This window comes from Schistocerca gregaria, chromosome X (genome assembly GCF_023897955.1).
Source record: "Schistocerca gregaria isolate iqSchGreg1 chromosome X, iqSchGreg1.2, whole genome shotgun sequence".
NCBI classification, from domain to species: domain Eukaryota; kingdom Metazoa; phylum Arthropoda; class Insecta; order Orthoptera; family Acrididae; genus Schistocerca; species Schistocerca gregaria.
The window spans coordinates 804,064,993-804,137,081 of record NC_064931.1 but is presented as its reverse complement, the minus strand read 5'-3'; positions in this window follow the sequence as shown (position 1 = coordinate 804,137,081).

Sequence of the window (72,089 nt, the reverse complement as noted above, 5' to 3'; positions counted from 1 at the left end):
TACCACTGGGGTTTTCACATCGCAGCACACACAAAATAGTGTAACTAGGCTAGAAATTCGCAGTTGTACTGTAGCCCAGTCAAATTTAGAAGGTATGATTAGAGGGTTAGGTGACCAGAAGTATTGCCATCTTGGTCCGTACCCAGACATTTCTGCTACTGGTACAAATAATTGTCATCAACAAAAGGTGTTTGCTGTTGGTAGACTTTTGATCATATTTCTATGCTAAAACGCATTCTATTGTTTGTCCTACACATATACAAATATTAATACACACCGATTTGGGATCAAAACCAGCAACTTCCAGAGAATTAAAGTAAATACGTACCGGTTGATTTGTGAAAGTTCACTGTTCTCACATATGTGGGAAAGTGTCTGATGAAGTACAGGAAAACAACCACTGCACCCATATAATCAAAGAAATTTATTTCAAACGAATAGTTTCAGTGCAACACTTACACTACATTCAGGTTCTGTTTAGCAAAGAACAATTTATATTCCTTCAACAACTAAGTCTGATAGCTGATTTAATATAAAAACAACATACCACAAAAGCACTAACACCATAAATGGACTAACAACAATAACACTGTGAGAGTATATGTCACATACATAATTTTTTAGCTCTACTTAGAATCATAAAATGGGTGAAAGTATAAGAACATAAAAGTACACAATAGAAACTGTGCCATAGTCACCAAATATGTAGTTATTGCCGTATGTGAAAAAAGGTGGAACATTCAAAAGGTAACATTTAGCTCACTTTAAAATTGTATCAGTACAAAAATCCAGTCTACAGGAAATTTAAATTTAAATTTAAAATGAAGAGCATCGTATGTAAAAACAATGTCTGCAACAGACAGCCTTCAAGGAACAAAAGTAACGACCTGATCAAAAAACCCTGGTGAATATAAAATCCATAGATAACTGTGAAAGCTGGAATCAGGAGTATCATATGCACTTTTTATCAGTATGTAATAAACACAAGCTCATAATGGTAAGAAAACTAAGAATCAGTGTCCAAAGACCAACTTCACGTACCTCATCCTCAATAATAAAAATATCCTAGGTAAAATTAGCTAAACAGTGTCATTGTCAACATACATGGTACAGTACATAGACACTGTGTTACCAATATACCTAGCTGTCCATAACTATGTTGTATCAGTATTGGGAACCAAGGTATGGAACACTATCGGAGCCCCTTCAACTCTTACCAATCACTGCACATATAAATTATCTGTCGTATGTACAACAGCACAGTTTTCAAGAAAGGTGTAATTAACAATAAATGTTAAATGATTTCGGAAGTTACAATCAAAATGAGACATTGTGTACACGTGTGAAGTATCATACAATAACAAAAGAGTCTACTAAGACAGTAAAGCAACAACAGAAACATGTAGCATAAGAGCAATCAGAGGTACATTGACGAGAATTCCAATCCCTCATCCTAGGAAATTGAAAAACTTGTCACAAAAAGAAAAAAAAGGACTAATGTTGACGATTTACTGATGCAAACATTAGAACACGTAATGTGATAAAATGTGACAATCCGTGACAAACATTGTACCATGAATGGTAGACAAAAAATCGAAATTTGGTTACACAACCAACTGAATGCGAGTTGCTGATAAATTACCCCACAACGAACTAAAAACACTGGTGAACCTGACTTAACGTGCACCAGATAAGAACGAATAGAATGTTAAATAAAAGACCGATAAAAGACCATTGAACATGAATCAGTGTTTGCAAGGTAAGTACAAATGGAATGTCAAATAAAAGACCGATTAAGGCTGCCGCTAAATAAAATCAAAAACGCGTTGACACAACGGACTATAATCCCAAAGAATGAATATCAGCTAATGCTCGAAGCTATTACTAATGTGTCAGGTCATATATAAATTTACCCAGAGTTACAAGTGAAACTGCAATGAGATGAAACAGGTAGCAGAATACTATAGACAAGGAAGGGAATGATGGTCGGCAACACATCAAACAATGATGGGTACTGAAATGTAATTGGAGCTATATATCACTTTACCATTCCTGCTAATACAGTGGTATAATGAAATGTAATTAGAACTATATGTTAATTTAACTGGTCATGCAAATACAGTGGTACATTTCTCTTGTATTAGTATGATTGCTTAAACTGATATGGATAGCAAGGTATATTGGTACCACAATGCCTATGTATTGTTACACATATGTTGACCATAACACTGTTTAACTAATTTTACCTAGGATCTACATCTACATCTACTCTGCAACACTTAAGTGCCTGGTAGAGGGTTCATCGAACCACTTTCACCATAATTCTCTATTATTCCACTTGTAACACCTATATCGATTAGAAGTAGGTTTATGCTATGTAACTGTGTATCTGTGATTATGAAGTATTTGTTCTTTGTTACTGAATGTCATTGATTTGTGGCAGTAAATGTAAAGTTTGTAATGTATGCATGGAAAAAAACTAAATAATGTTTAAAATAATGAAGTTTTATAATATATGTATGTTTGTGAAGGAAACATTGCGTATTGGAAGCTAGTTCACGCTTAGAACACTTGTATTGTACAACATAAAAGATGTAGGGAAGTCCCTTCGTAACGGAAGTGGCTTGGCGCGATGTAGAAGGTGGTTTTGGAGGTCGAACTGGGCGGCTCCTTGGTGGAAATGGTACGCATTCAGTGGCTAGACGTTGCACGGTATACATCGTGGGTGCCAAGGCAGGCAACTGGAAGTCGTTTTGCAAGGAATATTGCCTCAGATGTGGATTTGGCTGTTGCATGGTACTCTTGGCAATAAGAAATGGCTCTATCACGTTGAAAATCCGTCGCCATGAAGAAATTGTAAAAAGCACTCAAACATCAAGATCCTTACATACAGTTAGCCGCCACATCGTTTGCCACCACTATGTCGTCACTGCTCTACCAACTTCATACATACAAATATGTATCATGGACCAGTTAATTTATGTGACTGATTTAATAACAATCCAAGTGCTACAAACCTGTGTTTAGAACCGTATCTTTTCTCCAATCATGAACCCATGCAGGATCCCCTCCTAAGTGTTCAGAAAACTGAGTATCCTGTTTCAAACAAACTAGTAATTTATTTCTGTGTATTAAATGTGCAAAGATTCAGTGCCAGACTATGTAAATGTTGCTGTCTAAAATACCTACTTCACAGGTGATGAAAAAGGCACGTAAGTTAAACTTATTGGCCTTGATTGCTATCATGAACGATTTTTTGAGGTAAATCGGGTGTATTGTTGAGTAATTTGCTTTGAAAGATGAAAAAATAAGCTATTCCAAGTGAGGCTAACAATTAAATTTAGTTGAACTGAATCTTACGTACTGAAATGGTGATAGAGTTTGACTAGTGATATAGTATCAGTTTATGGATCCCCACCACATTCTTCTCATATTAAGAAGATAATTGGAATATTATTGCTGCTAAAGAACTCTGATACATTGCTATAAATAGGAGTATAAACATGATAATTGTAGTATTATTTAATTTTATATGTGGTATTTATATATCAGTTAAGTCAGAAGCTCCTCTATGTCCAATTTTAATTCAGTGCTTCCTGCAGTAACGCCTCAATACTGAGTCACATAATGATCGTGATTGTAACTGTTATTACTATGAGTTCAGTATAATTTTGCTTCTATGACTACTGGTTTGTGCATTAATGGTAACTACTGCTACCCACAACTTAGATTACCCTGTATTCGTGTGTATCCAGTATGCTATTCAAAGGGAATCTTAATGAAATTCACTTCAACAAATAATATTCAATTTTCTGAAACACAATATTTCCAATTAATGTGCCTAATAGGGCTGGCGACCGTTCGATGTTCCATTCGTATATGAACTTTACTACTTCCATTATCCCCAAAGTAATAGCCTGTTTAGTTTTTCTATTAATTACAATATATTCAAAATTACTGTCTGATGCCTTCAACCATTAGAAACATGCAGAGTCAAAATTAAAAATCCTCCTTGAGGGTAACGTTTGTTTGTGTCACAGCAAGCGAGTGTTATACACACTGAAACAGAACGCGGAAAACACAAACACCTATACCTTTCTACACGAGCTCTGATTTCCCTTATTTTATTATGATGGTCGTTTCTACCTATGTAGGTTGGCGCCAGCAAAATATTTCGCTTTTGGAGGAGAAAGCTGGTAATCGAAATTTCGTGAGAAGAGTGTGCCGCAACGAAAAATGCGTTTGTTTTAGTGGTGTTCACCCCAAATCCTGTATCATCTCAGTGACACGCTCTCCCTTATTTCGCGATAATAGAGATCGTGCTGCTCTTCTTTGAACTTTCTCGATGTACTCCATTAATCCTATCTGGTAAGGATACCAGACCGCGCAACAGTACTCCAGAAAAGGACGCACAAGTGTAGTCTAGGAAGTCTCTTTAGTAGGTCTGTTACATTTTCTAAATGTTCTGCCAATGAAACACAGTCTTTGGCTTGCCTTTCCTACAAAATTTTCTATGTGTTCTTTTCAGTTTATTCGTAACTGTAATTCCCAGGTATTTAGTTGAATTTACGGGCTGTAGGTTTGACTGATTTATCGCGTAATCGAAGTTTAACGAATTCCTCTTTAGCACTCATCTGGATGAACTCACACTTTTCAGTATTTAGGATAAATTGCAAATTTACTCACCATTCAGTAATATTTCTTTCTAAATGGTTTTGCAGTTTGCTTTGATTTTCTGATGCGTTTACTAGACGATAAGTGCAGACACCCTAAGACGGCTGCTCAGATTGTCTCCCAAATCATTTATATAGATAAGGAACAGCAAAGGGCCTATAACACTATCACTTCTGTTTTATTCAATGAATTTCCATCAATCACTACGAACTGTGACCTCTCTGACAGGAAATCACGAATCCAGTCATATAACTGAGACGATATTCCATAAGCACGCAGTTTCACTATAAGCCGCTTCTGCAGTACAGCGGTAAAATCCTTCTGGAAATCTAGAAATACCGAATGAATTCGAAATACCTTGTCAATACCATTCAACAATTCCTGTGTCTAAAGAGATAGCTGTGTTTCACAAGAACGATGTTTTCTAAATCCATGGTGTCTGTTTGTCAATAGACTGTTCTCTTCGAGGTAATTCATATTGTTCCACACAATATATGTTACAAAATTCTGCTGCATGTCGACGTTAAAGATATGGGACTGTAATTTAGTGGACACTCCTACTATCTTTCCTGAATACTCTTGTGACCTGTGCAACTTTCAAATCTTTGGATATGGATCTGTCGTCGAGCGAGCGGTTGTACATGACTGTTAAGTATGGAGCTATTGCCTGAGCATACTCTGAAATGAACAAAACTGGTATACAGTCTGGACCAGAAAACTTGCTTTTGTTAAGTGATCTAAGTTGCTTCACTACTCCGAGGATATCTATTTCTAAGTTACTCACGTTGGCAGCTGTCCTAGATTCACATTCTGGAATATTTACTTCTCTGGTGAAGGAATTTCGAAAGGCTCTGTTTAGTAACACTGATTTCGCAGCGATGTCGTCGATAGTATTTCCATTGCTATCACGCAGAGAAGGCATTGACTGCATCTTGTCACTACCGTGGTTAACATACGACCAATACGTCTTTGAAATTTCTGCCAGGTTTCGAGACAAAGTGTCGTCAGGGAAACTATTATAAACATCTCGCATCGATGTCTGCGCTAAATTGCGAGCTTCTGTAAAAGATTGCGAAAATCTTGGAGAATTGTGTTCGTTTAAATTTGGCATGATTTTTTCTTGTTTCTGCAACAGTGTTTTGACCCGATTTGTTTGCTAATGGTGATTAGCTCCGTCAGTTGTTAATTTGTTTGATATAAATGTCTCAATTGTTGTCGATATTATTCCTTTGAATTCAAGCCACATCTGGTTTACAATTACGTTGTTAATTTGGAAGGAATGGAGACTGTCTCTCAGAAAGGCGTCAAGTGAGATTTTGTCTGAATATATACAGGGTGTTTCAAAAAGAATATACGTATTACTAAGTATTATTTTATTATTTTGGCTCTGCTATTGGAGAAACGAATACATAGTCTAGTTTATATTAACAGCCGCTAGATGTCAGTTGTCTTCTGTTTTGCTTGGTAACCGTCATATGTTTAAAATGGTTGCTCCGCAGCAGAAATCATTTTGTGTTCTGTGGTTTGAGAAGTGCAGTTCCGTGATTACAGTGCACAGACGTTTCAGGTTGAGGTACCAAATTGATCCTCATAATGGGTGGAACATTCGCAGATGGTATCGACAGTTTCTAGATACAGTATGTATATGTAAAGGAAAGAGTCGAGGCCGTCCTCGTGTTCCTGAAGAAAATGATGCACGAATTCAAACTGCTTTCCAACACAGTCCTTCAAAATCAATTCGTCGTGCCATTCGGGAGTTACAACTGCCTACAACAACAGTTTGGCTTGTTTTGAGACATCGTTTGGTAATGAAGCCATACAAGTTACAGATACAGTTACAAATGAGTGGTATTTTGTAACGAAATTCTTCATGCTATTGACAATGGCAAAACTCTCGCACAATGTATCATGTTCAGTGACGAAACGACTTTCCATGTTAGTGGTCAGATAAACAAACACGATGTTCGAATTTTGGACCTACAGAGCCCACACGCAGCCATTGAATATGTACGAGATTCGCCTAAAGTCAATGTGTTTTGTGTGATATCCCTATCATCTGTTTATGGCCCATCCTTCTTTGATGGAAACACGGTTAACGTTCAGCAGTATCTCGCTATTTTACAAAACTGGTTGTATCCGAGGCTGCACGAAGACAACTTCATTTTTCAACAAGACGGGACACCCTTTCACTGGAGTCGCCAAGTGCGTGAATATCTGAATGAAACTCTACCGAACCACTGGACTGGTCGTCAAGGAGCTGGCGACTTAGCACATCTCAGCTGGTCTTCACGGTCACTGGATTTGACACCCTCTGTCTTCTTCCTGTGGGATTTCATTAAAGACAACGTTTATGTACCACCACTTCCACAGAACTTGGAACTGTTGAAGAACCAGATCTGTGCTTCCATAGCATGAGTGACGAAGGACATGCTTGCCCGAGTATGGGAGGAATTTGACTATCGATGTGATATTGTTCATGTTGCTGATGGATGACATGTTGAACATCTGTAATCTGAACTTGAGAGGTTCGTAAACATATGTGTAAAATTTCATATTCGTATGTATTAAAGAAACACCCTATATATTTCGTTTATTTTTGGAGGATTTGGAGATTACAATATTCAATATCGCTACGACAATACTTTTTCACTAATCCCTGGATGCGTTTGATGCTCCTTATTTGGTCAGGATTATTTGTTGCTAAGATGTCAAGTGTGTATTCACAGTTGTTTACTATTCCCATGGGTTCGTGGACTAACTGATCGAAATAATTTTCGGAGTATGTGTCTAGTACAATTTCGGATGATATTTATGCGCACCTCCGGTTTTGAACATGTATTTTCGCCAACGTATGGAGAGTAAATTGAAGTCACCACCAACTACAATTGTATGAGTCGGGTATGTGTTTGAAATTAAGCACAAGTTTACTTTGAACCTTTCAGAAATTGTATCATCTTAGTTTGGAGGTCGGTAAAAGGTTACAATTACTTTTTATTCCGGTTGCCAAGAATGACCTCTGCCCATACTGACTCACAGGAACTACATGCTTCATTATCGCTACGAGATAAACTACTTCTAACAGCAACAAACACACCACCACCAACGGTGTTTAGACTATCCTTTCGGAACACCATTAGGTTCTTCACAAAAATTCCAGCTGAACTTACCTCTGGCTTTAGCCAGCTTTCAGTGCCTGTAACGATTTGAGCATCAGTGCTTTCCGTTAGTGCTTGGAGCTCTGGTACTTTCCCACCACAGCTACAATTTACAACTGTTCTTCCTATGTTCGACCTCCACCCTTTGAGACTGAAGCCCTTTTTGTATTTCCCTGAGACCTTCTAATGTAAAAAACCGCCCAGTCCGCGCCACACAGCCCCTGCTACCTGTGTAGCTGCCTCCTGCTTCTATTGGACTCCAGACCTATTCAGCAGGACCTGAAACCCAACCACGCTATGGCGTAAATATGACACTCCTGTCTCCAGAATTCACAGTTATATGTACCAAGGGTTTTTGATAAGGTTCTTAATTTTGTTCCTTTGAGGCCATTTGTCCCTAACATTGTTTTTACATATGATGTTCTGCATTTATACTTGGCTTGCGATTAGCCTGCACCATTTGGGTTTCTTGCTGTTATCTTTCATGTCTTAGAGCACTTTCATAACCTTCTATATATGCAGTTAGCCCGTGTGCTAATTGCTCAAGTTAGTATATATGTGTGTGCCGTTGAAATGTTGAGGGTGAATCGATAAAATTGTTGTTATTAATGGAAGGATGAGATCTTTATCACTGTGTGCTTACAGAAGGTACAATGAGGAATATGTTTCTTGATAAAGCATTTCGAAAATTGACGTATTTCGTTATAATAATGAGATGTGATAATTGTTTATAGCAATGTGATGTAAGTGTACATACTCGGATTCTCCCATAGTTATTTACGAGTCTTATAGTGGCATCAAACACTAATAATGCAAAGTTGTAGCAACAGTTCGTTTGTTTAAACATTGTGTTGTTGTAGGCTAGTTGTAATTACGTGTGTGTTTAAACTGTATGGGAGCGCTGGCTGACCGAAAATTATGTCGCCCACACATAATCTCTAGTATTAAAAGCGGGATGGTTGGGGGAGCGAGGAGGACTTGTTTCTTACTGGTCCACAGAGAAACATGGGAGGGGAGGGGAATGCTTGGCGCTTATCTCAAAGTCGTCCACAGATTTCAGCTGGTTGAACGTGTAGGCGCTGGCAGGTTTCTATAGGTTTGGTGTTATTAACTTGGGCAGGATGCCACTCCCTGAAAGCTTGATCTAGCAGTAGCGTCTTTTCTGGCAGTTACCAGGTTGGTCACATCAGCAATAATTACAGATACATTGTTTAAATAATGCAGATTTCCCTATCACTTCAGGGGGAATAGGCTAGCGTAGTGTTAGCTGCTCAATTTCGTTCAGTTGCTGCTGCCATCATGAACACACACTAGGCTAGGAATGCCTAAACAGCACTCCACGAGAGCCCTGGCCATGCTCTTTCCTAGTGCTCTGAGCGCAGCAGCGAGTGGGACCGATGGGTGAGGAGGAAAAGAAAAGGAAGGCTACAGCCAGATGCCAGGGGCTCTATTCTGTATCTTTCATACCGATCGGTGCAGTAGGTTAACCTCAATAGTGACGTCATTGTCAGTTAAGCTTCTGAGACTTGTTACCGATCTGTCATCCTGCCGAGTTTTCGACAATTGTACCGAGAGGTTTTGGATTTGCGTATGGTCCTCTCGTTCGGTTCGGTGTGGTTTATTTACACCTAGAATTTGTTGTTTTAAACACATTGAGCGGTTTTAGATTCGGTTTTAGTGATTGTGTTACTGAAGAATCACCAGGACGCATCTAGGCGGAAACTGAGTTCATAATAGACTATTTTCCTTTGTTAGAAGTATGGTTTGTATTGTTGTTACTGTGAATGATTGTAACATAAGAAAACAGTTTCGGTCAATATTCTCACAAAATACTTGTTATTTTTACATAATTAAGAGTTTAAAAAGTCATTAAATTTCATAAGAGTGGCTCTGCTTAAATATATCACACTGGTGTTAGCTGAAATTACTAGTGACTTCACGTACTTTTTTCCGGAAATAGTTTACTGATTAATTATCGAAATGGGTTTAAAACTTTTAAGTAACATTGCAAAGAAATTTTGTGAGGCCTGATAGAGGAAACGCTCCAAAATTTTATGTATTTACGGACCACGCCCGCATCATTCCGCAACGAAGTCAGCTTGCGTCCTACTGGAGTGTTTATGTGGAATAAAGCGCCTCAGGCATGCGAGTTGTAATAGCGAAGTTGGTAACGCAAGGAAGTGCCATCTCGAAAGTCGTATGTTCGCAAACTGTGTGACAGCAATTTTTTCTTTTTTTCCTCTTCATGTTTGTAACAAATTCGGAGACTTCGTTAATCGTCAAAGTTAAGCATTTTTCTGAAATGTTCGTTATTATTTACACGTTAGAACGCGCTTTCGCACGAGTAGCTTCGATTTCGTGACTTCCACATGTTTAAGAAATGAAAGATAAATTCCTGTGCGTGAAACAACCGTCAGTGACATTTATACTTTTTCTTCTCACAAATAATTCACCATTTTTTCTGAATATATAGCGATTTCCGAGAGTGTGATCAGACAGGAATCTAAGAGCACAGCTTAAATTACTGCGAATAAAAGTAGCAGCGCCCTTCGGTGGTGGCATCAGTTCCTCTCCATGATCCAAGGTGACCTTTTTCCCCTTCCCCAGCACACCCGACCCGAAAGTGACACCACCCCAGATGTTGTCATTGCCTCCGCCAACCTCCTTGGGCGTATCGCCGTCGCCATCCTTGACCCCACAGGTAGCAATCACCTCTCTGTCCTTCTCATCATAACGTCTGCTCACCACCCCCCTCCGGCTCCCCACCCTGCACCCCCTCCCAAGGTCGTCCATGACTACCACCGTGCCAACTGTGATGCCTACTGGGACTCCATCACCACCCAGGTCGAAAGCCACCCTCTTACCTATCCCTACCCTGACGACATCGTCCTTCCTTCAGAAGTTAATTACAGACGCCGTGGAGGCCCATATTCCTACTAAAACCATCCACCCCCCACCATCCCACTCTCCCTCTGTGGGCTGTCCTCCTTCTCCGTGAATCCCGCCGCCTCTATCGCTCCTTCCTGCGTACTCGTGACACGGATACACTCCAACAACACTGACAATTACAGCGACCCATTTGGAAACTTGTTACAGCAACGAAACTCCGAGACTGGCGCCAGACCTGCACACGACTCAATACCACCCTCCCTATCAACTCCTCCAAGTACAGGTCCGTCTTCCATCGCCTTACTGGTTCCCATTCTGCTCCCTACTACCCTCTTCTCCATAACGATCGCCCCCTTTCTGACAACCTCAGTAAAGCTAACCACTTCGCTCCCACCTTTCCGAGGTGTTCTCCATCCCAGATGATCCACACTTTGATTATTTTCTTTTCCCCACCATCATGGAACGTGCCGATACCTCGGTCGCTCCACTTGCTCCTACTTCCAATACTTGGGGCAGTTGCCCCCTCTGACATCAGCACTCCCATCACAGCACAAAAATGCTTCAAATGGCTCTGAGCACTATGGGACTTAACTTCTGAGGTCATCAGTCCTCTAGAACTTAGAACTACTTAAACCTAACTAACCTAAGGACATCACACACATCCATGCCCGAGGCAGGATTCGAACCTGCGACCGTAGCAGTCGCGCGGTTCCCGACTGAGCGCCTAGAACCGCTAGACCACCACGGCCGGCCACAGCACAAGACATTAAACTTATCTGCTGGTCCAAACGCAACACGGCCCCTGATCACGACTGTGTCACCTACAGCCACCTTAGAAAAAGCCCCTATTCCTTCCTGACTGTCCTCGCCCATCTCTCTAAAGTCATCCACTGTACCGGCTTCTACCCTGACCTGTGGAAGGCTTCCTGCCTGCTCTTATTCCTCAAACCCAACAAACCCCCTTCTGCCGCCTCTTCCTATCATCCCATCTGCCGTGCCTCTATCGCTGTATCCCTCCCTGTCTCCACCTCCACACCCTCCATCTCCTTCATCAGGCAATTTGCTGTGCCTCCCCCTCCCGGATGATGGCATATACCCTTCCTTCCAACTATAACCTGGCCTTGTCCCCCTCCCCAGGACCCCCTTTTTCCTCTCCTCTCCTTCTCCCAGAGCGGATTTTCCTCCTTCCCTCCCCCTGAGACCCTGCACCCCATCCTTGCCTCTTTCCTACCCACATCCCTCCCTACCTGGCCCTCTTCAGCGCGCCCTCCACCCATCTCCCCCCCCCCCCCCCCAACTCTCTTCCCCTCCCTCCCTTCTTCCGGTCTCCCTCATCTCCTTGCACCTGGCAGATCCTCCGTTTTGATCATCATCGATGTGTCATGTCAGTGTTGCTCTTACTTCCTCAATATGTTATGATAATTAGTCTTGTGCACTATGTATTCGCATGGAAAAGAGAATGCTACTACTTACAACGCGTTTGAGCGGGTAAAATCAAGAAATGTGCGTAATGTTCTCTCGGATATTTGTATGAACTTGTACCATTACTATGTGAAGTATATTACACAGATTTTGCTTACTATCTGACGTGTTTAAAAGGGATAAACTCATTCAAAGTATGAGCCCCTCTTTAAGCACTATGACTCGAAGGTGTGTTGTCAGATTGATGGACCACCATCAATTAAGATGTATAGCTGAAAGATGAATAATAATCATAATAATGCCTGTTCCCTAACCAAGTAAGATGCTGCTAGTTTTTTAACAACCTATTGCTGTACTGAAACGCCAAAGAAACTGGTATAGACATGCGTATTCAAATACTGAGATATGTCAACAGGCAGAATACGACGCTGCGGTCGGCAACGCCTATGTAAGACAACACGTGTCTGTTGCAGTTGTTAGATCAGTTAATGCTGCTACAATGTAAGGTTATCAAGATTTAATAGACTTTGAACGTGGTGTTATTGTCGGCGCACGAGCGATGGAACACATCATCTCTAAGGTAGCGATGAAGTGGAGAATTTCCCGAACAACCATTTCATGAATTTGCCGTGAATATCAGGAATATGGTAAAACATCAAATCTCCGACATCCCTGAGGCCGGAAAAAGATTCTGCAAGAACGGGACCAACGATGGCTCGTTCATCGTGACAGATGTGCAACCCTTCCACAAATTGCTGTAGATTTTAATGCTGCGCCATCAACAAGTATCAGCGTGCGATCCTTTCAACGAAACATCATTGATATGGGCTTTCGGAGCCGAAAGCCTACTCGTGTACCCTTGATGACTGAATGACACAAAGCTTTATGCCTCGCCTGGGCCTGTCAACTAAGACATTTTGCTGTTGATGACTGGAAACATATTGCCTGATCGGACGAGTCTTGGTTTCAAGTTGTATTGAGCGGTTCCACATGTACGGCTATGGAGACAGCCTCATGAATCCAAGGACACTGCGTGTCAGTAGGGGACTGTTCAAGATGGTGGAGGCTCTGTAATGGTTTCGGTCATGTGCTGTTGGAGTGATATGGGATTCCTGATACATCTAGATACGACTCTGACAGGTGACACGTACATAAGCGTCCTGTCTGATCACCTGCATCCGTTAATGTCTGTAGTGTCCTGCCCATTCGTCTAATATAGGGTGCCTAGGAAACTGCTTTCTCGGATTGCTAGACAACCATTCAAACCAATCATATTAACAGATTTTTATTACAGTAAGATAAAGGACACTATTTAACTATGAAAAATTTCTAATGGGACGTCGCAACCAAAGGGTGACATGAAATATAAGCAATCTCTTCAGCATATACAATTTGTAACACAAGAGAAGACATACATTTCCTTAGTCGCGGAAGTTCACGATGAAGAACGGAGTGGAAGACCCCCGGTTTCGGATGCGATTGTCCAGAAGATCAACAGTAAGCTGCTCAAAGATCGGAGGGTCACTGTCATTGAACTTTTTAAACGCTTCCCACGGCACAATTGAAAGAACTTTAACAGAAAAGTTGGGATATCGCAAGGTCTGTGCTTACTGGGTCCCCTGGATGCTGACTGACAGACACAAGGAGCAACGTCTTGACTGTTCTCGCAAGTTTCTTCAACAATGTGCGGGGGGAGGCAACAAGCAGAAGTTGTTGGACTCTATCCTCACGTGAGATGAAACGTGGGTATTTCATTACACCCCCGAAACAAAACAACAATCTCGTCAGTGGCGTCACTCAGGTTCACCGGCACCAAAGAAATTCAAACAAAAGCAGTCGGCAGAAAAGCGAAAGGTTATGGGGACTGTGTTTTGGTATCAGAAGGTGGTACCCCTCATCGATTTCATGCAACCTGGGACGACAATAAACTGAGACAGACATTGCAAAACGTTGACCAAACTCCGGCGAGCAATCCAGAATCGATGGAAAGGACGATTGAAGGAGGGAGTAGTGCTTCTTCACGACAACGCCGGACCCTACGTCGCTCGTCGAACACAGGAGCTTTTGAAGAAATTTGGGTGAACTCTTATGCCCCATCCCACGTACAGCCCGGACTTAGCTATGTATGACCAGAATCTCTTTGGGTTTTCTGCCACATTTCGAGACAGAATTTCGTTGTGGAAATTACTAAAAGCATCTCGCATTGAAGTACGCGCCATATTTCGAACTTTTTCGTTGCTTCTGCAACAACGATCTGACCCGTTTTGTGTACCATGGGGGATCAGTACCATCACTTATTAATTTATGTGGTATATATCTCTCAATTGCTGTCGATACTATCTCTCTGAAAACATTCCACAACTTTTCTACACTTACACAATCAGATCAGAAGGAGTGAAGACTGTCTTGGGCTTGGAGCTTTGGTTCTTTTCCAACACAGCTATGATAATTTACAACTACAATACCAACCGTTTCTACAACTACCTTACTGTGTTTTACTTGCGCACTTTTAGATGGACGTCCCTTCTGTGGTTCCCTGAGACCCTCTAACCTGCTTCTACTTTTGTGACATCGTCAATTTGTGTGTGTGTAATAGCTACCACGTCCGCCTTATATACTCTAATGATAATCATGTGGCCAGAAATTAATTATTTATTGACTTCGGAAGTATTTCTGGTTCGATTCTCAGTCAGGCATTTCCTTTGGAAGGAAGGAGCTTTGCGTGCAGTGGCATCCAAGAAGTTGGTTCAAGCATGCAGAAACAGGATCTGACCAGTTGAGATGGCAGAGGACACCAACAGGATGTGGACTTTTGTTACATAGATTAGTGTGGTACTTCAAAGGAGGTGTGGGGCAGCTGACAACTGATAGCAATGTGGCAAACCCACTGACACTTTCAGGTCCTCGGACACACCTAAATTCTGGGGAGCCTGTACGGGTGGCGAGACACGAGAAAGTTTTCAGATATGTTTAAGCAATGACTGAAAGTTTCATTACATGCTTCCTTATGCGATTGGAATGAGAAAGTGCTGGAATTGTTTAAATATTCCACACATTGCAGCTGATGTCCTGACAAATTCTTTAAATAAACTATATTCCATACACCACCTTGTATCCCATAAATTGTTAAATAAAAAATATTCCTCACATTGTTTAAACAATGTTCCATACCCTTCAATCGATTTCCACTAATCAGTCAATATTTCCAGAAGATAGGGGCAAGGGAAAGAGAAGGATATCGATTTAATTATTAAGTCAGTCGAACTGATACAGTTGTAGGGGTGAGGCTATTGAAATAACCTGAAGCGGCTGGTGAATACCGGAAGTGGCACAATTGAGCTATTTCCAACAATTTTTTCAATCAGTTTACTTAATTAGTCAATTAATTTGATACTAAAGGTGGCGCCACATTTCTGAGAGGGTATGGGGAGAAAGACTGGAAGGAGGAGTTGGAAAGAGAAGAGTAGGGATTGATTGGAAGCACGTATTATCCCCAGGGGTCATAATCCACTTACCAGAACAATAGGATTGCAGATGAATGTATACTTGCCTTTGATGTAAACAGGTTGCACTAACACAATGCGCTGATGGCCTTGTTGCCCTGCTACTGTCAGTTACCAGGATCCTGACACTTTCCTCAAAGCCTGCAAAGTCGTTTTGAAATCGTCAGTGATCCACAGTATCATGTCATTAAGTGTAGTGGAGTTCTGTGCTCCAAACCCATGCACTCCACAAAGGGTAGTGATGTCGTTGAAGAAAACAGCATTTTCTACAAATGGGGAGGTAATAGCGTCATATGATGGAGCAACGATATTGCAGAATGGTTCTGAGCTTTTACCAAGAGTGTTATACTGGGCCATTTTTACGAAATGCAGGAAAGAAGGCCAGTCATGTACTCTTCCTGGATGTGTTCTTGCATTTTTATCCACTTTTTAGGTGCCCAATATAATCCCTCTCCTGAAAGATATTGCCATTAAACTCACATGTTTTAAAGCTCACAAATCTCCTGAGTGGGATGAAGTGCACTTCTGACTTGCGATAGAAGTTACCCAAAATATGTACAATTTGCAAGAACATACTATGCATCTGATGTCCATGGGAATTGTAACATCACAGGCACCTCATTTCCAATTAAACTCCAGGGGCAACGAAAATGCGAGACGCAGAATCTGGATTACGTTCACACTGGGCAGAATGAAGTAAAGCATAAAGTAGTTGGACCTGTCTACTTTTAAAAAATAGCCAGTTAGTATCTCAAACACATAGATTTGTTGCTATTCTCTGAGGGTGAGAAACAACACCATGTCTGGATCAAAAACATTTCCCACCTAATTTCTGCCCAATTGTAAAAAAAAAAGAAAAGAAAGAAATGGTGCAAGTTATTTTTAAAAAGTTATTGAAGTTTAAGAATGTCCACCACAATGAGTGATGTCTCTTTGTCATGTATGCTGACTTTGAGTGTCTCCTAGCTCCTGTGGCACAATTGTGAAGGTGGCCCCTCTCCCTCTCATTATACGTTCAGTGAATGACATGTATTATATGTAGCAGTTCAAATGGCTCTGAGCACTATGGGACTCAACATCTTAGGTCATAAGTCCCCTAGAACTTACAACTACTTAAACCTAACTAACCTAAGGACATCACACACACCCATGCCCGAGGCAGGATTCGAACCTGCGACCGTAGCAGTCCCGCGGTTCCGGACTGCAGCGCCAGAACCGCACGGCCACCGCGGCCGGCTATGTAGCAGTGTATCAAGTTGTATGTTTTATATGACTTCAACCTGAATCATTTAAAATCAAACTTTGGAGATAATCCTGCAAGATGACTTCTCTCTGGCTTCGAAAAAAATTGCATGGCACATTGACAAGATTTATCGCAACAATGTTGCAATGACCAGTTCGCAGGATAATGATACCTTATATAAGTAGGCAGTTTACTGCCACATTTTTCAGCTGCCATCGGATGGAGAAGTAGACTAGCTAGGTTGTCTGAGAGTGCTAATGCGCTGCTTCCTGGACTCGGGTAGGTGTGCCGGCCCCAGATCGAATCCGCCCGGTCGATTAACGACTTTGGTCAGTGTGCCAGCTGGCCTGGGTATGGTTTTTAGGCGGTTTTCCACATCCTGCTAGGTGAATACCGGGCTAGTCCCCACGTTCCGCCTGAGTTACACGACTCGCAGACATCTGAACATATTCGCACTATTCCATGGATTACACTAGGTACAAACAGCGGGGGTACACTCATTATGTCCCAGGTGGTATGGGATGGCGGCAGGAAGGGCCTCTAGCCACCCCTTAAAATTAACCGTGCCAAATCCGTTCTAACCATGCCAACCCTGCGAAACTACAGGATAAGGCACTAGTGAAAGAAGAAGATTGGATAGAAAAGTAGAAACTCCATGTAGAGATTACTGTCATATAATGGGGAAATTCTGTGGTGCTGCCCACAGTGTATGCAATTTGGAATACTAACTGCCATGACACATACTTATCTGCTGCCATAATCTGAATGGGTTTGCTGCTCACTTTCTTCTTCAGTGCTTGAGTGATTTCGGCTTCAAAGATGATAAGGTGCGTGCCATAACCTGACACTGTTTAAAAATACATATACAAGCAAATCTCGCCATAAATAACACACCACGTTATGCATTCGCTACGTTTCATGCACATACCTCTTCAGAAACTTGCTGAGACTATGTGTCAAGAGGATATGCATATCACAAGTGCTGCATATCCAGATGATTCAAAATTTCAAAATGTCACGAGGAAGGGGGTCTTTCCCTATGAATACCTGTATTCATTGTTCAGACTCCATTGTCCGACATAACAGCATTATCCAGTAAACTCACAGGCACTGCCATAACATATGTGGGGTATGGGTATGTGACGAATGTTTGACAGGATTTCAGCATCCTTGATTTGGGTGAATATGTTGTACTGTACATGTACACCGTTGTATGTCTACTTTAAGATATTTTTGATAAATTTTAGAGTGTATGCCTTGGTACATGCTGGTTGGATCCTGCCCTCAATTACATGGGAACCATTCCAACGCTTTTGTGGGATACAATGTTAAGAACAATACATTTAAACATCGAACTGTTGACAGATGTTGACATGTTGCTCTTCTTTGTGTGGGAGTCACACAGGACTTTGACAGTATGTATACAGGTATGCCAAGGATAGTAACTCGCAAATAAGTGCGGAGGTTTACAGGCCATCTGACGATTTAAGTTACATCTTTTACTTGGCTGTAAAAAACCTCTACAGGCACGCCACACAACAATCTCTGCCATTTGGAGGGCTCTGACGGCTGTCATGAGAAGAAATCGTCAGACTGGAGAAAGAAATCTCAAGATGTGGCTGCAGATTCTGGTGAAGAATACGTCTTGGAGGCATACCTGGCACATCCTACCCATTTTCATGATGTACAATGCGACTTGCTGCAGTATTCGGAACCCTAGTCCCATGCTATGGTTCCATTCCCAAGCTGACGAAAATGCTGGGGGATAGGCAGATATATATTCCGCACTACTTAAGCCTCCAGCCATGTCCCAGTCTACAGATGGGCCATATTAGAATCACTCGCGACATCTCCTTCAGTCAGTGTCCCTGGTTGAAGGAGTACACTGATGAAACACTATACAGAGGACTTCGGTGATGTATGAATTTGAGAAAAAAATTAAATAAATGAAGAATTCGGCTTTTGGGAAAACCATGTAAAATGCTAGTAAATCAATTCACTTACTTTACTGTTGGGATGGGTATTATAGCGCAAGAGATCACATCACCAGTCCAAATTTTAAGTGGACCACCATCATCAATAAAGGACTCGTTGCTTTGGAAATGGCTAAGGTTTCAGTGCAATTCATGAAGCCTTTCTACATGAGTATGTGTATTCTGGGTGTCTCTAAACCTAGCATGTAAACGATTCCGCTATGAGTTTGCAAAGCCCAACTTCACCGATCCCAGATAGTCTACGTGAATACAGTCAATTCCATCTACTGGGTGAAAGTCTGCTGGCCATATGAAGTAATTACGTACAATCAAATGCATTTGACATGTCTGGATATACAGCTGATTATCCTTATGGAATATCACCTCAAAACTAGAAGATGATTGGGCTGATGAAAGGCGATACGAATGTGTCGCAGTTTTTGGAGTTTGTGGGGTTTAGATCGAAAATGTGTCCATACCAAACTGATGCAGGTGCCACCCAAATGCGAGCTAAGGGCATACATTGTGTGGTCTCAAAGGCTCTCTTGATTGAAGATCACAAGCGATGTCTGCTCAGGGACGTTCGCGTCGCTACGCATATGTTGTGCAAAATGGTCTTTAAGTCATGAGGCCGTGTGGTACATATTGCACTGCACCTGAAAGTTGGACTCTCATGTTATGATGACAAACGGTTCATCTATGGGGACCAGGATCCTCCCATACTTACACTATTCACTAGAGAATGATTGAAGGTGTGGATGGTTATTAATTTGTAAATAGTAGTTGTGTGTGTGAGTGTATGTGGAATAGCTGGGTGAACCCTTCATCATAGGTGAGTGTATGAGTATGTGTGTGACTCCACACTATGTAAATTGCATATATTGTGTGTACTATGTAGATGACTGCACACTGTGTGTGCATATAATACGGGGTGCATGAGTTCCATGCATCACAGTGCCACCATCTGCTTCCAACTACGGTCACCAGGTTCCGTGATCAGTCATCGTGATTCATAGTCTCACACACCTGACCAGTCACAATGCACTTGTTGACATGACAATATGAGCTTGGACAAAAGGAACAGGGCATTACTGGTAAAGCTCTATTATCAAAACAACAGTAACGTTGCAGCTGCACTTCGAGAATGGTATGGCTTCATGCCTACATTCATCATTGGCCTGTTCTTCTTTCAACAGGACCAAAGACTTGCAGTGTGACTGGCCAGCGTGATATGCTTTGCCAGCATGTCATACCCACCCTACAGGAGGCAATATGTGGCCTCACTGCACATAGCTCGTGAAGTTCACCTGCATCTTGGGAACACATTTGGAAACGATCGAATTATCGGAGGATCGTTTTCAAATGCTTGGCCAGCACGATCACCTGATCTCACTCCCTATGATTTCTGGTTGTGGGGCTACCTAAAGGTCAGGGTTCACCAGGGGAACACTCACACATGTGCTGATCTTAAGGGCAGAATATCAAGAGAGGTAGCCAGCATACCTTCAGACATGCTTCGTTCTGCTCTGCAGAATGCAATCCTGCACTTTCAGACTCTTCTGGACATTGATGGACGTCATATTGAACCCCTTTTGTAGCAGTAATGGTACCTGTTCTAACGCACTCACTCAGTTGTTACGACCTGTCCTTACCACTTGCCACGCACAGAGATATCTGACAGCACTAAAGTGCCTGCGAACCCAGGCCCTGCAAGGTAAGGAGATCCTGCATGCAATAATGATTAGATATCAGAATAACAGCCGTCATACATGCCCTAAATATTTCAGTGAGGAAGAGGTAGCCTCTACTCTAGAACACACAAACAACTGTTACCTGTACTAAATCTTTTTATTGCAGAATCACCATACACATTGGGTTTAAGTGTGCAGTTGGTGATATTGGAAAATCCTCCATAATTAGGAAGATCCTGATAATGAATTCACAAACTAAAGGAAATTAAGCGTGATAAACATGAACACATAACAACCTTTCAAAAGTGTTCCAACATGAGAAAAGAACCTCTAGCGTAACTTACAATACAATCACAAAACAATTTACTCGCCACACTTCAATATTCCCTATTGTCTGTATTATTTTAGTTGCACAATTATGTATATTTACCGATACCTTTCTCGACTTTTAAGCCATATGAATGCACACGCGATACGTGGCTCACCTGATACGAGGGAATGGGAAGAAACCACGTAACACAACTCCAATCTCCAATAGAACTGAAGAGCACACACAAGCAAGTGACTCCCTTACTGAGCGTCTTAAGCAAACACAATATTTACCGTGCTTTTTCGGTATCGACAATCGCGTATGACGACGGCGGTGCGTCGACGGAGTGCGGACCTGTAAACCGGAGGATATTCTGACCCTGACTGTATCAGCAATCACAAACTATCCCGAGTGTTCGTGAGGCGAAAAACTTTTATTTTCTCAAGTTAACCTATTGACAATGTCCACTCGCTTTAGCTTAGCGTCGTGTACGCCTCTGTCGTCTTTAATTCTTCCGCAGAACGTAACTAACTTGTGTCGAAATCCGAAATCTTCACTCCGGAGATGTTACGAGATTTTCGAACCCTATGAACGCAAATGCTCACTAAAAAGCTCTCCTACGCCGACGCCTACGCCTACACACTGCCCTAGCCTGAAGAGACCTCCCCTTCTACCCACGGCTCCGGTCTGTATATCTTTTTTGTTCCCCCCACTGTACCTTGTGTTCATCCCCTACCTCATTTCGTAGCTGCCAACGCTGATTGTGGTACGACTTGCGTCGTTTCTTGGCCCAATGAAGCTTGAGAAGCGTGTTGGGGTGGAAACTATTTTCCTTCTGGCCTATGGCATTCATGATTCGCTCCTATACTCTCAGACTCTGCCCATACATGAGTTGTCCACGTGCACCCTTGTGTTCTCCACGCCTTCATCACGTGATATTTGTGGATTTGTTAAAAATAGCGGTGCTTTCCACTGTGGCCTGTTTTCTGTTTTGAAAAAAATAAAAAAAGAGAAAGGGACAGTGACAATGTTTTTCGTGCTTGTCAAGGACCTCCCGTCGTTATTCTGAAAGAATGCCTTTCCGGAAGCTTTCCCAGGCATCAGGTGTGGTCTTTCTACACGTGTTCCGTCCCATCGTCTCTGCTCCGCTGTTAACTTTATTTTGTGCGATTCAACACTTTTCGTAAATGTTAATTGCATGTATTGGTCCTCTAAGACTGGCTGCTAAGATGTTTCTTTCCATTCCACGTAGGTGTGTGTCAGAGAAGCTCGTTTAATAGCTTATTGTTAGCTAATGGCACGCTCGTTTAATGGCTTATTGTTAGCTAATGGCACCTGCCTCCCCACTGCGAATGGTCGGCTTTTATTGCCCCTCTTGAAATGCGTTCCATGTTCTACTTCTCTCAATGGCTGGGAACTCGCTACGCACACTTCACTTCAAAGTGACTGCGATACTATGTGACTATTGACATGCAAAGTAGGGAATGCTTGTTAGTATTGAGTTCAGCCACGTACGAACGATCACTCTCGGTACTAAGCAAATTAGTATCACATTACTTGAAGTAGGGCATGCATGGTATCAAACTCCTCGGCTTGATGAGTAGATTGCGATTCTATATTGAAAACAGTATGTTAAGGGGCAGAATTATACCGCCACCTTACGTACCCTTCGTCTTCCGAGTTAAATTTGTGCAGGGGTGAATCAATGGTTGAGGCACTGATTAACACTGCACAAAATTATGCACAGTTTTTTGTGTAAACATTCAATCCCTGCAAGGGATCATTTAAAATAAGTACCCCGCTAATACAATTATAGTCGGTGGTGACTTCAATCTACCCACGATATGCTGGGAAAATTATACGTTTAAAGCCGGCGGCAGGCATAAAACATCATCCGAAATTGTACTGAATGTTTTCTCAGAAATTTACTTTGAACAATTACTTCATGAGCCCATTCGAAGCGTAAATGAGTGATAAAGCATACTTGACCTTTTAGCGACAAATAATCCTGGACAAATAGCGAGTATTGAGACGAATACAGGGATTAGCGACCGCAAGTCAGTTGCTACTAGGCTGAATACCGTAACACCTACAACCATCAAAAAGAAACTCAAAGTATAACTATTTAAAAAAGTTGATAAAAATGCTCTTAACGCCTTTTTAAGAGACAGTCTTCACTCCTTCCGATCTGATCATGTAAGGGTAGAAAAGTTGTGGGATGTTTTCCAAGAGATAGAATCGACAGCAATTGAGAGATATGTACCACATAAATTAATAATTGATGGTACTGATTCCCCATGGTACACAAAACCAGTCAGATCGTTGTTGCAGAAGCAACGAAAATAGCATGCCAAATTGAAAAGAACGCAAAATCCCAAGATTGGCAAAATTTTACAGAAGTTCGAAATACAGCGCATACTTCAATGCGAGATGCTTTTAATAATTTCCACAATGAAATTCTGTCTCGAAATGTGGCAGAAAACCCAAAGAGGTTCTGGTCATACATAAACACACCAGTAGCAAAACGCAATCAGAGCCTTCATTGCGCGATAACAACCGTGAAGTCACTGATGACAGTGCCACTAAAGCAGAGTTATTAAACACGGTTTTCCAAAACACCTTCACCAAAGAAGACGAAGTAAATATTCCTGGATTCCAATCAAGAACAACTGCCAAGATGAGAAACATAGAAGTAGATACCCTCGGTGTAACAAAGCAGCTTAAATCACTTAATAAAGACAAAGCCTCCGGTCCATATTGTATACCAGTCAGGTTCCTCTCAGAGTATCCTGATAAAATAGCTCAATATTTAGCAGTTATATAGAACCACTCGCTCACAGAAAGATCCGTACCTAAAGGCTGGAAAATTGCTCAAGTCACACCAATACCCAGAAGGGAAGTAGGAGTAATTCGCTGAATTACAGGCCTATATCACTAACGTCGATTTGCAGTAGGGTTTTAGAACATATTCTGTATTCGAGCATTAGGAAGTACCTCGAAGAAAACGATTTATTGACACAAAGTCAGCACGGATTCAGAGAATATCGTTCTTGAGAAACACAAGTAGCTCTTTATACTCATGAAGTAATAAGTGCTATCGACAGGGCATGACAAATTGATTCCATATTTTTAGATTTCCAGAAGGCTTTCGACACCGTTCCTCACAAGCGTCTTCTAACCAAACTGCGTGCCTACGGAGTATCACCTCGGTTGTGCGACTGGATTCGTGATTTACTGTCAGAAAGGTCACAGTTCGTAGTAATAGACGGAAAGTCATCGAGTAAAACAAATGTAATATCCGGCGTTCAACAAGGAAGTGTTATAAGCCTTCTATTGTTCCTGATCTGTATTAACGACATAGGAGAAAATCTGAGTAGCCGTCTTAGATTATTTGCAGATGACGCTGTCATTTACCGTCTTGTAAAATCATCAGATGATCAAAACGACTTGCAAAATGATTTAGATATGGTGCGAAAAGTGGCAATTGACTCTGAATAAAGAAAAGTGAGAAGTTATTCACATGAGTACTAAAAGAAATCAGCTAAATTTCGATTACGCGGTAAGTCACACAAATCTGAAGGCTGTAAATTCAGCTGAATAAATTGTAAGACATTTCCGGGGGCAGATGTGGACTCTGACCACAATCTATTGGATATGACCTGTAGATTAAAACTGAAGAAACTGCAAAAAGGTGGGAATTTAAGGAGATGGGACATAGAAAGAACCACAGGTTGTACAGAGTTTTAGGGAGAGCATAAGGGAGCAATTGACAGGAATGGGGGAAAGAAATACAGTAGAAGAAGAATTGTTAGCTTTGAGGGATGAAGTAGTGAAGGCAGCAGAGGATCAAGTAGATAAAAAGACGAGGGCTAGTAGAAATCCTGGGGTAACAGAAGAAATATTGAATTTAATTGATGAAAAGAGAAAATATAAAAATGCAGTAAATGAAGCAGGCAAAAAGGAATACAGACGTCTCAAAAATGAGATCGACAGGAAGTGCAAAATGGTTAAGCAGGGATGGCTAGAGGACAAATGTAAGGATGTAGAGGCTTATCTCACTAGGGGTAAGATAGATACTGCCTACAGGAAAATTAAAGAGACCTTTGGAGATAAGAGAATCACTTGTATGAACATCAAGAGCTCAGATGGAAACCCGGTTCTAAGAAAAGAAGGGAAAGCAGAAAGGTGGAAGGAGTATATAGAGGGTCTATACAAGGGCGATGTACTTGAGGAGAATATTATGGAAATGGAAGAGGATGTAGATGAAGATGAAATGAGAGATACGATACTGCGTGAAGAGTTTGACAGAGCACTGAAAGACATGAGTCGAAACAAGGCCCCCGGAGTAGACAACATTCCATTGGAACTACTGACGGCCATGGGAGAGCCAGTCCTGACAAAACTCTACCATCTGGTGAGCAAGATGTATGAGACAGGCGAAATACCTTCAGACTTCAAGAAGAATATACTAATTCCAATCCCAAAGAAAGCAAATGTTGACAGATGTGAAAATTACCGAACTATCAGCTTAATAAGTCACAGCTGTAAAATACTAAAGTGAATTCTTTACAGACGAATGGAAAAACTAGTAGAATCCGACCTCGGGGAAGATCAGTTTCGGTTCCGTAGAAATGTAGGAACACGTGAGGCAATACTGACCCTATGACTTATCTTAGAAGCTAGATTAAGGAAGGGTAAACCTACGTTTCTAGCATTTGTAGACTTAGAGAAAGCTTTTGACAATGTTGACTGGAATACTCTCTTTCAAATTCTGAAGGTGACAGGGGTAAAATACAGGGAGCGAAAGGCTATTTACAATTTGTACAAAAACCAGATGGCAGTTATAAGAGTCGAGGGACATGAAAGGGAAGCAGTGGTTGGGAAGGGAGTGAGACAGGGTTGTAGCCTCTCCCCGATGTTATTCAATCTGTATATTGAGCAAGCAGTGAAGGAAACAAAAAGAAATTCGGAGTAGGTATTAAAATCCATGGAGAAGAAATAAAAACTTTGAGGTTCGCCGATGACATTGTAATTCTGTCAGAGACAGCAAAGGACTTGGAAGAGCAGTTGAACGGAATGGATAGTGTCTTGAAAGGAGGATATAAGATGAACATCAACAAAAGCAAAACTAGGATAATGGAATGTAGTCGAATTAAGTCGGGTGATGTTGAGGGTATTAGACTAGGAAATGAGACACTTAAAGTAGTAAAGGAGTTTTGCTATTTGGGGAGCAAAATAACTGATGATGGTCGAAGTAGAGAGGATATAAAATGTAGACTGGCAATGGCAAGGAAAGCGTTTCTGAAGAAGAGAAATTTGTTAACATCGAGTATAGATTTAAGTGTCAGGAAGACATTTCTGAAAGTATTTGTATGGAGTGCAGCCATGTATGGAAGTGAAACATGGACGATAAATAGTTTGGACAAGAAGAGAATAGAAGCTTTCAAAATGTGGTGCTACAGAAGAATGCTGATGATTAGATGGGTAGATCACATAACTAATGAGGAAGTATTGAATAGGATTGGGGAGAAGAGAAGTTTGTGGCACAACTTGACCAGAAGAAGGGATCGGTTGGTAGGACATGTTCTGAGGCATCAAGGGATCACCAATTTAGTATTGGAGGGCAGCGTGGAGGGTAAAAATCGTAGAGGGAGACCAAGTGATGACTACACTACGCAGATTCAGAAGGATGTAGGTTGCAGTGGGTACTGGGAGATGAAGAGGCTTGCACACGATAGAGTAGCATGGAGAGCTGCATCAAACCAGTCTCAAGACTGAAGACCACAACAACAACAACAACAACAACAACAACAACATTCCTGTCCTGCAGTGTCTACCCCCCCCCTCCCCCCCCCCCAAAAAAGACGACGAATGGCCATGTATCTCTCATTTCATCTTCATCTACATCCTCTTCCATTTCCATAATATTGTCCTCTAGTACATCGCCCTTGCATAGACCCTCTATATACTCCTTCCACCAGGCATAACAGTTTATATTTGGCATCGATGCATTGATTTTGAGTTCATGTTTCTGTATGTGACGCACTTGTAATGCCACAGGCACATTGTGTATTCTGGTTTGATCTCTTCCTCCAGTTTACAGTGTTAAGTGGGACAGTACGAGGGAAACGTCACCATGATAGATGGAGCAGAAGTGGAAGAAACTTTTGTACTTATACTACAGAATATACGTAAATTGAAGAAGAGAGAAAATTTTGCCTTATTAGATAAGAGAAGCAGAAAGGAGAGTGTGAGTAAACAATAGAATTTTATAGGCACAAATTAAAGGAAATCATTAGAAATAATAATAATAATAATAATAATAATAATAATAATAATGAGTAGTTGTCACTTTCTCAGTATAGTACAAATAATGGAAAAAATGGTACGAGTAGTACTACAGTGCATACTTTTGACACTGTTTTGGCTGCGAGCATGACAGATGTTTGGTGAGAAGCACTTTGTTCACTGATTACACTAAGAAGAAACACTTTATACTACTATACTTCACTATTTAATGCGAGAGGAGAATCTTTTGTGTTGCACTAATCACTATCACTGCACACGTTCTTCTTGTGGTGAGTGTGGCGAGGTGGCTGGTGGCGGTGCTGAGGGTCACAGGCTGGGAAGGACTCCGGCAATTGCTGTCTGCAGTGGAATCTGTAGGAAGTTTTTGAAGTTTTCGTGGTATCGCCTGTGCTGCTGGGCCGTCTTGTTCTCCTCCCAGAGGTCCATCAGGAAGGCCAGCTGGCCGGTCTGCCTCGCCGTCATGGCGAGGATCCAGAGAGTCGCCAGTCGCTTGGGCCGTGGAAATAGGTTGCAGTCTGGGGCTGTGATTGCTTCCACTGTGATGCTTCCCGGCGCCGTTCTGTTGATGTGGGCCACCATCTGCTGGCACGCTTCCCAGATGTTGATGGCATTCCCGCAGGTGAATCGGTGTTCGAGGGTGTCGGTCATGCCACATACGTCACACTTGTCACTTGCGACGAGTTTTATCTCCGCCACTCTTTGGTTGGTTGGTACCGTTCTGTTAATTATTTTGTACCATGTCTCCTTCGCATGTTTAGGCAGCACATTTTCCGAGACGCTCCCCCATATTTGTTTCCAATTGTATTGCGGGAGTTTGTGTTCAATTTAGTTTTTTGCTGGCTTCCCCCTGAGGGCCCAGTATATTCTCTCGGCTGTTATGTGGCTGGGATTCGCCACGGTGTCCAGAACGTAACTTTTGTTGGCGTAGTGCAGCTTGACGTGTCGTATTCTGAAGGGAATGTGCCTCGTGTCGACCGGCGCTTCTTGTGTTGCGGGCTTGTATCTTCCAATTATCTTGGCTGTGACGCTGTCAGGATTTTTGTCCTGGATGGCGAGCGTTCGTTTCAATAGAAGGGCTGCACATTTGGTCTTTATATCAACTAGACCTAGTCCCCCTTCTTTCGTTGGCAGCGAGCACGTTGCTTGCGCCACTTTGAATATATTTCGACTCCACAACAGGAAACGTTAGTGCTCGCGCAATTTCTGTCGGGATGCTTAAGATTTGCGCCAGGTACCATGCTTTCGACAGGATCGCCGTGTTTATAAGTTCTGTTTTCTGGTGGATTGTTAGCTTTCGGTTCGCGTGCTGTCTGGAGAGACCTCTTATGGTGTGTAGCACGTCCTTCCAGTTGTATGCGGCCATTCGAAGTGGACAAGACTATATATACACTCCTGGAAATGGAAAAAAAGAACACATTGACACCAGTGTGTCAGACCCACAATACTTGCTCCGAAAACTGCGAGAGGGCTGTACAAGCAATGATCACACGCACGGCACAGCGGACACACCAGGAACCGCGGTGTTGGCCGTCGAATGGCGCTAACTGCGCAGCATTTGTGCACCGCCGCCGTCAGTGTCAGCCAGTTTGCCGTGGCATACGGAGCTCCATCGCAGTCTTTAACACTGGTAGCATGCCGCGACAGCGTGGACGTGAACCGTATGTGCAGTTGACGGACTTTGAGAGAGGGCGTATAGTGGGCATGCGGGAGGCCGGGTGGACGTACCGCCGAATTGCTCAACACGTGGGGCGTGAGGTCTTCACAGTACACCGATGTTGTCGCCAGTGGTCGGCGGAAGGTGCACGTGCCCGTCGACCTGGGACCGGACCGCAGCGACGCACGGATGCACGCCAAGACGTAGGATCCTACGCAGTGCCGTAGGGGACCGCACCGCCACTTCCCAGCAAATTAGTGACACTGTTGCTCCTGGGGTATCGGCGAGGACCATTCGCAACCGTCTCCATGAAGCTGGGCTACGGTCCCGCACACCGTTAGGCCGTCTTCCGCTCACGCCCCAACATCGTGCAGCCCGCCTCCAGAGGTGTCGCGACAGGCGTGAATGGAGGGACGAATGGAGACATGTCGTCTTCAGCGATGAGAGTCGCTTCTGCCTTGGTACCAATGGTGGTCGAATGCGTGTTTGGCGCCATGCAGGTGAGCGCCACAATCAGGACTGCATACGACCGAGGCACACAGGGCCAACACCCGGCATCCTACACTGACCGTACACCTCTGGTGATCGTCGAGGGTACACTGAATAGTGCACGGTACATCCAAACCGTCATCGAACCCATCGTTCTACCATTCCTAGACCGGCAAGGGAACTTGCTGTTCCAAGAGGACAATGCACGTCCGCATGTATCCCGTGCCACCCAACGTGCTCTAGAAGGTGTAAGTCAACTACCCTGGCCAGCAAGATCTCCGGATCTGTCCCCTATTGGGACTGCATGAAGCGTCGTCTCACGCGGTCTGCACGTCCAGCACGAACGCTGGTCCAACTGAGGCGCCAGGTGGAAATGGCATGGCAAGCCGTTCCACAGGACTACATCCAGCATCTCTACGATCGTCTCCATGGGAGAACAGCAGCCTGCATTGCTGCGAAAGGTGGATATACACTGTACTAGTGCCGACATTGTGCATGCTCTGTTGCCTGTGTCTATGTGCCTGTGGTTCTGTCAGTGTGATCATGTGATGTATCTGACCCCAGGAATGTGTCAATAAAGTTTCCCCTTCCTGGGACAGTGAATTCACGGTGTTCTTATTTCAATTTCCAGGAGTGTATATTCCAAGTACTTTATGGCTTTCTGCTACTTTATACCACTGGCTGTCTGGTTTGGGTCGCTGATTCCCTATCGGCAGTAGCACTGTTTTTCTGGGGTTGGTTTGGGCGCCTGACGCTTTTTGGAATGTGTTCATGATGGTTTCTACTCTCCCAATATCTTGCTGGTCTTCAATAAAGATGCCTAGGTCGTCAGCGTAGGCTATACATGCTACTGCTTTGTCTCCTACGGAGAATTCTCTGATGTCATTTGTGAGTTTCCGCAGCAGCGGGTCCAGTGCTATAGCGAATAGAGCCATTGACAACGGGCTACCTTGCCTCACGGATCTGTCCAGTTTTATCAGTTTTGTTTTCCAACTATTGATTAATTGTGTCGATCTCGCAGTACTTAGTATCTTCTGGATGATTGTGATGAATTTTTGCCCAAGCCCGAGTCTGTTTAGTGTCTCTACGAGATATTTGTGGTCGATCCTGTCGAAGGCTTTGTTGAAGTCCACCGAAATTACGGCACCTGCGCTTCTGGTGGTGGCTGCCTGTGCTATTATGTCCCTGTAAGTGCATGTGGCGTCAAATATATTTTTCCTTGGCACCGCACATGTTTGCCACGAACTGATGACTTTCCTCATCGCCGATTTCAGGTTGTTTGCGATGCATTTCGCTATGATTTTATAGTCGGCGTTGAGGAGCGTAATCGGACGAAACTCTTGAATGCGGCGGGCGGCTCTCTTCTTAGGGATGAGTGTTATGGTCCCTTCGGTCAGCCCAGGTGTAATTTCCGCCCCATCGAGTATCTCGTTCACCATCTCCGTGAATTGCCCTCCCAGTACGTCCCAATATGCGAGGTACAACTCGCCGGGTGCTCTTCCTCTGGCGCTGGTCCTAATCGTTTCTTTGATGTCATCCACGTCGACATTTTCTGTCAGCAACGCCCTTTCTGCGTCTCTGAGCACGCTCCTCGTCTGCTGGAGGATTTCAGCAGTTGCCGCGTCGTCTGTCGCTTCTCGACGGAACATGTCTCGGAAATAGTGCTCCATGTGTTTTGTTAACTCCGTTTTCGTCGTGAGCGTCTTTCCCTGCTTGTCCTGAAGCTCACTTACGCACTTTCCTGCGCCTCTCTCCCTTTCCCTATTTAGGTGGTGCATGGTGAGTGGCTCTTCATCCACCTCGCCATATGTTGTGCTTCTGGCGAGGACGCCTCTTATTTGCTGTTTCTCTATTTGAAGGAGTTTTGCCTCGATTCTGCTCACTCGCGGCAGGTATTGCTGGTCGTCTGCTGGTGCGTCGCGTGCGTCTTTCAGGCACTGCTGGCAGAACTCGGCCGTGGTTCGCCTCCAGAGTGACTTTTCCGCGGTGTACCTTATCAACAGGCTCCGCGTCGTCGGCTTCGCTCGTGCCAGGCACCACTCAGTGATGCTGCTGTAGCGTGCGCGCTGTACCAGGCATTCTTGCCACCTTTCCACTATTTGCTTGTGCCGGCCGCGGTGGTCTAGCGGTTCTAGGCACTCAGCCCGGAACCGCGCCACTACTACGGTCGCAGGTTCGAATCCTGCCTCGGGCATGGGTGTGTGTTGTGTCCTTAGGTTAGTTAGGTTTAAGTAGTTCTAAGTTCTAGAGGACTGATGACCACAGATGTTAAGTCCCATAGTGCTCAGAGCCATTTTAAACTATTTGCTTGCGAAGTTCCGCGTCCTGCATGTTGTGGTTGGCAGGAGATCCAATCGGGTGACTAAAGGAGGCCGAAATGCACGCGTTTTAGCTCACGCAGGCTGGCGTGAGGTCTGGAACATGACAAGGGAATTAGAATTGAGGAAAACGGACGTAGCTGGTGGAATACTTAACTTTAATCCATTAATGACGAACGTCGCTCTTTATGGCACATGATTCACAATATCAATAGTACGGATACTGGCGCCTTGCTAGGTCGTAGCAAATAACGTATCTGAAGGCTATGCTAACTATCGTCTCGGCAAATGAGAGCGTAGAAGTCGGTGAACCATCGCTAGCAAAGTCGGCTGTACAACTGGGGCGAGTGCTAGGAAGTCTCTCTAGACCTGCCGTGTGGCGGCGCTCGGTCTGCAGTCACTGATAGTGGCGACACGCGGGTCCGACGTATACTACCGGACCGCGGCCGATTTAAAGGCTACCAGTTAGCAAGTGTGGTGTCTGGCGGTGACACCACACTGCAAGTGTTCCGTATTTAGCTTCCACGTGCTTCTTGTGCCGAGGTTCTTTTCTTTTTGGAGATGCAGGCCGCATTCGTAGCTGCAGTGGTCCGAAAAAATGTCAGGACAGACTTCGACGTGTGCTACATTTTTAGTTGCTGTTCTGCTGACATATATACGGTGCAGTTTGCTTTTACCATTTTTGTGGTGGTATGTAAATTCAGCGTGTGTTGGATGGAGAAGGCGCCACGAATCTTCTATTTTCAGTCGTCGGATCAGTTCTTGCAGTTCTGGGCACATGTTTGCTACGGGTATTTGGTCTTCAGCTGCGGCGACACAGTTAAAATCTCCTCCAATGATGATGTTGTTATTGTTATGCATCAGCAGTTCGACTACTTCTTCATTATAGAAGGTGCTTCTTGCTCGCTTGTTGTCTGTGCCAGAAGGTGCTTATATGTTGATAAAGAACGTCTTTTCTATGTTTAGCGATATCCCTCGGCCGCTTGACAACATTTTAGTCCCGCTAAAGTCGATCCCGTTCCGTACCATAATTGCCGTACCGCATGGGGATTCTGGGTCTATATTTGTGATTGCCGCATATCCTGGTATCTGGTTTATTTAAGTCGTAACCACTTCTTGCAATAGTGCAACGTCCGTTTTTCTATGGCGTAGGAAGTCCGCTAGGGCTCGAATTTTTAAAGGTGTGCCCATTTTATTTATGTTAACTGTGACAACTTTATAGATTGTGTTTGCCTGCCTGTTCATTTAGTTTATCAGTCGGTGCTGTAGTCTGTCTCCATGTGGACATCTCTCTGGCTGTTTTCTCTTCGGTCCTGTGACGAGTTGGAACTGCGTCTTTTCTTGTTTTTCTTTGCGGGTTTGTTTACCATTTTCGTCGTTTGTGTCTATTCGTCGTCTGTATTTTGCTGTTTTTTCGGTTTGTCACTGCTTCCCCTGGTGGACTTTGCGGTGACATCGTCGTTTTCGTTGAGCTTTAAAACCTTTCTCAGGTGTTTACTCTTCTCCTTTACCCACTGCTCGCGCGTCTGCTCCACGGTTGGGACGGCGTCGATTTGCATATTTTCGGTGGCCTGCTCTTCTCGTAGTTCCTCCTGCACCTGTTGTGGCGCGCGCTCGGTCATCGGCTGACCTTGCTGCTCCGCCTCGTCCGAGGTGGCCTTTTTTTTGTGAAATGGGGCCCCTCCACCAAACCAAAAGTTCTACTGTCACCTCTGTAAACATGTTAGTTATCTAGTAAGTGGGTCACAGGATGCTGGGCTGTGATGTCCGTGCGTCTGGGTAAGACTACGCATTAACACGGTCCATCAGGTGATAGATAGTGGACGAAACGCGAGCGAGGGTAGCGATTTGAAGAGCAGAGGGAAAAAAGTGCCAAGGCTCGTGCCGTGGGAACAAAAACCTCTGCGACAGTGGGATGGGTAGTAAGAGCAGTAGTGGCTTACTAGCTGCGATAGTTCATGCAAGGTTGGATTTGTTAGTATGGGTATCACGCATCATTACCGTGGCAAGCGATGGCGATGTATCCCAGTTGCTGCAGCCGCTACATTCCTGGAACAATCAAGATCGTTATACAGCAGTGGAAGATCGGCCATAGATCATCTCACTGTGTGGGGGATGTGTGGAGTTTGTCTGCATGCAGTGTACGGTACGGCTTCCCTGTGTGGTGCCAGTTATTCGGCTGTGTATCTCAGCTGGATATCCAGTAATGGCGGCTAATTAGCAGGGGCTCGCCTGTACAGTTATGTTTGCGTATGCTTGGCCATAGATGTTATGTCCTTACAAGTATGTCTTTTGGTCTTTTATGTTTCCATCTATAGTTGTGGTCGTAGTTCCCCAGATTCAGAATAAACGGGTTCTGCGAATGTCTGGAGTTTCTGTATAGTCTTGTGGTGAGTTTGTGGATTACCTCCTTGAGAGTCTCAAGTCGGTATTCCCGGTGAAGGTCCGCGATGCCTGTGTATCGCGGAGCATTGCTTATGATTTTGAGGACTATGTTTTGTATGAGGTGCAGACGGCGCAGGGGTGTAGGAGCACCGTATCCCCAGACAGGAGCTGCGTACGTCATCAGGGGTCGAATAAGTATCACGTACATGGACCTCGACACCCTTCTGTTCAGTGTGCTACGCCTGTTGAGCATAGGATAGAGCTGTTTGAGCCTCGCGCTAGCTCGGTTGGTCATGTGTTGTATGTGGTCCCCCCAGAGTAATTTCCGGTCCAGCCAGACACCGAGGTATTTGACTTTCTCGCGGAAACGTATTGGACGTGCATGTAGAGTTATTGGTCTGCAGTAGCGGTGTTTGCGCAGTTGCTTCGGTCTTCTAGTGAACAGAACGTCTTTGCACTTGTCGACGTTTACTCTAATACGCCATTTCTCCAACCAAGGCTCAGCCACTCTGAGTGCAGTCTGTAGGCGTGACGTAATGTTTGATGGTTTCCAATCTTGCGCAAGGATTGCTGTGTCATCCGCGTAGATTGCCATCGTTGTGTTGTGTGTGGTTGGGAGATCGTTTATGTAGAGGTTAAACAGTAGGGGCCCTAGGATGCTTCCCTGGGGGACTCCCGCGTGTATACCGTGTCGTGTTGATTGTTTTCCCTGCACGTCAGTGTTGAAACTCCTGTCTGTGAGGTATGAGTGTATTAGACGCAGCAGCCTGTCGGGGAATCTCGCGTCGCTGAGTTTGCGGATGAGGCCGTTGTGCCATAGACGGTCGAAAGCCTTTTCGATGTCCAGGAACACCAGCTTTGTTATGTTGAAGCCATATGTTATGTGTTCAACGACCCGTAGGGGCTGGCGTCGCTAATCTGCCTTTTATCTGCGTTTCCTGCCGGCTGGCCCGTAGCGGGGACAGGGAGCGGATCACCCTCGCCCGAGGGGGAGGGGCAGGGCCGCGCGGCCACCGCCGTTGTCTCCGCCCCGGCTGGGCTGCCGCTGGCCGCGTTCTCCTGCGGCTGTGCCTGCTGTGGCGCGTCCGCGTCCCTAATCGGGGGAAATTCGGCACCGAGATTCTGTGCTCTCCCAGCGTCCGTATCTTCTCGGGGCAGCTGCAGTGGTCTTTTTCGCGGGCATTCATTTCTCATATGTCCTGTAGCGTGACAGATGGAGCAGGTCTGCAGCTGTCCGGTATACGAAACGAAACCCCTGTGCCCACAAACGTACATGAAAGACGGGATATGTTTTCTGAGGTCGATTTTTACCGTTCGGACGCCCGAGTCCACCTGTATTCGGTAAGCACTCCCCCATTTTTCTCTTGTTAGTCCAAAAACATTCCCATAAAGCCTACAGCTCTTAATGATTTCCTCGTCCGGTACATCAAACGGTAAATTGTAGATTTTGACGTTACGGATCCCGTAGCCAGAAGGCTGCATCTGAACGTTGCCCAGTGACCCATCTCTGTTTTTAAATTTCCAAGTTCCCTCATTTGTATTCTCGGGACCTTTGCCTTTCGCGGGCAAGTGCTCTACCACATGAGCTACCCAAGCACGACTCACGCCGCGTCCTCACAGCTTTACTTCTGCAAGTATCTCGTCTCCTACCTTCCAAACTTTACAGAAGCCCTCCTGCGAAACTTGCAGAACTGGCACTCCTGAAAGAAAGGATATTGCGGAGACATGGCTTAGCTACAGCCTGGGGGATGTTTCCAGAATGAGATTTTCATCCTGCAGCGGAGTGTGCGCTGATATGAAACTTCCTAGCAGATTAAAACTGTGTGCCGGACCGAGACTCGAATTCGGGACTTTTGCCCTTCGCGGGCAAAAGCTCTACCACCTGCGCTATCCAAGCACGACTCACGCCCCGTCCTCACCGCATTACTTCTGCCAGTACCTCGTCTCCTACCTTCCAACGTCCGCAACCAAGCGCACGTCTGTGTCCACGTAATGCCGGGCGTACTCTCCTGAAGTTGAAAAATTGAATTCCCGCCAGACATTCATGGCATGTTCATACTCTTCATGCATTATGGCATCGCCTGTAAGGTCTCTGGAGAATACGGTTATGCTGGATAGCCTGGTTTCATTGAGTTTCGCCATGCTATCCATATACTCATATGGGAAAACCCCCTTCCTATCACAAATTGAAACTTTTACTCGTCAGGAAATGCAGCTTTTAGAAATGGCAGACAGTTCGAGCAGAGACAGATTTCCATTTTGGGAGAGTGAATGCTTCATGTTGAATACCTTGGCAGTTTGCACATGCGCATGAGCATGTGTTGGTTACGACATGCATCTTGGCTCCAGCCCTCTGCATTGTCACGATCTGCTGAACTGAATTCTTCTGCTTCTTTCTCCTACACTCTTCCATTATCATGCTCTTCCATACCTCATGTAGTGAACTGTGGATACAGTCCTCCTTCGAATGTGTACATTTAATGCAGCTATTGAAAGCTGCTCTATCCTTCACATCCACCTCAATGATCGAACACATTACGATGGTTCCACAACAACAGCTCAACAAATACTGAATGTTTGCCACCAATTGTGGTCATATGAGTGAAAATAAAATTCCCTCCAAATTCGAAATTCTCGCTAGGGTGGAGTGCCACTTTCCCGCCAAAAGCCGCTATCTTGGATAACGGTACTCGTATCATCAGCTGACGTTACGTGACGTCACGTAGTCGTGTCATCAGCTGACGCCGTGGCAGTCATCTTGGATTGTGTTAGTGGGGCCGCACTGCCCTAGCTATACTACTACTTCTACCTCGGAAAAGTGGGCCAGTATAGCATTCAAGTTGGATTTACGAAACCACTCAGTGATTGACTCGCTCCGCGTTATCACGCCAAATTTTCCCCCCAAAGATAATGAAGACTTGTCTCTTCAGTGCCAGAATCAACGGAGAACGAACTGGTTTTTAGGCTTGCGATGGCTCCTAATTATCTCCAGCACATACCCCTTTCTGTCCCCTCTCTTCGTCTGCCAGCAAATCATCTACAAGAAAGAATATGGACCATATTACACATACAACGAAATTTAATTACTTATACGTAGTATATACACTACTAGAAATGAAAAAAAGAACACATTGACACCGGTGTGTCAGACCCACCATACTTGCTCCGGACACTGCGAGAGGGCTGTACAAGCAATCATCACATGCACGGCACAGCGGACACACCAGGAACCGCGGTGTTGGCCGTCGAATGGCGCTAGCTGCGCAGCATTTCTGCACCGCCGCCGTCAGTGTCAGCCAGTTTGCCGTGGCATACGGAGCTCCATCGCAGTCTTTAACACTGGTAGCATGCCGCGACAGCGTGGACGTGAACCGTATGTGCAGTTGACGGACTTTGAGCGAGGGCGTATAGTGGGCATGCGGGAGACCGGGTGGACGTACCGCCGAATTACTCAACACGTGGGGCGTGAGGTCTCCACAGTACATCGATGTTGTCGCCAGTGGTCGGCGGAAGGTGCACGTGCCCGTCGACCTGGGACCGGACCGCAGCGACGCACGGATGCACGCCAAGACCGTAGGATCCTACACAGTGCCGTAGGGGACCGCACCGCCACTTCCCAGCAAATTAGGGACACTGTTGCTCCTGGGGTATCGGCGAGGACCATTCGCAACCGTCTCCATGAAGCTGGGCTACGGTCCCACACACCGTTAGGCCGTCTTCCGCTCACGCCCCAACATCGTGCAGCCCGCCTCCAGTGGTGTCGCGACAGGCGTGAATGGAGAGACGAATAGAGATGTGTCGTCTTCAGCGATGAGAGTCGCTTCTGCCTTGGTGCCAATGATGGTCGTATGCGTGTTTGGCGCCGTGCAGGTGAGCGCCACAATCAGGACTGCATACGACCGAGGCACACAGGGCCAACACCCGGCATCATGGTGTGGGGAGCGATTTCCTACACTGGCCGTACACCTCTGGTGATCGTCGAGGGTACACTGAATAGTGCACGGTACATCCAAACCGTCATCGAACCCATCGTTCTACCATTCCTAGACCGGCAAGGGAACTTGCTGTTTCAACAGGACAATGCACGTCCGCATGTATCCCGTGCCACCCAACGTGCTCTAGAAGGTGTAAGTCAACTACCCTGGCCAGCAAGATCTTCGGATCTGTCCCTCATTGAGCATGTTTGGGACTGGATGAAGCGTCGTCTCACGCGGTCTGCACGTCCAGCACGAACGCTGGTCCAACTGAGGCGCCATGTGGAAATGGCATGGCAAGCCGTTCCACAGGACTACATCCAGCATCTCTACGATCGTCTCCATGGGAGAATAGCAGCCTGCATTGCTGCGAAAGGTGGATATACACTGTACTAGTGCCGACATTGTGCATGCTCTGTTGTCTGTGTCTATGTGCCTGTGGTTCTGTCAGTGTGATCATGTGATGTATCTGACCCAAGGAATGTGTCAATAAAGTTTCCCCTTCCTGGGACAATGAATTCACGGTGTTCTTATTTCAATTTCCAGGAGTGTATATACAGGGTGGTCGATTGATCGTGACTGGGCCAAATATCTCACGAAATAAGCGTCAAACGAAAAAACTACAAAGAGTGAAACTTGTCTAGCTTGAACGGAGAAACCAGATGACGCTAGGTTGGCCCGCTAGATGGCGTTGCCGTAGGTCAAACGGATATCAACTACGTTGTTTTAAATAGGCACCACCATTTTTTATTACATATTTGTGTAGTATGTAAAGAAATATGAATGTTTTACTTGGACCACTTTTTTCGCTTTGTGAGAGATGGCGCTGTAATAGTCACAAACATATGACTCACAATTTTAGACGAACAGTTGGTAACAGGTAGGTTTTTTGAATTAAAATACAGAATGTAGGTACGTTTGAAGATTTTATTTCGGTTGTTCCATTGTGATACATGTCATGTACCTTTATGAACTTATCATTTCTGAGAATGCATGCTGTTACAGCGTGATTACCTGTAAATACCACATTAATGCAATAGATGCTCGAATTGATGTCCACAATGCATTTGGCAATACGTGTAACGACATTCCTCTCAACAGCGAGTAGTTCGCCTTCCGTAATGTTCGCACACGCATTGACAATGCGCTGACGCATGTTGTCAGGCGTTGTCGGTGGATCACGATTGCAAATATCCTTCAGCTTTCCCCACAGAAAGAAATCCGGGGACTTCGGATCCGGTGAATGTGCGGCCATGGTATGGTGCTTCGACAACCAATCCACCTGTCATGAAATATGCTATTCAATAACGCTTCCACCGCATGCGAGCTATGTGCCAGACATCAAACATGTTGGAAGTACATCACCATTCTGTCATACAGTGATGCCGGCCCCGGTGGTCTAGCGGTTCTAGGCGCGCAGTCTGGAACCGCGCGACTGCTACGGTCGCAGGTTCGAATCCTGCCTCGGGCATGGATGTGTGTGATGTCCTTAGGTTAGTTAGGTTTAAGTAGTTCTAAGTTCTAGGGGACTGATGACCAAAGATGTTAAGTCCCATAGTGCTCAGAGCCATTTTTTTCATGCAATGAAACATCTTGTAGTAACATCGGTAGAACGTTATGTAGGAAATCAGCATACATTGCACCATTTAGATTGCCATCGATAAAATGGGAGCCAATTATCCTTCCTCCCATAATGCCGCACCATACATTAACCTGCCAAGGTTGCTGATGTTCCACTTGTCGCAGCGCAGCCATCATGGATTTTCTGTGGCCCAATAGTGCTTATTATACTGGTTTACGTTACCGCAGTTGGTGAATGATGCTTCGTTGCTAAATAGAACGCGTGCAAAAAATCTGTCATCGTCCCATAATTTATCTTGTGCGCAGTGGCAGAACTGTACACGATGTACAAAGTCGTCGCCATGCGATTCCTGGTGCATAGAAATATGGTACGGGTGCAATCGATGTTGACGTAACATTCTCAACACCGACGTTTTTGAGATTCTCGATTCTCGCGCAATTTGTCTGCTACTGATGTGCGAATTAGCCGCAACAGCAGCTAAAACACCTACTTGGGCTTCATCATTTGTTGCAGGTCATGGTTGATATTTCACATGTGGCTGAACACTTCCTTTTTCCTTAAATAACATGTATAACGAAGCAAATACCGTCCACACTGGCGGAATGTTATGTGAAACCACGTACTTATACATTTGTGACTATTACATCGCCATCTATCACACAGCGAAAAAAGTGGTCCAACTAAAACACTCATATTTCTTTACATACTACACGAATATATAATAAAAATGGGGGTTCCGATTAAAATAAAAAAATCGCAGTTGATACCCATTTGACCTTTAGCAGCGCCATCTAGCTGGCCAACCATAGCGCCATCTGGTTTCCCCCTTCAAGCTAGAAGACTAGACGAGTTTCGTTCATTGTAGTTTTTTCGTTTGATGCTTATTTCGTGAGTGTCCCGGTCACTATCAATGGACCAATGATGTTTGGGGAAAAAAGTTCAATATTTTAAACAGGGATAATATAAGTAATTCTGAACAAATAATGTTATATGAACATAGGTCCGCAAATGCTTTGTTAGGGAGATTTGGGTATTGAAAAGAACTTTAATCCTGGAAAACTGACGTGCACAACGTGAACCTATACCCAATACAACTGGACCGTAACTTGATTTTTTTGCAAAAATGCACGAGTACATGCCATGCTTATGCCATGTAACCTACGACGTTTTATGGTCATGTGACGTGCATAGTACATAGTAAAATCACCCCTTGTTTGTGCAATTGTGCCGTGTAAGCCGCATTGTGTAGTATACTGGCGACGGATCGGTTAGCTGTGTAGTTATGGTGTTAACTGTGTCCGTACAAGCGCTGCTAACAATTCCACACGCCCACAGTTGATGAGGAATACACAGATATTGGTGTATGTTTACGGGTTCTGCGATGGTAGTGCTACCACTGCAGGCACTTTGCGATTGACTATTACCCAATCGCAGGGTGTTTGCCAAAGTGCTTATCACTTTTCGTGCTACAGGCTGTCTTCCAAGTAGACATTTTTCATACAGTACAGTACAAGCATACGAAGAATGTCCCTGTGTATGAATGTCTCACAGACATGTGCATGGGAAACATTACGTGCAGAAAACCTGTATCCATTTCACATACAGTGTGCCCAAAATCTCCACATTGACGACAATGCCCAACGACTTCAATTCTGTCGCTGGATAATTGAGAATAGTTATTTGCTTCCATACATACTATTCTCTGACAAAGCCCAGTTTTCACGACATGGAATAAACAACACACGCAATAATCATCAATGGTCACAGGAAACGACACACGCTTCAGAGGATAGCATTTTCCAAGTTCGTTTTACCTTAATGTTCGGTGTGGCATGATCGGTAATCTTTTGGTATGTCCACATATTATTAATCAGCGATTGACTTGAGAGAGGTACCTGCATTTTTTGGAAAATTCATTTGTGGAACTGTTGGAAGATGTTCCTTTAGCCAAGCGAACAGCGTCGGTTCCCTCCGCATGTTATCTTACATGTGAGGGACCATCTCAACCGCACCTACCTTAATTGCTGGATTGGCCATGGCGGTGCTATTAACTGGCCTCCAAGACCACCTCACCTGACACCTTTAGATTTCTGTTTATGGGGCTGGATGACAACAGAGGTGCACAAAGTGAAGGTAAATACAAAAGATGAACTGCTTCATCGCATCGTGGACGACGTTGAATTGATGAGGAACCAACCACAGGCAAATGAACAAGCAACACAACATGTTATCGCTACAGCACAAAAGTGCATTGACGTTCATGGTGAGATATTCGAACATACACTCCTGGAAATGAAAAAAAGAACACATTGGCACCGGTGTGTCAGACCCACCATACTTGCTCCGAAAACTGCGAGAGGGCTGTACAAGCAATGATCACACGCACGGCACAGCGGACACACCAGGAACCGCGGTGTTGACCGTCGAATGGCGCTAGCTGCGCAGCATTTGTGCACCGCCGCTGTCAGTGTCAGCCAGTTTGCCGTGGCATACGGAGCTCCATCGCAGTCTTTAACACTGGTAGCATGCCGCGACAGCGTGGACGTGAACCGTATGTGCAGTTGACGGACTTTGAGCGAGGGCGTATAGTGGGCATGCGGGAGGCCGGTGGACGTACCGCCGAATTGCTCAACACGTGGGGCGTGAGGTCTCCACAGTACATCGATGTTGTCGCCAGTGGTCGGCGGAAGGTGCACGTGCCCGTCGACCTGGGACCGGACCGCAGCGACGCACGGATGCACGCCAAGACCGTAGGATCCTACACAGTGCCGTAGGGGACCGCACCGCCACTTCCCAGCAAATTAGGGACACTGTTGCTCCTGGGGTATCGGCGAGGACCATTCGCAACCGTCTCCATGAAGCTGGGCTACGGTCCCGCACACCGTTAGGCCGTCTTCCGCTCACGCCCCAACATCGTGCAGCCCGCCTCCAGTGGTGTCGCGACAGGCGTGAATGGAGAGACGAATAGAGATGTGTCGTCTTCAGCGATGAGAGTCGCTTCTGCCTTGGTGCCAATGATGGTCGTATGCGTGTTTGGCGCCGTGCAAGTGAGCGCCACAATCAGGACTGCATACGACCGAGGCACACAGGGCCAACACCCGGCATCATGGTGTGGGGAGCGATCTCCTACACTGGCCGTACACCTCTGGTGATCGTCGAGGGGACACTGAATAGTGCACGGTACATCCAAACCGTCATCGAACCCATCGTTCTACCATTCCTAGACCGGCAAGGGAACTTGCTGTTCCAACAGGACAATGTACGTCCGCATGTATCCCGTGCCACCCAACGTGCTCTAGAAGGTGTAAGTCAACTACCCTGGCCAGCAAGATCTCCGGATCTGTCCCCCATTGAGCATGTTTGGGACTGGATGAAGCGTCGTCTCACGCGGTCTGCACGTCCAGCACGAACGCTGGTCCAACTGAGGCTCCAGGTGGAAATGGCATGGCAAGCCGTTCCACAGGACTACATCCAACATCTCTACGATCGTCTCCATGGGAGAATAGCAGCCTGCATTGCTGCGAAAGGTGGATATACACTGTACTAGTGCCGACATTGTGCATGCTCTGTTGCCTGTGTCTATGTGCCTGTGGTTCTGTCAGTGTGATCATGTGATGTATCTGACCCCAGGAATGTGTCAATAAAGTTTCCCCTTCCTGGGACAATGAATTCACGGTGTTCTTATTTCAATTTCCAGGAGTGTATTTTGTGAACGGTACAACATCTGAATGATAAGTGTGTAAGTTGTCCGGATTTAACTAACCTTACATGAGCGTGACCCATAATGACAGTGTCATACAGTATGAGATCCTCAGAAAAAATAATTATATTATATCAACAAAAGGCAGTTACAACAATTTCATGTACTGAAAACTAGCAAAACAATATCTACCAATATATGGACAGGGGCATGTATAAACAAGTTAAAGTGAAAAACAATTTGGAGACGAACCGAACAGTTGGTTAATGGCATCGGAAAAGCTAAGTTTGCACATAGTAGTACACTCGCTGTGTAGATACAAAAGTTCAGACGCTGACAAATGGCGACGTCTTCCAGGGTTCGTATTTACAGCATCCTGGTAGGTTGAGGGTTTGCTTATGATAGGTACAAAACACATAATCCACCGGCCTTGCGGTTCTAGGCGCTGCAGTCTGGAACCGAGCGACCGCTACGGCCGCAGGTTCGAATCCTGCCTCGGGCATGGATGTGTGCGATGTCCTTAGGTTAGTTAGGTTTAATTAGTTCTAAGTTCTAGGCGAATGATGACCTCAGAAGTTAAGTCGCATAGTACTCAGAGCCATAATCCACCCAAACAATAAGCTGCCGCAAATTGGAGAAAAAAATGTAAATGTAAATTTGACTCAACTGTGTAGTAAGCGTAGATAGAATTGTAGTCATGTTTTTCTTATTTTCTGGCGCAGCACATCGTTGAATTGCGTTGTGTTGAGTTCTGACTCAACTCTAGTAACCAAAAGGCTAAATAAAAGGCGAGGAAACTGGTTCAGATATTGAATATATGACAGTGGATGATATTTTGGGGTAGAATCAAGTCTTATGATCAGATATTAACGCGTAGTCAGGTTCGGAAAATTCGCTTACAGCAACGCTTAGTGGAACGCTAAAAAATTACAAAAAATAATAGATTAAGTCAAAGAGAAGTCATGGAAGATCTTGATAGGATCGAAGGTAGATCAGCGTGAACAACACGAGACAGAACACGTAGAAATACTGAATGAGACCGAAATGCAACAGATGATGTTCAATATGGTCCAAAGAATGGACACGAGAACGGCGTTACTGATGAAGCAGACGCGGAGTCTGCAGATAGTGATTTTCAGCAAATTGAGCCAAACGTAATCACATTGAATGAGGCAGCCTTACAATTGCATGAAAGAACGAGTGTTAGTGCTCCTACATTATGTACGGAAGTGAAGGAAACGGTTCACGAAAAACAAGATAGGGAACTGTTGCATCAGATGGCAACTGGCGAGAATGGTGTAGATGAAAACGCCAACATATGTGGAATGTGGCAGCGTTTATTACAACAACCTCAGGAATTAGGAGGGCGCATAACACAAGGGCAAAAAGAATTAGAAGGGCGCATAACACAATGGCAAAAAGAATTAAATGGGGCTGAAAGAAACTAACCGCCCTGATAGCTGAAAGGTCAGCGTGACGGACTGCCGTTCACAGCGGCCGGGGTTCGATTCCCGGCTGGGTGGGGGATGTTCTCCGCTCAAAGACTGGGTGTTGTGTTGTCTTCATCATCATCTCATCCCCATCCGGCGAGCAAGTCGCCCAATGTGGCGCCGAATGTAATAAGACCTGCACCAAGACGGCCGGACCTGCCCCGCAACGGGCCTCCCGGCCAATGACGCCATACGCTCATTTCATTTCCACAGGGAAATACAAAAAACGCGTGATAATATTCAATGCCAATTAGATGAAATACGAACTGAGGCTAAGGAAGAGCAAATCACGCTTCAAACGCTCGGTACAGGGCACAAACAATTGAGAACAGACATTGACACTGTCCAAACAGACATGGTTACGTTGCGCCAAGTTACGCAACAGCTCAAAGCTTTTGCCATCAAAGGGACGACGAAAGCGAGACATGTTATTGTTGAGACGACGTGTCACAAAAAAACGACAAAAGAAGCATTAAAGGAATTTGATGCTCATATTTTAAAAATACAAGAGAAAAACGAACACCAATTTCAACGGTTGAGATCGGAAGTCTTACGTACAATCGAAAGTCGTGCTGACGCAGAAAGCGTTAGTGAGGAGTCGCAGATGACGACAGAATCCGCTTTAGTGCCGGTAAATACTACTGTGAAGACTACAAAATCAACAGTTGCCGATAATACGACAGGAAGGGTACGCGATATTATGTGTGACGCAAGACGGAAAGGCACATGTGGATACCAGTCCGAAACCGCAAACCGCGAACGGGAAACTACTCCAAACCAGCGTATGCCAGAACATAACGATAACCGTAGGGAACAGTATGGATTGCGACCACTTGTTCAAGAAAGAATAACTGGTCAATCGGGAATACAAGAGGGTGGTTTGGAACAAAGTTCAGTACGTCAAGCACAAAGCATGACATATGCTGATCAAACTCTAGAGACGCGTTATGCAACGCCACAACCTGTACGACGAATACCGACGGGTTACAGTACGGCGTCGAACGAGACAGAATTGCTTACACGTCAAGATACAGAGCCAATAGCGGGCGTTATGCACGCATGTTGCGCAGTGAGACCTGCAAGTGATTCGCGGCACAAATGTCACAGAATGAATCAAGTTACACACGTTTGCGTAGATCTGACGTAAGCCAAGGACAGAATTCCAGTCTTCAGAACGCAGAAGGTACATCACAAAGAGAAGCGAGAGGCTTTGATGATAACCACTTTCTTAGAGTGCGCAAATACCAGCACTATAAGGAAATGCACATATTCTCCATCCCTGCACATTTATTGACCATATTAATGTAGGAATACCAACACACTGGCCATTGAAACATAAGTTAGATTCATCTGCGCACATATGGAGGGAAGTGTTGCTGAAACTATGCACAAGGTAGCAGAAACTCGCGATTCGTATGATTTGTTTAGAGCTGCCTTTATAGCAAGATATTGGTCACCTGAGGCTCAGATGAGAATAAAATATGGATTATTACAAAATGTCTCATTCGAAAATTCGAGTGAGAAAACAGCAGTCAAATTCTTTGAGAATATCTACATCTACATCCATACTCCGCAAGTCACCTGACGGTGTGTGGCGGAGGGTACCCTGAGTACCTCTATCGGTTCTCTCTTCTATTCCAGTCTCGTATTGTACGTGGAAACAAGGATTGTCGGTATGCTTCTGTGTGGGCTCTAATCTCTCTGATTTTATCCTCATGGTCTCTTCGCGAGATATACGTAGGAGGGAGCAATATACTGCTTGACTCTTCGGTGAAGGTATGTTCTCGAAACTTTAACAAAAGCTCGTACCGAGCTACTGAGCGTCTCTCCTGCAGAGTCTTCCACTGTAGTTTATCTATCATCTCCGTAACGCTTTCGCGATTACTAAATGATCCTGTAACGAAGCGCCCTGCTCTCCGTTGGATCTTCTCTATCTCTTCTATCAACCCTATCTGGTGCGGATCCCACACTGCTGAGCAGTATTCAAGCATTGGGCGAACAAGCGTACTGTAACCTACTTCCTTTGTTGTCGGATTGATTTCCTTAGGATTCTTCCAATGAATCTCAGTCTGGCATCTGCTTTACCGATGATCAACTTTATATGATCATACCATTTTAAATCACTCCTAATGCTTACTCCCAGATAATTTATGGAATTAACTGCTTCCAGTTGCTGACCTGCTATTTTGTAGCTAAATGATAAGGGACCTATCTTTCTATGTATTCGCATCACATTACACTTGTCTACATTGAGATTCAATTGCCATTCCGTGCACCATGCGTCAATTCGCTGCAGATCCTCCTGCATTTCAGTACAATTTTCCATTGTTGCAACCTCTCGATACACCACAGCATCATCTGCAAAAAGCCTCAGTGAACTTCCGATGTCATCCACCAGGTCATTTATGTATCTTGTGAATAGCAACGGTCCTATGACACTCCCCTGCGGCACACCTGAAATCACTCTTACTTCGGAAGACTTCTCTCCATTGAAAATGACATGCTGCGTTCTGTTATCTAGGAACTCCTCAATCCAATCACACAATTGATCTGATATAACTAAAAGGAACCAATAGTTAGATAACTCATATAGTAACGGAGAATTGATTCAAATATGCAAAATGATACTGCCAATGATGTATCAACAAACCTTGATAGGACGTGGGGCCGATAATGCAGAAACATTAAAAGGTGTTTTGAAAGGAGTAGAATTCATGTATGAAAGCGAGGCTCAAAGACAGTGCGATTCAGGACAGAATAATTTTGAAAGAACGTGTAATAGTAAGGAAAATAACAATAATGGTAACGATGGTAGGCCGGTATTGGGACTGAATTCTGGAAATGGGAATAATTACGGAAATGGGAGTAGTGGAAACACTAGACCACAGCGTAGTGGATATGGTTTTAATAGTGGTTGGAACAGGTGGAATATAGACGACCTCAGGAATAGAATCTACAGAACTCGGGATAACCGACAGAATGATTTTAATCTGCAATCGCCAGGTCCATAGAGAGAAAGCACGTGGTGAGTTGGTGCGAGAACACAGCCACAAGCAAATACTTCGGGCTATTACCGGAGAAATGAACCAGAGATGGAGGTTGAATTACGACCACCAATTCCTGGGAAGCGTGAGGCTTGACTGACGCTAGGTATTGCAGGAGTTCAAGCACGTAACACACTTTCTGCAGAAACGGATGACAAGGTGACCGCAGGTTAAGGTGTTGTAACGTGGCGAGTCAAACCGGAATAGCATTTTATTGCAGTGAGCTACCTTGCAGTACGGGCTCGTACCTTTGGAGTCGGTGGCAGTGACAGCCGCTTGCATCTCGGCGTGATTCACTCGCACCTGTCAATAGGACGACCGCGGGAAGCGCTATTTGTGTGAGTTCCAGCGACAGAATCTAAATAAACTATACTAAATCTTATTCAATTTCGAAAAAAACTTTATATTTAGCCTTTTGCTATTAAAAAGAAGCTGGTTGCAAAGTCTCAGCTTTCTGGCTGAGATACTTTCAGAGTTAGAGAAAATTAACAAAACTACCGAAAACCGACTCTTATAAGATTAAAGTCAGTTCGGATGCATAATAGTTTATCCTTGGCCAACAGTTGGAGTCCTTACTGATGTTTACAAAATCTTAGGACAGTTGGGTTGGGGTTGTCTGGGGAAGGAGACCAGGCAGCGAGGTCATCGGTCTCATCGGATGAGGGAAGGAAGTCGGCCGTGCCCTTTCAGAGAAACCATCCCGGAATTTGCCTGGAGTGATTTAGGGAAATCACGGAAAACCTAAATCAGGATGGCCGGACACAGGATTGAACCGTCGTCCTCCCGAATACGAGTCCAGTGTCTAACCACTGCGCCACCTCGCTCGGTGTTAGGACAGTATGTTTGAATTTTGATACGTAAATAACGTTCACTATTTTTCGTTTTCATAACAGAGAATTCAGTAAGAGTTAATATCCATTTAATAACTATTTGTTCTGTTGTGTAAATAAATGAGAGTAAATGAGAGTGTCTATGCAGGACATAGGTAAAGATTCAATATTATCTCCTGTTAAACATTATGTAACTTGGTCATGGGAAAGCGCGCAACAAGCTATTGCAACGAAAGCTGTAATTCCTCTTACTTGCTGATGACGTATGTACAAGTGTGCTTGTTTTCGTAAGAAGGCAGCCAGAATAGTTATTTGTAGAGTAATGTTTTTCTAAAGTAATTTCAAGATTAGTTTTCGTTTAGTTTGGTTGGTTGGTTGTTTGGGGGAAGAGACCAAACAGCGAGGTTATCGGTCTCATAGGATTAAGGAAGGATGGGGAAGGAAGTCGGCCGTGCACTTTCAAAGGAACCAACCCGGCATTTGCCTGGAACGATTTAGGGAAATCACGGGAAACCTAAATCGGGATGGCGGGACGCGGGATTGACGTTTGGTTTGGTTTGGTTGAACATTTTATTAATATTTGCAGCATAAAATGACGTAAATGCATCTGTAAATGTCGATTGGAGTAAAACAGTTTAGGCGCGAATACGATCTTGAAAGATTGATCTGATTGACTGTTCATTTGATCAACCAATCAGACTGAAGTCTTTCCCGTGCTCTATAAAGGAGAATACGCGATGTGAGCAACGGAATTGAGGCAGTCGTAGTCTTTCTGTCGGACGCGCAGGTCGTGTTGAATGTGTCCGTAAAAAGCTGTATGTAAAATGAAGAATTCCACGTGGCATATTTCGTAATCGTTTACGGAATAGTTGCCGAGCAACTTCTTTTAAAGAAATCCACTGAAAAGTTTGATATTAACACGAAAAGGATTCCACAGACAGGTAAAGGACCTGTCCTTGGGCAACTACTTCTATAATGACGTAAAGGCCGTAAATGATCTTCAGGCACGTGTGTTCCAGCAGCGGTATGAAGAAAATGATAGTAATAATGACAGTAATAATCGAATTATCCAGTAACTTCACACTTCAAAGTGGATTTTCTCGGACTAAAAAGTTTCCTTACTTAGTGAAAATTTCAAAATGGCTTCACATCGAGGCTATGATGCCTAGAAGAGTCTTTACATCCTGATGACGTGAGAATAGCATAATCTCCGCGTCAGAAGCGTGCTTCTACTTAACCATTTCATAGCCTCGCATTTTTTTCCACCGTGACTAATTTTGTAAGCTAAGCACATCATCCGTTACAGCACACTCCTGGGGCTGGAAAATGTGGCCACAATGGTCTGGTGGAACGAACTATCACAAGTGCAATTCGTGGGTTTAGGCACTTGCTTTTAAGAGGCACCAACAGATTTACTTTACCTCTGATAACCTCAAGAGAAAGACGTTATAATCCAGAATCCGCATTAAACATCACGTTTCTTCATTCCCAACTGGACAGAGCCGATTTACGTTGGGAAATGACATAGGTGGAGGTCATGGTAAACAGAAATACTGTCGCCATTAAGCTTACATACACCAGATTTTTTTTTTTGGTGAACCGATAGCCATTTAAAGAAACAGGAGTCTTATTTTACTTGTACTCGATTATACTAGAGACGTTGAAAAATTTGGTGCTGTACTATGATTCAAATTCGTATCTCATCTTTCGAGGATCTGAATCTCTCGGAACAGGATAGTGCAATCATTTCGTTCCATTTCCCTAGACCTCAATCTTTTCTAGGTGTGCTCCAAAGGAAAGTATGTGGGTCCGATTCCCGATGCAGTACAAAAATATTCTTAATTTCATTTCAAGTCCTATCACGTGCACACCGGCCTGCTAGTGAAAATAAACGTGCATTTTTAATGTCTGTTCATCTGTTTCTTGTCAAACACGCACATATCTTACTGTTGGTGAGTAAATAATTGACACTTAAGCTATATTTGTGGACGATAAAGAAGAAAGATGAAACAATTGCTCTCCATCCGAAAATTGTTATAAGATATTTACATGACATTTAGCTACAGAGTTAATGCGGACTGTGCTAACGTAAGTATTGACGATGTTTTTCTTCACCGTTGCTTGTAACATCATCAGAACAGTATCTACGTTGCAGAGAAGCGGGTTGGTGTCCAGACGCCGTACTGAGGTAGGTGGCACTTTTGTGGTTGACAGTACAACGAAAGAAGCAGTAAACAATTACGCGAATTTTAACCTAGCAACGCCGCAGTTGGTGCTTTATTGACCGAGAATTACAATGTAGTGTTTGGAAGAGTAGGAACTGTATATAAAAGCAGCAATGAACTTGGTGAAGCGTTTCACACGCGAGTCAAAAAGGAACTAGCCGGCCGGAGTGGCCTGCGGTTCTAGGCGCTACAGTCTGGAGCCGAGCGACCGCTACGGTCGCAGATTTGACTCCTGCCTCGGGCATGGATGTGTGTGATGTCCTTAGGTTAGTTAGGTTCAATTAGTTCTAAGTTCTAGGCGACTGATGACCTCAGAATTTAAGTCGCATAGTGCTCAGACCCATTTGAACCTTTTTTTTTTTTTTTTTTTTTTTTTTTTTTGGAAAAGTAACTATATTTGGACAATAGACATTTGTGGTAATGAACATGCATCAAGAATCGGCAGTCAGTGAAAAGAGGTGGCAGAGTTTGTCGGCGACTGCTCGGCAACGAGAGGCGGTATTTCTACTAGAGTCCTGCATGACCCAGTAAACGAGCACAAAATACACTCCTGCAAATTGAAATAAGAACACCGTGAATTCACTGTCCCAGGAAGGGGAAACTTTATTGACACATTCCTGGGGTCAGATACATCACATGATCACACTGACAGAACCACAGGCACATAGACACAGGCAAAAGAGCATGCACAATGTCGGCACTAGTACAGTGTATATCCACCATTCGCAGCAATGCAGGCTGCTATTCTCCCATGGAGACGATCGTAGAGATGCTGGATGTAGTCCTGTGGAACGGCTTGCCATGCCATTTCCACCTGGCGCCTCAGTTGGACCAGCGTTCGTGCTGGACGTGCAGACCGCGTGAGACGACGCTTCATCCAGTCCCAAACATGCTCAATGCGGGACAGATCCGAAGATCTTGCTGGCCAGGGTAGTTGACTTACACCTTCTAGAGCACGTTGGGTGGCACGGGATACATGCGGACGTGCATTGTCCTGTAGGAACAGCAAGTTCCCTTGCCGGTCTAGGAATGGTAGAACGATGGGTTCGATGACGGTTTGGATGTACCGTGCACTATTCAGTGTCCCCTCGACGATCACCAGAGGTGTACGGCCAGTGTAGGAGATCGCTCCCCACACCATGATGCTGGGTGTTGGCCCTGTGTGCCTCGGTCGTATGCAGTCCTGATTGTGGCGCTCACTTGCACGGCGCCAAACACGCATACGACCATCATTGGCACCAAGGCAGAAGCGACTCTCATCGCTGAAGACGACACATCTCTATTCGTCCCTCCATTCACGCCTGTCGCGACACCACTGGAGGCGGGCTGCACGATGTTGGGGCGTGAGCGGAAGACGGCCTAACGGTGTGTGGGACCGTAGCCCAGCTTCATGGAGACGGTTGCGAATGGTCCTCGCCGATACCCCAGGAGCAACAGTGTCCCTAATTTGCTGGGAAGTGGCGGTGCGGTCCCCTACGGCACTGTGTAGGATCCTACGGTCTTGGCGTGCATCCGTGCGTCGCTGCGGTCCGGTCCCAGGTCGACGGGCACGTGCACCTTCCGCCGACCACTGGCGACAACATCGATGTACTGTGGAGACCTCACGCCCCACGTGTTGAGTAATTCGGCGGTACGTCCACCCGGTCTCCCGCATGCCCACTATACGCCCTCGCTCAAAGTCCGTCAACTGCACATACGGTTCACGTCCACGCTGTCGCGGCATGCTACCAGTGTTAAAGACTGCGATGGAGCTCCGTATGCCACGGCAAACTGGCTGACACTGACGGCGGCGGTGCACAAATGCTGCGCAGCTAGCGCCATTCGACGGCCAACACCGCGGTTCCTGGTGTGTCCGCTGTGCCGTGCGTGTGACCATTGCTTGTACAGCCCTCTCGCAGTGTCCGGAGCAAGTATGGTGGGTCTGACACACCGGTGTCAATGTGTTCTTTTTTCCATTTCCAGGAGTGTACAAGATGGGGCGAGCACACCCTAACTGGATAGGCTGCCCGCACTAGTTCTAGTGAACGAGCATAGACGCCGTGACCGAATACGTAGCACGTAACTTCAGACACATTACACGTGTCATTATCCGTATGAGACTGCAGCCAGTACGGGCTCTCATTTGTGGTGAGTCTCTCTCTGTAATCATGCAGCGCGAGGAAGCCAGTGCAGTAAGACGTAAGACTCTAACCAATGTTTACACATCGAAGAAACGGGTAGATCTAAAGAGCGAGGTATGGAGTACATTTCTGTTGGTTGTAGACGAAAACAGTGCATCTACTGGGTACGTATCGTGCATAAACTGCTCCATATTATTTTGTTTCCAGTCGGGAACCACTAATTTAGAGAAACACAGTTGCAAGAAACCTCACAAAGATACAGGGTTACCGGCATTAATAAAAAACAAATAATATTCCAGCAAAGTGTGTTGCAATGTGTGCTAAAGACATGAGACCTTTTAATGCTGTTTCCGATGAAGGTTTCAGAGAACTAGGCCAAGAATTAATACTTCCAGGTGAGCATTATGGAGAAGTTAGCGTGGCAGATGTCATGCCACATCCCTTTACTATAAGCAGACATGTCAAAAAGCAAGCTGATGCAGTACGAAACAGCATAATTCCTTCTGTTATTGCGGAAGTTGATATGTGGACCGATTCGCATAATCAGGTGCACTATTTGACGCTTATAACATTACATTAACTCAGATTGGTCTCTTGTGAACAATGTTTTATTTACAACAAAATTCCCGGACGTTAAGAAGACGGGAGTAAATATTATGGAAGAAATTGAAGAGCGGATAGCTGATTGGGAAATTTCGCCGGACATGTTGCACAGTTTTGTTTTTGTCTCCGACCAGGATGCCAACGCAATAAAGGCTTTGGAAAATCACGAAAGGATTTCTTGTGCTGCTCATTGTATAAAGACAGCTCTTAGCCAGACTTTCGATGAAGATAACTATTTGTTAAATCATGACCCGAACATCGCATCAACATTAAAGACTACAAAATGCATTGGAAGGTTCATTAAGAAAAGTGGCCTCTGCTCATCTTTGAAAACATCGTTGAAACAAGAGGTCTGCACAGGCTGGAACAGCTTGTACACTATGCTGGAATCCTTACACCCTCAGTATAACGAAGTCATCTGGAAGTCCTTGAACAGACTACGGACCAAAGTCGCAAGATCGAGGGACAAACTCCTTAAATGGAACTTCCAACTGCCAAATGCCAGCACAACGCTGTGTGAATGCGGTGAATTGCAGACAACGCAGCATCTCTTCAAATGTAACTCATGCCCAACCAGCTGTAGCATGAAGGACTTAACGTCTGCAGCACCCAATGCTATCAAAGTTGCAGAATTCTGTATAGTTTTCTTTGTATGTATTGTATATGTGTTCATTTTAGTGTACCTCTGACACGAGTAAAGAAAGAAATATAACGAAATTTGCTGACAGAAAAGGACTCCGCTTACAGATTGCAAGGTATGATAAGGAGCTTGTAGGAAAAATTGCGCATTTTATGAGATAATTTAAAGAGGCCATAGATGAATTAGAAGGCGAAAAAGAACCGACAATCCAGTTAGTTCTTCGTTGGTTTCACAAACTGCAACAAATTTGCAGTGTCAATGACACTGACTGTCAGGTGAGTAATTACTGCAGATAAAAGCACTGTTTGGCCGGCCGCTGTGACCGAGCAGTTCTAGGCGGTTCAGTCCGGAACCACGCTGCTGCTACGGTCGCAGGTTCGAATCCTGCCTCGGTCATGGATGTGTGTGATGTCCTTAGCTTAGATTTAAGTAGTTCTAGGGGTTTGATGACCGCAGATGTCAAGTCCCGTAGTGCTTGGAGCCATTTGAACCTTTTTTTTTTAAATCACTGTTTCATTATGATACGTGATAGATTTATAATTAACTAGCGTAATTGATGTGTACTAACAGATATGTATTTTTTAACAGGAGGTACAAAGCATTAAAAATCGAGCCTTGACTTTCGTTTGTGAGAAGATTGTGATCACTTCCAGACCTAAAATTGCTACGTTTATTTGGCCGTCTTTCCGTGATCTTAATATGCTTGTAATAAATGAAAAGCAGGAAATTCTTAGCATTGTGCGACAAATTTGTGCTACTTACGTAGGTACAATCATTAACATAATTGTTTTTGCATACTTAGTGGATAGTGTATTATAGAGAAACAGGAATGTTATAATTGGTATAATATTTCATTAACGTAAAACACATAGTTTTTACGGGAACGTTTCGATGATTTCCAGATCAATTCTGTATTACTTGCCTCTTTTGTTTATTATCATAGATCCTTCGAGTATGGTGTCATCACCGCCCTGAAAGGGAGATCGTTTCAAGGAATGGAGGAACAACAGATCATCCGCAACAGATGAAGTAGATCTCTACATTTTAATGAACCTCGGGGATGATGATGACATCTTAAAGTGGTGGAGCAGACATCAAACAGATCTGCCAAGCCTGGCTGCAGTTGCAAGACGTATTTTATGTATCCCAGCAACAAGCGCACCTAGTGAAAAGATGCTTTAGTAAGGCCGGTATGTTACTAACAAATCACCGCATTCAATTAAATCCGGAACGCGTTAGTGATTTACTGCTGATCAACAATAACACTCGACTGAACATTAGAGACTGTGACATTGGATAGAACTGCGGTTTACCACGTTGATAGCAAAAGAATATGAACACAGATTCACACGTAAGAAGCACAGACATGTACCTCCACATGCAAAAGCGATCTACAGCTCATTTATCGTTCTGTAGGCCTACTGTGTTTGTCATTGTTGTCGCCTGTTGTCACAAGTACGACCTTCATCTTTACATTGTTCTAAGTGGGACAAGCAACTGCCAAATAGCAGTAGAAATATGTTGAAAACATTATAATGAGCTGATTACATTACATTTCACGCAAAACCAAATATTTGAATAATTTTCAAACAATCTGCCAGTGAACAAAGTGCTAACAAAATAATGTCATCACACGGAGAAAGCAGGGAAAATTAAGTGACTAACAACAGAAGTGAATGAAATACATACCAAACACTATTGTAAGACACGAATAACTCCACTTAATCTAACCACAACATCGCCAAAGTATGTCTGTGTTGACGATTCACACAAATTTGGCACTGATACATGGAGAGTTGAACTGGCTGCTTCTGTGCCATAGGACTGTTTTACAGCTTTAGATGGATTGTCGAGTCTTTGTGGCAGTTTCCTCTTCATCGTCAGTTGAGGTGGCTTATTTGGGATGTCAGACAGTGCGGGTACTGCATTCTACACGAGTTTATGAACTGGTTTTGTTCGAAATGCAGCGAACAAAACCTAATATCATTATACAGCTAAACTGGGTCTTTTTTCATAAGGTCTTCTCGTCTGCTACTAACTAACCATTTTCTGCTCCTAAAACGAAACATTAATCATTAATACACATGTAGTTTGCAAGTGAATTCTGATGATACAGTTTAGTAACATGATGGTATATACGTCTCAGGATCCTTAGGAAACGTAAAAAAAGACAGCTGTGGTGTCTTCTTCCTGTTGTTGCTGCAATTTATTGCGCTACAAACGTTCCAGCTTGTAAAAACCATTGTAGAAATCAAAATAAACAACCACTATTCGCTTTTTAAGTTACTGGCCGCTTGGGGCGCTGTTGGTGCGGTAGGCAACAAAATCGAAGCGAAGTGTCGCGACTGTTACGTGTGACTGTGGTTCTACTGCAGCGATCAGCATCCGGGGCAGTTGGCGGCCGTGTATGCAGCGGGGGCTCGGAAACTGTACTTGGTTGGAGCAGAGCTTGGCGGACGGATACGCAGTTTCATCTCGGCGTGCAGTCAACCGGACGACACGGGAGATAAGTAGTGTTCTACTTTATTGTCTGTGTGCATTTGCTAACAAACTGTGCAGAATGGCTGAAAACAATCAGGAAATTGTAGATGAGAAACTGTAGGTAGATTTGGGGAGAGTTACAGCTGAAAATGATTCCATGAGTAGTGGTTTCAGTTTTGATACGTAACAAGCTAATATGAGTAAGCAGAGATTCAATGTATGCTAATTATGGAACGGATAGTGTGCACAATATATCGGAACCTAGTGTCCCATTTACACCTGGTAATGTTAAAGAAATAAAGCAGGAGCCACTGTCAGCTGCCAGGGAGCAGAAGGACAATGAGTCAGTTACGTTGGTAAATGTCTCACAACATATGGGACAAATAGATGCTAAAGTGTGTAAAATTGGATCGGATATTGATAGTAAAATGAATGGTTTGGGTCCGAAATTAAAACATCATTGAGTTCTGATATTGACGATAAAATGAATAAAATATGTAAAAAAATGTCAAAAATGCGACCAGGTATAAAAACTTCACTAAGTTCTGAAATAAACGATTTACACACTGAAGTGGTCGAAATATAATCCAAAATGGAAAATAAAATTTCGAATTTGAGGGATTCGTGGAAAAATGACCTGACTTTGTTTGGTAATAATATTAAAAGTGACATTAGTCAGGTCAGGCAAGAACGTAATGCTACAATTGTGACAGTGGAAAGTGAACTAATGTCGCAGATAAGGCAAGTTGCTGAGGATAGTGTTCAGTTAGAGGAAAGAGTAAATTCTGAATTAGATAAAGTTCATGAACAGATTCAGAATGTAAAAAAAAAATGGTGTGAAGATAGTCGCATTGTCATAGAAAGTAAAATTAAGGGAGGAAATGGTGTGTCTGTGAAGGCTGGTGTGCAAACGTCTAATAAAATTACTAATTTTGAAACTAACATTAGTCAGTTTAGTAATGAGGTAAATGAGTAACTATCTAACCATGAAGGTAGCCTAACAGTGGTTGAGCTAACAACAATAATGTGTGTAGTTTCTAATGGTGTTGTGGTATCTACTGAAATTGCCTGTGTGACGCATCGCCGATTTTTGAAATTTGATCCAAATAAGAATGTTTATCCAAAAGAGTTTTGGAGTGATTTCTAAGATATGTTGATTAGTGTGGAACGATAAGCAAAAGATTGGTTTCATTACGTCAAATTTAATGGGGGAAGCTAGAATAGGGGGGAATTTAGCTTCTGATAACTGCGACAGTTCAGAGGATTTCAAACAGGCTTTTTTCGAACAATACGGGGGAAAGAGAAAGCAGATGGAAGTTTTAAACAAGTTGTGGTAGGGGGAAAAGGATGACCCAAAGAAAGATAGCATCAAAAGGTTTGTACAAAAGTGAGTGACTACCTTGTTATTGGCGGAATATGATCATTTCGGCTCCTCGAGATGATATTCATAGGTTTATCCATCATTTGTAAAGAGTAGAAAACGTTTTGAAAGAGGAGGAAAATAATAGGATAGAATATAGGCCTCCCTCGAGAAGCAATGACAATAGGACAGAAGTCAATGTTAATAGAATAGGCGTAAAAAGAGGTAATGGTTACCAGGGTAGGTATAGAGGAAGAGGAGGTACTGCTGGAAGTAGGTTCAATGACAGAGGACGGTATTTTGAATGCAATCGGCTGCGAGTCGATGACATAATGGATGAACGTCACCTATCAGGTAATAGAAACGTCAGAGGCAACGATATCGCATGGCAGGGAAACGCGTAGCGGTCTGTGATGACACTAGCGTTTGCAGACTACAACTGTGTAGACTAAACACGCTTGCAACGACCTTTGTAAAGAAGGCACCTACTAAACAATGTATTGAATGTAATGTCAATGAAATCAGAATGGCCGAGGAAAGTGACACTGAGAAGCAATTTATTTCTTTAGAAAAGGAAGTAACATTTCATGGAAAGGAAAGTTCTAGTAAAGATCGCAAGAACCATGCCAAGAAGGAACTTAATACAGGAAGTAAAGACTCAGGTCAGGAGGTGGGAGTGAATCAGCACTGCGAAACCGATGCGAGACTACCTGTAGACAGTGGAAGTGAAACTATTAGAATACAAGAGGGTGTTGTAAATAGACTGTAGCACGTAATTTCGGAGAGTGAGGATAAAGGGAGGGAAGAGGAAGAAGAAGTAAATAATTTAGATAGTTCTGGATAGGGTTGCAGAAACAAAGATTATTCTGGAGGGTGAGAAGTTAGAGAAATACTTGGAATTGTCTATAGAGGAATGGATAGTAAAAGCCGCCACTAATAATGAAGTGAAAGGGGGGCCAATTAAGTTACATGTACTTTCCACAGAAGGGGTAGGCTTTGACAGACGCTAAGTAGTGCAAGATTTATTGGAAGAGCCTAAGTCTGTAATTAGAAGTTGTTGGGCAGCGGATGGAATAATAGAATAAATGTTCCTATTATTTATGCTGTTTGCCGTACTCAACACTGGCTCTCTAACTACAATATTGGCAACCAGAAAGTGATTAGCAAAACGTGAAGCCTCTAATTAGAATTCCTAGTGCCCACTTCATCTGAAAAATACATTTATAGCTTCAGCTTATAGCTATGAGAAACTAGGAGATTATCTGGGATTCATAATCAAAAACCATTCTCTCAAAAATGTTCACTATATTCTGAAAGTCACAGACCAAAAAGAATCCACACAATCCAACTACCAGAGCAGTTCAGAGTCTAATGCGCTGATGCCACTATAACTGTTCAAATTAAATGTTTAAGTGAATACTCGCCATATAATTTGATGATAATGTTCATCAAACGCCACGCTAAATAATGGTAGAATGTCTGTCCTGTGGCGGCACGTGAAAATACGACATACGCAAACTGAAGATAGATCATTAACGTCATCCCAAAATTAACACTTCACTCGAAATGATTTTTACAGAAAAACATCAAAATTTCGAAAATGGTTAAAGTTATTGAACTGATATCTACCACATATTGATTTTGTATTACTCCTGACATGCTAGAAACGTTTCAGGTTATTTGCTTAATTTTAAATTATTGCACAGTATTTATGACGTCAGAGCTAGTTACAACGGACTGGCTGGCACACAATGGAAAGACAGATGTGAATTTTATAAGGCGTGAGTAGGCTGCTTACCTACAAAGTGAATAAGTGGGACAACCTATAGTACAAGTACCTGTATTTCAGGAAAAGGTTTCTTGCTTGATAGATACCAGATCAGAAGTTTGCACAGTGCCACAGAATTTTGTGAATGCTCTTCCAAAAAGTAAACAAATAGTGAGAATTCCTGTGAGGGGCTTAAAAATTGTGCTGGCCACGGGTAAAAGCAAGAAAGTAGTAAAGCAAGAAATATTGTTACCAATAACTATAGGTGAGATACAAATAGAATTGAATTTTTTCATTATCAATGGACTCAGTGTGGAAATGTTAGTAGGTGCCAATTTCTTGAATAAATACTAAGGGTGGGTTAATTTTGGAACCAATGATGCAATGATTAGGGCAACTGGAAAACTGGTAACTGTACCGTTCATAGGTAAAAGACATAGCGTGAATAATGAAGTAAGTGTTACTCCAATCCGATACTGTATGACCACTGAGGTGATTGGAGGTTATAATAAATATGGCGAAAGGAAGGAAGTAGATCCTTCTGAGCTAGAGAATGTCAGAATCAGGATCAATGAAAAATTAGAGGAACTAACTGATCTGACGAATGGACAAGGACAAGGCAAATTTTTAATAGGCCTTGTAAAGTATTTTCGGACCAGCGCGGATTAGTTCGAAACTATGAGTGCTATTTAATTGTGAAAACGTTTTGCTTTTACTTTTGAATCTGAGAGTCAAGCTTTGAGAAATTTGTAATTAGGATAAATGTGTGTGTTAGGTTAGGATGTAGATACTAAGAATGGACTCTATAATTCAATTTTAAGTAATAAAGTATATTCATAAATGTACCATGTTTTATATTTTGTATTTCATGTGTAATTTGTAAATGTCCATTCAGTCTAAAGATACATTAATAAGAAGTTGTGTATTGTAGATATCTAGGAAATGTGTTTCAAATGATAAATAATGTCAATGAATAAAGTTTGTGTTAATGTGTATAAAAATATGCAAAAATATTAACGATTTTACATACATAATGTCACTTAAGTAAATACATGTCTGTTTATGAGGACAAATGGTAATATTGATGTAGAATTTAAGTGTTGAGAATAGATAAGAGAACGAAATTCTTCCTTAACTTCACTCATCTTTCACAAGCATCAGTATCATGAATGTTTGAGAACCGAGGAATGTTTGAAGTTATTGTGAAGAGAAAATCTAAAGGGTGGATGAATCAGTATAATAGAATTTAACCACAAGTACTAGAGAGAATAATGTTTAAGATTAGTGAAATAGCTGCAATAAACGACTATAAACCCACATAATAATTATCTAAATATAAAATGCCATGTAAATCAATATGTCTCAAATCAAAAAAATAATGTTAAAACGACATCATCTAGCCTAAGATACAAGAGTAGCTGGACAATGATTAAATTAGTTGACTTTATAATTTTGTACTGCTATGAGCAATGCCTCAACCATTGATCACAGCAGCACAAAATGAATTCAGAAGAGACTGCATGTGTAAGGCGTCCAGATTTTATGGACCTTACATTAGCGTGATCCATAACGACAGTGCAGTAGAGTATGATATCCTCAGAAAAAATAATTATATTATATCAACAAAAGGCAATTACAGTAATCTCATGTACCCAAAACTAACAAAACAATATCTACCAATATATGGACAGGGGCATCCATTAACAAGTTAAAGTGAAAAGAAAGTTGGGGATGAAAGCTTCACTGCAGAAAGCAAAAAGGCCAGAACAATACATTATTCCTTTTAATGTAAATATGACTGGGACCGAGGGTAAGTGGCTGCGACCCAGCAAGAAAAATAAAATTTACCTCTAGCAAGACAGCGATTGGCTGAAGCCATACTGGGCGAAGCAGATGTGACACGGTTGTGAGATCCCCATTATATAAAGCATTTTGAGAACTAAAATAGCTAGATATCTCTCTCACCTAGCAGCCGACCGCACAAGTCTGTGGAAAATAGTGAGAGCGTTGAGAGCTTTGCTTCCTGCAAAGTGTGGACGATATGCTTCACGTATCATGGCGACAGATAGCAAAGAGGTAGTTAATTATTTGCAGGGAAAATAAATGGTGTACGTCACTCCAGCCCTTAGCAAGTGTGCAATAGCCATTATTTCGACTAGGGAAAGATTAACATTCTACAGAATGCAGGAAAGTTGAGACTGAGTGAATTCAGTCAAGGCCAGAATAGGGAATTAGCGTTTCAGATCCAGCACGGAGACAACGCCGTTGCAGATGCCACTTGGTAAAGTACCATCATGCATTAGGCCACAGTAAATGTTGAGTCAAGATTTTGCTCACTCCAACTTGCATACGTTATGACCACTGAATACCAAAAGCTTGGATACTAACCTATCCTCACTTGCATACATGAGAGTTTTTCATTGGTTCAAAAACTAAATTTACTCTCCACCAACGCAGTGCACTGACCAGTTTTGATAGCGTATATGTAAATGAGCTGATGAAAATTTTTAATGATTCTTTCCTGTGATACAAAATTTTTCATATGTAGAAATAACGATTTTAATAATCGTCAGTTCAATATGTCCAAGAGTTAAATATTTTGTTATTGAGTGTCAAAAGTAATTGCACATGATTGGTGGGTATAACTTGAGCCCTGAAAGCACAGTTGATAAATTATATGTATAATAAAAAAGGTAATAGCTGTTTTTTCTTTCTAGAATAGATCCCAAACTTTCACTTTTATTAATTCATGCAGTCTAGTTAAGTGACAGCAACATTTAAATGATTTTTGGTACAATCTGCACCTAATATTAGCTCCCTTACAGGGCCATGTTCATATTTATTTAAAATATCTGTTTAGCACTCTGGGTTTAAGAAGACAGTTCAGATGTTTTGTCCATCTGCATGCTAAGTGGTAAGCTAAGTTTGCACATATTAGTACACTCACTGTATAGACACATAAAGTGCGGACACTGACAAGTGTTAAAGCTGTTATTAAAAGACGTGGTATGTCTTTTTCATCTGAATACATGTAACATGCATTTGTAATGCATTATGTACTAAATGCAAAGAAAATAAACATTATGTAAAAATGTGTAAAATAGCTGTTCTTCTCTGTAGCACTGTTTTCAAGAAAATAACGTTACGGTCCAGTTGTATTGCATATACATTCGCGTTGTGCACAACAATTTTGCAGAATTAAAGTTCCTTTCCATACCGATACCTCCCTAACTAAGCATTTGCGGACCTATGTTCATATAACATTTTTTTCAGAATTAGTTATAATATCACTGTGTAAAGTATTGATCTTTCTTCCCAAAACACCCTATGTACAGGTTGTCTCATTTATCTTGACCACCCTAAATAACTGTTTGTCCACATGAAATTATAAAATGTTTCAAGCAAATGTTCTTTAGCCATCAGGGGGACATCAAGCAGCGTAACTGCCTTCGTTATAGCTTTGTTTTTTTTTTACATTGATATGACCTGCTGTATGACTTTTTTAAATGGCATCCTGTATTTTTTATTTGGTAATTCATTTCCTCTCCTAAAGACCTATTCAAATATTTATAACAGTGTACCATTCACCGAAACAAATCGTTATTAATTACATAACACAACACTGACGTTGGTGCTCCCAGCGCTTAGTGCAGGCGCTTGGGGTAATGGAACACATCCACGTGCTGACGTTGACAGAGGACAAATGTAAACATAAGTAGAATGCACACCCATCATTTCGTCACCCATCGTCAGTTGAAGAGTTGTGTGAGTAGAATGTACACCAAACGAAGAGAAGGTGCAAATGCTACTCACGTATGTGGAATGTAAGTTAGCAGAACAGTAATTGCAACACTGTTTTCTTATGTACAGGTACATTTAGTACCGTAGTTTACTCCTTCTAAATACTGTTGTGTAGTGTAGGCATACAGCAAAGGCTGTCCTTCCGGCAAACTGCATCGATATAACTTACCTTTTATTGTTGTTGCTGGAGATAGGCAAAATGCTATGCAGGCAGCGGAACTGTAGAGAGATCGACATCCTGCAAGAACCCACCTTCGCAATGGATGTTTTCTCGTCTTGCTGCGACGCTTCAGGAAACAGGAAGTTTAAACCCACGGCAACGCAATTGTCATAGTACTTGCACACACGAAGCTGCTGAAGTAACTGTTCTCGCTTCCATTGCTATGAATCCACATGTGAGCACACGGCAGCTTGAACACGAGATTGGCATTCCTAAAACCTGTGTTCATCGTATTGTTACACGTCACCGGTTCCATCCTTACCATGTACACCTACATCAAGAATTGCATGGGACTAATCCTCGCCAACCTGAACTTCTTCTCCAATGTTCTATTTACCGATGAATTTTCCTTTTCAAACAAAGGACAGGTAAATAAATACAAGGAACATGCATTATTAGTCCAGCGACAACCCACGATGGCTTAGACAGATGGAACATCAGCATCAATGGAGAGTTAATGTCTGGTGTGGGATGCTTGGCACTACAATTATTGGCCCTTATTACATCAATGGCAGTCTAAATGGCACAGCGTATGCCAACTTCTTCAGATGAATTCTTCCTCCTCTTTTGGATGAAGTGCCTTAAGAAGCAGAATTCTTATGTGGAATCTACACGATGGATGTCCAGCACATAATGCCTTGCGTGCACGTCGTGTTCTGAACCAAAGGTATCCTGCCAGATGGATTGGTCGAGGAGGAACAGTTACCTGGCCTGCCAGTTCTCCTGATTTAAATCCTCTGGACTTTTTTCTTAGGGGTGCATTAAAGACGTTGTCTATCGCAATATTCAAACAACTCCAGAGAGCATGCAGGAACGTATCGTGCTTGCTTGTAATTCTCTTCAGCAGGCGACACTGGAAGCAGTAAATAATTCTTTCATTCAATGAGTGCACCAGTGTATCCGTGTCCACAGTCACCACTTTGAGCACCTTTGAATGATCTACTCCTGGGCAATGGTACAGGAAAGTCAAAGTCAATTTTGTGTTATGTTTTTACTTGGTTTTCATTTGTTTTCTGATAACTCCAGCAAGTGGACGAGTTTGCGATACTGGGCTCAAAGTCAATGTTGTGTTATGTAATTAATAACGTTGTGCTTCAGTAAATGGTACACTGTGATAAATTTTTGAATAGGTCTATGGGAGAGGACATGAATTACCGAATAAAAAATACAGGATGCCATTTAAAAACGTCATACCACAGTTCATATCTTTGTAAAAAAACAAAGCTACAATGGAGCCAATCATGTTGATTGATGTCCCCCTGATGGCTAAAGGTCGTTTGTTTGAAACATTTTGTAATCTGCATCTGGACAAACAGTTATTTAGGGTGGTCAAGATAAATGGGACACCAATAATAAATTCTGAGTCAAATGAAAAAAGAAGTAACGTTTATCGATTTTTAACCTCGAGATCATCTACAACAACAACAGTGACAACATGTTACGTAAACGACGAAATTTTTTAGAAAGAAACTACGTGAAGTTTGGAAGGTAGGAGACGAGGTAGTGGTGGAACTGAAGCTATGAGGACGAGTTCTGAGTCGTGCTTGGGTAGTTCAGAAGTAGAGCACTTGGCTGCGAAGGGCAAAGGTCCCGAGTTCAAGTCTCGGTCCGGTACACAGTTTTAATCTGCCAGGAAGTTTCAAGAAACTACATGTACACGACACATACTGCAACAATACTAAATCCTTAGTGGAAAAGTAAGATTAATCGATTTTGGTCCCTCGAAATCATCTAAAATAACCACAGACTCGTTGGTCGCAACATATTCCATATTAGATGAAAAATATATATACTACTTACGGTTACGGTTATAGTTGGTGGGGACTTCAACCTTCCCTCGATATGTTGGCAAAAATACTTGTTCATAATCGGTGGTAGGCAGAAAACATCCTCCGAGATTGTCCTAAATGATTTCTCCGAAAATTGTTTCGAGCAGTTAGTCCACGAACCCACGCGAACTATAATTGGTTGCGGAAACATACTTGAACTCTTAGCCACAAACAATCCAGAGCTGATAGAGAGCATCATGACTGATACAGGGATTAGTGATCACAAAGTCGTTGTAGCTAGGCTCAATACCGTTTCTTCCAAATCCACCAGAAACAAACGCAAAATAATTTTATTTAAAAAAGCGGATAAAGTGTCACTAGAAGCCTTCCTAAGAGACAATCTCCATTCCTTCCGAACTGACTATGCAAATGTAGACGAGATGTGGCTCAAAAGATATAGTAGCAACAGCAATTGAGAGATTCATACCTCATAAATTGGTAAGAGATGGAACGGATCCCCCGTGGTACACAAAACAGATCCGAACGCTGTTGCAGAGGCAACGGAAAAAGCATGCGAAGTTCAGAAGAACGTGAAATCCCGAAGATTGGCTAAAATTAACAGACGCGCGAAATTTGGCACGGACTTCGATGCGAGATGCCTTTAATAGGTTCCACAACGAAACATTGTCTCGAAATTTGGTAGAAAATCCGAAGAAATTCTGGTCGTATGTAAAGTACACAAGTGGCAAGACGCAGTCAATACCTTCGCTGCGCAGTGCCGACGGTACTGTTACCGACAACTGAGCCGCTAAAGCGGAGTTATTGAACGCAGTTTTCCGAAATTCCTTCACAAAGGAAGACGAATGGAATATTCCAGAATTTGAAAGACGAACAGCTGCTAGCATGAGTTTCTTAGAAGTAGATACCTTAGGGGTTGTGAAGCAACTCAAATCGCTTGATACGGGCAAGTCTTCAGGTCCAGATTGTATACGGATTAGGTTCCTTTCAGATTACGCTGATACAATAGCTCCCTACTTAGCACTCATATACAACCGCTCGCTCACCGATAGATCTGTACCTACAGATTGGAAAATTGCGCAGGTCGCACCAGTGTTTAAGAAGGGTAGTAGGAGTAATCCATCTAACTACAGACCTATTTCATTGACGTCGATGTGCAGTAGTGTTTTGGACCATATACTGTATTCAAACATTATGAATCACGTCGAAGGGAACAATCTATTGATATGTAATCAGCATGGTTTCAGAAAACATCTCTCTTGTGCAACGCAGCTAGCTCTTTATTGGCACGAAGTAATGGCCGCTATCGACAGTTGATTCCGTATTTATAGATTTCCGGAAAGCTTTTGACACTGTTCCTCGCAAGCGACTTCTAATCAAGCTGCGCGCCTATGGGGTATCGTCTCAGTTGTGCGACTGGATTCGTGATTTCCTGTCGGGAAGTTCGCAGTTCGTAGTAATAGACGGCAAATCATCGAGTAAAACTGAAGTGATATCAGGTGTTTCCCAGGGAAGCGTCCTGAGACCTCTGCTGTTCCTGATCTATATAAATGACCTGGGTGACAATCTGAGCAGTTCTCTTAGGTTGTTCGCAGATGATGCTGTAATTTACCGTCTAGTAAGGTCATCCGAAGACCAGTATCAGTTGCAAAGCGATTTAGAAAAGATTGCTGTATGGTGTGGCAGATGGCAGTTGACGCTAAATACCGAAAAGTGTGAGGTGATCCACATGAGTTCCAAAAGAAATCCGTTGGAATTCGAGTACTCGATAAATAGTACAATTCTCAAGGCTGTCAATTCAACTAAGTACCTGGGTGTTAAAATTACGAACAACTTCTATTGGAAAGACCACATAGATAATATTGTGGGGAAGGCGAGCCAAAGGTTGCGTTTCATTGGCAGGACACTTAGAAGATGCAACAAGTCCACTAAAGAGACAGCTTACTCTACACTCGTTCGTCCTCTGTTAGAATATTGCTGTGCGGTGTTGGATCCTTACCAGGTGGGATTGACGGAGGACATCGAAAGGGTGCAAAAAAGGGTAGCTCGTTTTGTATTATCACGTAATAGGGGAGAGAGTGTGGCAGATATGATACGCGGATTGGGATGGAAGTCATTACAGCAAAGACGTTTTTGGTCGCGGCGAGATCTTTTTACGAAATTTCAGTCACCAACTTTCTCTTCCGAATGCGAAAATATTTTGTTGAGCCCAACCTATATAGGTAGGAATGATCATCAAAATAAAATACGAGAAATCAGAGCTCGAACAGAAAGGTTTAGGTGTTCGTTTTTCCCGCGCGCTGTTAGGGAGTGGAATAGTAGAGAGATAGTACGATTGTGGTTCGATGAACCCTCTGCCAAGCACTTAAATGTGAATTGCAGAGTAGCCATGCATGTAGATGGCATTGCTGCTGCTGCCACTGCTGTTGCTACCACTGCTGTTGCTGCTGCCTCTCAGCCTCTTCAATTACCCGATGGATATGGATATATGCTGAAACAATAAGACATGTATTTATTACGAAATTCTTATTGAGAGAAAAGTTATCGAATTTGATAGTTCGAAATCATCAACAAATTCGCTGGTCACACCAGTACTACAAAGATGGAATATATAGGGTGGTCCATTGATCGTGACCGGGCCAAATATCTCAGGAAATAAGCGTCAAACGAAAAATCTCCAAAGAACGAAACTTGTCTAGCTGGAAGGGGGAAACCAGATGGCGCTATGGTTGGCCCACAAGAAGGCGCTCAATATGCCAAAAGCGGTGGTTTTTTTTTTTTTAGTAGGAACCCCCATTTTTATTACGTACTCTTGTAGTACGTAAAGAAATATGAATGTTTTAACTGGACCACTTTTTTCGCTTTGTGATAGATGGCGCTGTATTAGTCACAAACATATGGCTCACATTTTTAAACGAACGGTGGGATTGACGGAGGACATCGAAAGGGTGCAAAAAAGGGCAGCTCGTTTTGTATTATCACGTAATAGGGGAGAGAGTGTGGCAGATATGATACGCGGATTGGGATGGAAGTCATTACAGCAAAGACGTTTTTGGTCGCGGCGAGATCTTTTTACGAAATTTCAGTCACCAACTTTCTCTTCCGAATGCGAAAATATTTTGTTGAGCCCAACCTGTATAGGTAGGAATGATCATCAAAATAAAATACGAGAAATCAGAGCTAGAACAGAAAGGTCTAAATTAAAATACAAACGTAGGTACGTTTGATCATTTTATTTCGTTTGTTCCAATGTGATACATGCAACTTAGTGAACTTATCATTTCTTAGAACGCATGCTGTTACAGCGTGGTAACCTGTAAATACCACATTAATGCAATAAATGGTATGGTGCTTCTACGACTAATCCACCTGTCATGAAATATGCTATTCAATACCGCTTCAGCTGCAAGCGAGCTATGTACCGGACATCCATCATGTTGGAAGTATATCGCCATTCTGTCATGCAGTGAAACATCTTGTAGTAACATCGGTAGAACACTACGTAGGAAATCAGCATAAATTGCACCATTTAGATTGCCATCAATAAAATGGGGGCCAATTATCCTTCCTCCCATAATACCGCACCATACATTAACCAGCCAAGATCGCTGATATTCCACTTGTCGCAGCCATCGTGGATTTTCAATTGCCCAATATTGCATATTATGCCGGTTTACGTTAGCGCTGTTGGTGAATGACGCTTCGTCGCTAAATGGAACGCGTGCAAAAAATCTGTCATCGTCCCGTAATTTCTTTTGTGTCTAGTAGCAGAACTGTGCACGCCGTTCAAAGTCGTCGCCATGTAATTCCTGGTGCATAGAAATATGGTACGGGTGCAGTCGATGTTGATGTAACATTCTCAACACCGACTTTTTTGAGATTCCCGATTCTTGCCCAATTTGTGTGCTACTGATGTGCGGATTAGCCGCGACAGCAGCTAAAACACCTACTTGGGCATCATCATTTGTAGCAGGTCGTGGTTGACGTTTCACATGTGGCTGAACACTTCCTGTTTCCTTAAATAACATCCGGACACTTGGATGATGTCGTCCAGGATACCGAGCATCATACATAGCACACGCCCGTTGGGCATTTTGATAACAATAGCCATACATCAACACGATATCGACCTTTTCCGCAGTTGGTAAACATCCATTCTAAGACGGGTAATGTATCACGAAGCAAATACCGTCCGCACTGGCGGAATGTTACGTGATACCACGTACTTACACGTTTGTGACTATTACAGCGCCATCTACCACAAAGCGAAAAAAGTGGTCCAACTAAAACATTCATATTTCTTTATGTACTACACGAATATATAATAAAAATTGGGGGATCCTATTAAAAAGAAACTCAGTTGATATCCATTTGACCTTTGGCAGCTCCATCTAGCGGGCCAACCATAGCGCCATCTGGTTTCCCCCTTCAAGCTAGACGAGTTTCGTTCTTTGTAGTTTTTTCTTTTGATGCTTATTTCGTGAGATATTTGGCCCGGTAACTATCAATGGACCACCCTGTATACTTACAATGCTGCTGATGCAGCAACTGCTATCACTATTTCTGCGGCTGCACCACAGGATTCATTTCATCCATACTTTGATGTTGGTTGATATGCGCTGAAACAATAAAAAGAAATGTATTCAGTTCTACGAAATTCTTAGAAATGTTAGTTACCGATTTGAATGTGCATTTACCAGGTAATTTCCCGTCCTACTCTAACGATGTCTGCCGTTTGCGGCCACTAGCTCTACCGATGATGCTTGATGCAGCTGAACGTTTCATTTCTTTCACCTAATCTGGTAACACGCACGCGAAAAGGAGCAAACTGACGCACACGAGCGAGACCAAGACGACCGAGCTCACACTTCGGTGGTTGATGACAGAATGATGGCGACTGACGCTCACGCTGACGCGATGCATACGGGACTAGTCCTTGGCCCGAGGTTTGGAGTCTAAGCTGTGGATAGCAGTTCCTCCAAGATCCTTACGGGTTGGAATAGTGTTGCCTCTCGTTGTGGATGGTCCTTGCGTGTTATTGGTGACAAATCCTGGTTTGCCAGCATGAAGGCATGCTGGCGGTGACGTTGGCTGACGATGTTGTCTAGTTCTTCTTCCCCTCGCTCGCGATGTTGTTCAGTGCGCACTCCAGCTCGGGTGAGAGCTTCCTCTCTCCATCTCGGACTTCTTTCTTCAGCTGCGCGACCGCATCCTCCAAGATGAAGTCTCAGTCGCGCGGCGTGAAGACTGGGTTCGAGTTGATGGTGTGGAGGTCCTTCTTCGTGACGAATTCGAGCATAATTGCCCGATATCCGCCACGAAGCTCGAACGGCCGGTGTGGAAGTGGCGGCTTCTGTTTCCCTTCCGCTTGCGCGAAAGGTAGGGTTTTCTTTGGACGTGGTACCGCCCATCTCGCATCATGGTTGCAATCTGCTTGAGTATCGCTGGCAGGTTCGTGGCGTCCGGGAAAGGTATGACTTCAGAGTGCATCCCTCCTCCCTCTTGGTCTCGTTTGTCCTGCTGCTTTTCTTCTCCACAGCCGGCGGTGGCGGCGACGGCGGTACGGTCTGCACCACGTCCATGGGCGTCTCCCCCGTCTCCTGTGTTGCTACAGGTTCCGGGGCGACGTCCGTTTATGTAGACACCTCCACCCGAGCTTGTCGTACCACCATGGGGTGGCATCGGGGACGGGTGTCTTCTTTTGCAGCTTCCTGAGTTCTTCCCGCAACTCTTGCAGCTGCCGGTGGAGACCGACGATCTCCTTCTGCATTACAGCCCTCTCTGCCGCCATCGCGGCTTTGAGGGCGGCCACGGCGTCGTAGGTGGTGGCGCTGGGCAGGGGTTGCGGCCTCCCCGTTTCCTCCTTTGAGAGGGGGTGGCGGGACTGCTGCCTCTTCTTCATGTACCGCTTTCTTGGCGGTCGGTGTCCGCTGCTTCAAATATGTGCAGCTGCGTGCGTTTGTAGCGTGCTTGCCGCCGCAGTTAACGCACGTTGGCGCGACGTGTGGTGGCTTGTCGTAATCGCGTGTGTCGTGTGCCTTGGCACATTTCAAACACGCGACTGCGTCCTTGCACGTCCTGGCGACGTGTCCGATCTTCTGGCAGCGGCAGCACTGCCTCTTGTGCTGCGGTCGGCAGCGCTTCTTCTGCTGCTGCCGCGGCTATCTCCTGCCAACGTGAGCAGAAGCTTGGCCACAGCAGCAAGTTTGCCTCCCTTTCCCCGTCCCGACATGGTGTTGGGTTAGTGGCGTTGGCGTGCGCGAGCGACGGTAACGAAGTGAGCCGCAGCGAGTCGAGCAGCGGAGTGCGTCGAGGGCGACTGAGATGCTGCTCTCATCTTTTACTTTCCGCTCTTTGGGGAAGTGTGAGCGGGAGTTTGTAGCCTTACGGCTTTTACTCCCCTGTGAACGTGTGTGTGTGATTTTTCTATAGTTTTTTGGTGTCTGTGA